Source organism: Anomaloglossus baeobatrachus, chromosome 1 (assembly GCF_048569485.1).
Source record: "Anomaloglossus baeobatrachus isolate aAnoBae1 chromosome 1, aAnoBae1.hap1, whole genome shotgun sequence".
NCBI classification, from domain to species: domain Eukaryota; kingdom Metazoa; phylum Chordata; class Amphibia; order Anura; family Aromobatidae; genus Anomaloglossus; species Anomaloglossus baeobatrachus.
This window is the reverse complement of record NC_134353.1, coordinates 900966868-901038956: the sequence shown is the minus strand read 5'-3', so window position 1 is coordinate 901038956 and position 72089 is coordinate 900966868. Positions and strand designations below refer to the sequence as shown.

Sequence of the window (72089 nt, the reverse complement as noted above, 5' to 3'; positions counted from 1 at the left end):
CAGCAGCAGGCCGCAGCAGCCGCGGCAGCCGGACCCGAGCAGCAGTGGGAGAGCGCGGCGTCCCCTCCTCCGCCCGCGACACACATACTATATGCTGTTAATATATATTTGTGTGTATATACAGTCACGGTCAAAGGTGTAGGCACCCTTGGTATTGTTCCAGAAAATGAAGTATTTCTTCTACAAAATTATTGCAATTACACATCTTTTTGCTTTGTGTGTAGTGGAACAACACAAAAAAATAAGAAAAGAGAAGGACAAATTGGACGAAATTTCACAGAAAACCTCAAAAATGGGCCTGACAGAGTTGTTGGCCAACTCAACTTAATATTTGGTTGCACACCCTTTACCCCTTGGAATAAATAACTGTTCTTCTACCTGTGATGGATGCAGCGGGACACAGAATTTATCGGTCGGCACTGGAGTCAGCTGAACTCCTGATCTCACATCCCGCAAACGCTGCGATGGATGCAGGTTAACAGCAGTCACTGGCTGCTGCTGATCACATGTGACCGTGTGTGGGCTGTGTGGTCAGGAGTTCAGCTGAGTTCAGATCAGCTGACTCCTGTGCCGACCGATTACTTGTTCTGTGTCCCCCTGCATCCATTGCAGTGTGTGCGGGCTGTGAGGTTAGCTGAGTTTGGCCGACACTGGAGTCAGCTGATCTGAACTCCTGACCTCATACCAGCAAGACAAGTAATCAGATCAGCTGACTCCAGTGTCAGCTGATTACTTGTTCTGTGTCCCGTTGCATCCATCGCAACATGTGTGGGCTGGAGTTCAGCTGAGTTCAGATCAGATGACTCCAGTGATCGCCGAACTCAGCTGACCTCACAGCCAACACACGCTGCGATGGATGCAGGGGGACACGGGAGTCAGCTGATCTGATTACTTGTTCTGCTGGCTGTGTGGTCAGGAATAGGGATGAGTGAGCATGTTAGAATGCTGTATATAAGAGCCACTGGTGGTGGCCGCAGCTTATAGTCACCAAATCTAGTGACAGGTGCCCTTTAAGGGCTCTTCAAATGTGACATTGCAATTGCAATCTATTTCAGCCAAAATGGCGCTCTTTTCCTTCTGAGCCATGCCGGGCACCTAAACAGTATTTTCAACCACGTGTCAAATATTGATGTTCACTGGAGAAATTGCAGAACAAATTATTTGTGTACTAGAAGGTGGCCCGATTCTAACGCATCGGGTATTCTAGAATTTATTGTGTAGTTAATGTATGTTTTTTGTTATATATATCGATGTTGTTGTGTGTAGTTGCCAAGTGTGTGTGTAGGGCACTGTAAATGTTCTGGGTGTTGTCTGGGTGGGGGTGTGTGAGAGCGGTGTTGTTTGTGTGTTGCGTTGTGTGTGTTGCGTTGTTTGTGGAGCGCTGTGTGTCTGCAGCATTCTGTGTGTGTTGTGCTGTGTGTGTTGCGCGGTTTGTGTGGGTGTGGAGTGCGTGTGTGTTTTGGGGGAGGTATGTTTTGTGCAGTGTGTATGTTGTGCGGTATGTGCGTATATTTGTGTATGCCGCGGTGTTTGTGTGTTGGGTGTTGTGTGTGTGCGGCGTTGTCTGTGTGTGGGTGTCTGTGTAGGGCGGTGTTTGTGGTTCCCAGTGTGTGTGTGGTGTGTTGTGCGGTGCGCGTGTGGCGCTGTGTGTGTGTTTTGGGGGGAGGTGTACACCCCCATTGTGCTCCATCCCCCATGCTACGAACCCCCCATCGTGCTCCATCCGCCATGCTGTGCACCCCCCATGGTGCTCCATCCGCCATGCTGCGCACCCCCCATCATGCTCCATCCCCCATGCTGCGCACCCCCCATCGTGCTCCATCCCCCATGCTGCGCACTCCCCATCGTGCTCCACAGTCACACACCAGACAGTATACACGCACACATCTGATCGCATACACTCACACCCCACTTCTCCCTGTGCCTTCTGGTGGGCGGTCCCAGCAGCTGTGCTGCACACCGTGCTCCTCTGCCTTCTGCCGACACTCACAGATCCGATCTCATACACTCACACATCAGAACACACGCACACATCCGATCGCATACACGCGCACACATACTGACGATATCGCACATACGCACTCACAACATCCAGATATACCACATGCTTCCGGCCATGTGATCCTCCGGCAGGTCCTGGAAGGTCACTGCACGCACAGTATCGCCGCCGAGAAGTAAGCGATATCACTGGATGTTGTGAGTGTGTGGATGCGATCTGATGTGTGTGTGAGGTGTGTGTGAGAGTGAGTGAGTGTGATCTGATACCCACACACCCCACACTCCCAGCAGGCACACCAAAGTCAGACACAAAACCCTTGTTGCCTTCCTCCAGGGGCTGATGATCACACCAGGGGGTGGGCCAGGCGGTTGGCCCCGCCCGAAGAGTTCACAGCCCTGGAGGCGGGAAAAACAGACAGATTAGTTGGAGAGGTGAAAGTGGAAGGAGACGAAGTAGCAGTCGAGCAATCTGAAGTTGGTCCGGGTGTGTGGCCCGGACGGATCAGCAAGGTTGGCAGACGGTGGTGACCGTCTGCAGGAGTGGCCGATCGGAGTCTTCCGTAAGGACCGTGGACGGGCGGTGGCCCGGCGGTATCGGACCGGTACGCGAAGAGAAGCCAGCACCATCTGGCAGGGGCTTACGGACCCCGGCAAGGCTAGGAGTCGCCGCGAATTTGCCGAATTCGTTAGTGAAGGGAACCTCCTGGGTTTCCCAACAGCCAAGTCCCGACAGAAGGCAACAGTCCAACCAAAAGAGGGAGACACCGCCACCACCAAGGCAACCGTTTCCCAGGGCCAGAGCCTGCGGGCAAAAGGGGCTCCTCCAGCCCATATCCAAACTGGGGAGCGGGTTACCGGTGGGAACCCATTGGAACCATCTACTGTACATAGGTGCAGAGAAAGGCAGTTGTCGCGGGCGGAGGAGGGGATGCCGCGCTCTCCCTACTGCTCGGGTCCGGCTGCCGCTGCGGCTGCTGTGGCCTGCTGCTGCCGCTGCTCGGTGGCTCGAGCGATGGGCCGGATCCCGGGGACTCGAGCGGCGCTCCTCGCCCGTGAGTGAAAGGGGATTGGGATTTGGGGATAGTTTATTGTCCGTGACGCCACCCACGGTTGTGGTGATTGAATGTACACCACCGCTGCTCTGGCTGGGGATCCCGGGAGTGCTGGTGTGGAGCAGCCAGTTGTTGTGTTGCCCCTCCGTGGGTAGGGGTTGGTGATCCCGGGGCCCAGTGATGGGGTTGGAATGGTGGACAGGCGGGTATGGGGCCTGTGGAGGTGCAGGGGCGCAGGGCAGCGCTGTGCCGCACGGCACGGTGGTACTCACTCAGCCCAATGAAGCACACAGAGTCTCTGCTGAAACAAACGGCTGGATGGACGGGTCCCACAGGCGGCTGCGGTGTTTTTCCCCTGACCCCAGGTTGTTAGTGTAAGTCCTTTCCTTCGCCTCCGTGCACATTCTTCCTGCTCTCCGGTTTCCAGCTGGCTCCCCGATTCAGTACCGGGGGGCCACCGCCCAGCCCCGGCTACCTGCGGTTCCACCAACTGGCTCCCCGGCTCCCTGCAATCGGCCACTACCGTCTGCCTGACTTTCTGCACAGGGGCCCTAGGCTCCAACCTAGGCCCCAATCTGCGTCTGCCTCTCTGCAGACGTCCTTTCTCCTTCACTCCTGAACTTCTCTCCCCGCTTGTTTCCTGCCTCAGGCCAGCTCACTCCAGGGTGGGCGTCTCCATCCCCTGACTCCGCCCACCTGGTGTGTCAGTCTGAGCCCGAGGCAGAAAGCAGGTCACTTTGGGGATGTCTGCTGTGAACTGCTGGGGGTGGGGGTGTGTGTTGTTACCTGTGTCCCCTGGCTGGTCCAGGGCGACACACAGTCACCATCAACCTGCCGGGAGAAACAACACCGCAGCCGTCTGTGGGACCCGTCCATCCAGCCGTATGTTTTACCGAGAACTGTGTCCTCATCATTGGCTGAGTAAGTACCACCGTGCCGTGCGGCACAGCGCTGCCCCCGCGACCCTGCACCTCACCAGGCCCCGCAACCCGCCTGCCATCCATCCCTACCCCATCACCGGGCCCCGGGACAACCAACCCCCTACCCACGGAGGGGAGAACTAACAACAAAGCTGCTCCCTGTCACCGCTCCCGGGATCCCCGTCCAGAGCAGCGGTGGTGTCACCAATATCACCACAACCGTGGGTGGCGTCACGGACAATAACCAAATCCCCCACCCATCAAATCCCCTTTTCACTCACGGGTGAGGAGCGCCGCTCGAGTCCCCGGGATCCGGCCCACCGCTCGAGCCACCACCGAGCAGCAGCCGCAGCAGCAGCAGCGGCCGGACCCGAGCAGTGGGAGAGCGCAGCGTCCCCTCCTCCGCCCGCGACACTCACCTGCTCCTGGTCGGCGTCTGGTGAGTATGACTGCGGGGTCTTCTTTCTTCTGTCTTCTCTCTTCTGGGGGTGCCCGCTGCCTATAATGAAGTGTCTTGCAGTGTCTTTAACTCACCGCTGCATGACACTTCATTATTGACCGCAGCGTATGTACCTGCACATGTGTACCGGGAGCCGGTGTACGCTGGTAACCATGATACACATCAGGTAACTAAGGGAAGCGCTTCCTATAGTTACGCAATGTGTATCATGGTTACCAGCGTACACCGGCTCCGTCACGATCCCAGCATCGCAAGGTTATGTCCGCCGGGGGCGGGGCCGGGTGTGCCAACGTCTGGCGGGGGCGAGCGGGCGAGGCGTCAGCGTATGCCGGCTCCCTGCACATGTGTACCAGGAGCTGGTGTATGCTGGAGCGGACGATGCGTGCGGAGGGCCGGGGGGAGAGCGGCTAATCCATGCTGGTTGCGGGGCCAGGCCGAGGCGAGCGGCCAATCCGTGGGGGGGCGTGGCCAGGCCGAGCCCAGCGGCCAATCCGACAGTTTTCACGCTAACGACACTGTCACGGTGACACAATTTTGGAGCAAGACAGACAGACAGACAGAATAAGGCAATTATATATAGATGTTCTTTTAGCCCCCCTGAGATCCTCAGGGACTACAGGAAACTGCATCCTCTTGGGGATGCAGGACCTACCCCCTGGGACCTGGAGTACCAGTGCCGATTTCACCAAAGCACAACCAAAATCCTAGTTCTCCACTCCACACTGGGCATAGAGGGTTAACCATGTAAGGGGATGGTCTCTGGGAACGAGTCCCTGGATTTAGCCAGCTTGGTGGGAGGGGTCAGCAGTCAGTCAGTAGTCAGTCTAGAGAGTGTGGCACACAGAAGAGGTGTGCGGATATGCCTGAGCTGGGTCCGTGTAACGGTGACCCCGGGGGCACAGGAGAGAGGTCGCCAGGACGGGTACCGGAGATAACGCTGGGACCGGAGCACGAACGGGGCACAGGGTCCTAGGTCAAGCGTCAGTTTCAAACGGTTTGCTAAATACCTGCCCGGTGAGGACACCTTTATGGACTTCACCGAACCAAATAATCCGGGGGCATCAGCAGCAAACTAGGATTGTGGTTCGGACACTTACCTCCCCGCAGGGTCCGCACTGCCCACAGTACGGAGGAGACTGTACCCCAAAAGGGACAGTCGGGTCCCCCAAATACTCCACGCTACGGGGACCCAATCAACTGAGAGTGCCGGGGACAGAGCAACCTGGGTCACTACATTGCCACTGGTCCTCCGGGGACCTGAACCAGCAACCCCTGGGTCCACAGTGAGTAGAGACTGTTAAAGACAATCTGTTGTGGTCTCCGTTATTACCCCCGTTATATCTCCCAGGCAAAGCCCTACCTGCGGGGGGCCTAACATCATTGCTGCAATCACCACCAGCTCTGGGAGAACCCACATTCAGCAGTGGCGGTTCTCCATCCTTAACAGCAACCCGCAGGTGGGGTCACATGACAAAAACTCTTATCTCGTCTGTAAATACTACCATTACAAAAGGGGCCCAGGGCACGGGATCAGGCAACGGCCACCAGAGTGGCATTCCCAGCTACAAGTACTGCCCGGGAGCGAGTACCCCCTTCCCTGGGCGACACATTCTCCTGTTACCCTTGTAAAAATAAAAAAAATTATAGGGCTAAAGCTAAATTCAGTAAAATCGGATTTCTTTATTTTCATGGCTCAACGTTATAAAATTCTGTGAAGAGAGATTCAAGGAGATTCAAGGTGCTCAACACACATCTAGACTAGTTCCTTGAGGGAATTTGATCATTTGAGGGGGGTTTCCACAATTTAGGCACCTCAGAGACTCTGCAAACGCAACATGGCATCCGCTATCGATTCCAGACGAATCCAAAAGTCAAGTGGCGTTCCTTCCCTGCCGAGCCCTGCTGTGGACCCAAACAATAGTTTTCCCCCACATATAGGGTATTGGAGAACTCAGGAGAAATGGCACAACAAATTGTATGGTGCATTGTCTCCTGCTACCCTTTTGAAAATAAAAAATTGGGACATAAATACAACTTTTGTGGGAAAAAGTAAAATGTTATTTTTTTTCCTTCCACATTGCTTTAGGTCTTGTGAAGCATGTAAAGGGTTAATAAACTTCTTGAATTTGATTTGAGCACTTTGAGGGTTGCAGTTTTTATACTGGTGTCACTTTTGGGTATTTCCTGTCCCCTAGGTTTCTCTAAAGGCCGCTTTACACGCAACGACAACGCTAACGAGATGTCGTTGGGGGTCACGGAATTCGTAACGCACATCCGTTCTTGCGTGTGACAGCTACGAGCGACCGCTAACGATCAAAAATACTCACCTTATCGTTGATCGTTGACACGTCGTTCTATTTCCCAAATATCGTTGCTGTTGCAGGACGCAGGTTGTTCGTCGTTCCTGCGGCAGCACACATCGCTATGTGACACCGCAGGAACGAGGAACCTCACTGTACCTGCGGCCGCCCGCAATGAGGAAGGAAGGAGGTGGGCGGGATGTTATGTCCCGCTCATCTCCGCCCCCTCTGCTTCTATTGGGCGGCCGCTTAGTGATGTCGCTGTGATGCTGAACAAACCGCCTCCTAGAAAGGAGGCGGTTCGCCGGTCACAGCGACGTCGCTAGGCAGGTAAGTATGTGTGACCGTTCCTAGCGATGTTGTGCGCCACAGGCAGCGATTTGACCGTGACGCACAACCGACAAAGGCGGGTACGCTCGCTAGCGAGATCGCAGCGTGTAAAGCGGCCTTAAGTCACTTCAAATGTAATGTGGTCCATAAAAAACTGGTTTTGCAAATGTTCTTGGTAAATTGCTGATAAACTTTGAACCCTTCTAACTTCCTAACGCCCAAAAAAAAATTATGGTTCAAAAATTGTGCTGATGTAAAGTAGACAAGTGGGAAATGTTATTTATTAACTATTTTGTGTGACATAAATCTCTGGTTTAAGGGCATAAAATCTAAGAGCTTGAAAATTGAAAACTTTTCTCCAAATTTCCAATATTTTCTCATGTAAACACAAAAAATATCCTAAGTTTACCACTAACATAAAGTACAATATGTCATGGAAAAAAAAACATTTTCAGAATCACTGGGATGCATTGAAGCGTTCCAGAGTTATAACCTAAAATGTCCTGCTCAGGAAGGTGAAAACAGGCAGGGGGGTGAAGGGGTTAAAATGTATTTTAAAGAGGACTTGTCTCTTGCCATTAATATGTTCGTATTTTATTACCTGGTGTAAATGCCACTGTTCTTCTGAATCCGGCGTTGCTTTTCTTTTCTCCCTGCACCTCTCCATTCCGTAGATATGGCCCTCTCTTCCCTGTATATAAATCTAGTATTTATAAACAAGTGGGCGTGGCACTCAGCTCTTCTTTGTGGGTGTCTTCTTAAGGGCTACGCCCACTTGGCTATGAAGACTATATTTTTATACATGGAAGAGGAGTCCATATCTCAGGAACGGAGAGGCGCAGGAAGAAAAGAAAAGCAACGCCGGATTCAGGAGATCAGCGGCATTTACACCAGGCACAAACTACATATTTATGGAACGTGAGAGGTCGTCTTTAAAAGGCAAGGACCCAAGGATAACATATTGACTGGTATTTACAACAGGGACTGTTGAGATATATACAAGTAGATGCATGTGGTTCCCATTGACCTGTTCACATTGCAGAGATTCTTAGCCTTCTGCTTTGTATTAGGCGGTTTTACAAGAAGCAATTACCCAGGCGGCTTTCCACATGCACGGATCATTGTGTGTATATCCACCGGGCCATGTGCATTACTATAGTGTGTTATGGTAACTACACAAATAGATTCCCCAGTCACATGCCATGACTTTCCATTCACCTTTAGCTCTGTTTACAGCGTTGGCCGCTGGTGACATCACGTGATCTTCTGAATTATTCTTCATGGAAATTGACGTTGGATGCATGCTTAAGTCTGCCCTTCACATTGGAGTCTACACCGGGGCATCATAGTCACACATTGTATCACGTTATCACATCATAACACAACATCGCTTCCATGCTTTGTTTGTTTTCCCACCTTTACAATGTCATTGTGGAGATCTGAGGGGAGATTTATCATAAGGGGAAATTTTCTAAAGTCAGTTGCCGTCATCTGCACCATTTTCCAATGTCAGTTGCCATTATGTACACCAAATTTACCAAAATGTAGTTTAATAAGTTTGAAATTTTTAACTTTTTTTGCAACTTTTTAAATCTGGCTTAAGGTGTGTACACGTCAACTTTTTCAGGTGGATTCTGCATGGCATGCAATATTTGCAATATCCTGCAAAAGCGCCCCATAAAATGAGTATGGCGCCCCACAAAACGATATTGCTGGGCACATGTTCCATGTTATGTAAGTTATACTATCTACTTCGAGGTTCAGAAGCCACAAATAGTTAAAAGAAGTAGAATACTCATACATCGGAAGGTTTCACACAGAAGGCGCTCGCTCTCTATACTAAACAGTATATGGTAGATCCAAAAGAGCGCAGTCCTGCACCACCCGTATAGGCTTACCACACCTGGGATCACTGGAGGGCAAGGAGTATAGCACCAGGCGTCCTTGTTGGAAACCGGATCAGCGTGCAGGTCCAAATAGCAAGAGTCAGTTCCATTCATCCATACAGAAGAAGAAATAGACCGCACCAAAGCTGATATCTTTTTCCGGATCTTTATTCCATAAGTAAAGTTAAAAGGTGTATATAGATCAGCGGGTGGAGGAGACCTGGATGCGGCCCCTCACTATGGACGACGGCCGTTTCGCCTGTAATTAGGCTTCCACGGGTCCACTCAAGGTGGACCCGTGGAAGCCTAATTACAGGCGAAACGGCCGTCGTCCATAGTGAGGGGCCGCATCCAGGTCTCCTCCACCCGCTGATCTATATACACCTTTTAACTTTACTTATGGAATAAAGATCCGGAAAAAGATATCAGCTTTGGTGTAAACAGTATATGGTGGATAGGAGGAATCAGAAAGAGCAAACTAGGGTCTTATCTGTGAAATACGGTGAACCTGTGATTTAGGTTTTGTTACCTGGGAGGGGTTGGGTCAGACACAACTACTTTTAAAAATCTTGGCCGCTGCAGCCCCAGTATCAAGGATGCTTTGTGATAACCAGTAGGAGTGGAAAGGGTTGATAGCCACGCTGCTGTGCAATAAAAATGAATGCTGGATCTTCAAAATGTGACTTTATTCTATGTGTTTCGCAGTAACATCCTTCATCAGGATCATCCCATTCTATTATATATGTGATGATCCTGATGAAGGAGGTTACTCTGAAACACATAGAATAAAGTCTATCAATTCTTACCACTCCTACTGGCTATTTGTAACACCCAGGTAAGTGTCCTCACATGCTCCTGCTCCCCTTCCCCAGCGAGGACATTGGCGTTTTCACCTGTCTGGGCATCCTGCTGCGGGGGTCCCAGTCCCGTCTCATGCTGCGGCCTCCCGGAGCGTCTATACACCATGCAGAGCTCCAGTCTTTGCCAGTAGGGCACACCCACTGTCACGCTCCTTTTCTTAAAGGTCCAGCGTCCTCCTAAACCCAGAAGGGCTTCAAATGTCACCTGGGAAGCTGTAGGTACTTAAGGAACCCTAGTCCTAGTCATTGGTAGTTGTCAGGTCCCCTAACACTGTGCTGCTGTTGTTGTTCCATAGTGTTAGACATATTGCTTACAGCTTACACCTGTCTGTATTGCAGAGTTCCACTACTGCTTCCACTACCTGCTGCCTCCACATCAACCGCCTACCACGATACCTGTTGCCACGAAGTATCATCACCACTGCTGCCATCCTTCCACCCGTCCATCCATCCATACCGGACAGAACCTCTAAACCAGCTGCTGTCATCCATCTATCTACCCGTTCATCCACCCATCCCGGACATAACCTCTACACCAGCTGCTGCCATCCATCCATCCATCCATCCATCCATCTATACCGGATGGAACCTCTACACCAGCTACTGTCATCCATCTATCTACCCGTTCATCCACCCATCCCGGACATAACCTCTACACCAGCTGCTGCCATCCATCCATCCATCTATACCGGATGGAACCTCTACACCAGCTGCTGTCATCCATCTATCCATCCGTCCATCCATCCCGGACGGAACCTCTACACCAGCTGCTGCTGCTATTCTTCTGTCGTTCCCATATCCCTGGGGCCAGCCAACTCAACACCAGTCTTCCCAAGTAGCACCTGGATCCTACCTGCAGCGTAACACCTCCACCATCAGGAGCTCTGGTAAAAACCTGGTTTGAGTCTGTAGCCAAGCCCCTCTGGGTTTTCTGTGTGTTGTGGTCCAGTGAGTCCACTAAATCCCTTCTCGCCTGCCGAGCCTAACACTATCAAACAGTGTAGAGTAAAAGCCACCGGCAGTGGAGCCGCTACAAGAACGATTGCAGAGCCACTTCCGGAGAATGGCCTCCGGTCTTGATGAGGGGATGTGGCAGATGTTCTTGAATCTTGAAGCTGTGTGAGCCTCTGTGCCAGATGTCATCATGCATAAGACAAGCCATGGCGTCATGCCCCAGGTCTGTCAATTTTGACGTAGCTGACGGAAACTGATGCAATATGTTTGCAGAACTCTGAATTGTTCCAAAATTGTACAACTTTTTGAAGCAATTTACACCAGAATTTAGGCAAAATTACTTTGTTGAATCGGAGGCTTTTTTTTGTTCGTTATTGATGCATATTATTAATAGAGACGGTGGAAAGAATGGAGACAGTGCAGCCAAGCAGAATTATTGTTGGGCATAAACTGCTGTGATATGAATGTTTGTTGCAAACGATTACCAGAGTGCTGAGGTGGCTCCATAAGTGGAAACTGACTCTATTCACTAAAGTTATGGAAATAATATTTTTTAATAATAATGTTTTATCAACACTGCGCCCAGGACCGGCAGAAAAATGGTGTCTGAGATACACACTCAGGTTCGGGCAAAATAATTCTCTCAAATTAAGGCCTCATTCACATGTCAGTATTCTTACATCTGTGTTTAAATTCCTGTTTGTGGCTTATTAGTATATGGGAGGGGGGAAGCTATTAAAGATGGGTGGTGACCATGGCGGCCATTTTGAAGCTGACTGGTTGAAGTCTAGAAGCCATGGATGTCACCATCGCTGGGTTTCCTCCTTTATGAGGCTTTGCCAGGTCATTACAGGAGGTGACCTCAGTTGTTGCTTGCTTGTGGATCGTTCTTCCTTCATCCATTCACGACCTTGGATGTACCTGAAGGAGGGGAGGGCGCTGGGCCGCTCGCGCGCCGTACTCCTTTGTCAAGGATACTCTTTGCAGATGTGACTTCAGGTGGCGTGCATAACACTTACTGGTTTCTTCAGGCTGGTGTCCATCAGCCCCCTAGCCGTCATCGTCCTAGACAGTCAGTAACACACAAAACCAGAGTTTACTTAGCCAACCAGAATCGTCCACTTTTATTCTTCACACCGTTATGACAGACATGGCCTTCCTTTCCTTCCTCTCAGTGTGAATTCACTGAGGGTGTAGTTTGTAAAATGGGGTCACTTGCGGGGGGCTTCTGCTGTTCTGGCAACTCAGGGGCTTTGCCAATGTAACATGGCACAAACCATTCCAACTAAATCTGAACTCAAATATGGCACTTGTTCCCGTCTGTACTTCACTGTTCCTCAAAAGTACTTTTTGATCACATTGGGGCATTGGCGTTCTCAGGAGAAATTTCACCACAAATTTTCTGGCCCGTTTTCTCCTGTTAAACTTGTGAAAAGGAGCAATTTGGTGTTATAGCAAAATTTTTGTGGTTAAAAATGTATTTTTCAATTTTCATGGCTCAAAATTATAAAATTTTGTGAAGCACCTGGAAGTTCAAGGTGCTCACTAAACATCTGCATAAATTCCTTGAGGGGTCTAGTTTCCAAAATGGGGTTACATGTGGGGAAGCTCTACTGTTTAGGCCTATCAAGGGCTCTTTAAATGATTCCAGACAATTTTCAGTTCAAAAAGTCAAATGGCACTCATTCCCTTCCTAGCCCTGCCATGCGCCCAAACAGTTGATTTCCACCACATATGAGGTATCAGCATACTTAGGAGAAATTGCACAACAAATTTGACAGTGCATCCTTTTACCCTTGTAAAAAATGAAAGGTTTTGGGTGAAAGCAACATTTTTGTGGTAAAATGTATTGTTTTATTTTCACAGTATGATGTTATAAAATTCTATGAAGCACCTGAGGGTTCAAGGTACTCACTAAACATCTAAAGTCCTTGAGGGGTCTAGTTTCCAAAATGGGGTCACTTGTGGGGGAGCTTCACTGTTTAGGCAAATCAGGGGCTCTCCAAACACGACATGTTGTCATACCTATTTTTTATGTACATTACCAAGTTTGGACACGCCTATTTATATAATGGTTTTACTTGTTCTTATTGCAATGTGCACTTTGAAGATTCAGACCGAAGGCAGCAAAACCACAAAAAAACATATAAAGAAACAAGGAGTAAGAAAAACATGTGTGAAACAAACCAGAATATATGTTAACCAGTTCAGGACCGCAGATTGTAAATATACATTGGCTTCTGCTGGGCTTTGTGCAGAGTCGGCGTATAATTACGGTCGGCGGTCAGGAGGGGATCGCTCTACAATCGCCATTTTTCTGGTGCAGAATGGTAGTTCTGCCCAGAGACATCATCAGGACCTTATTGGATCAGGTCTTGGTGATGTTAACCCTTTGCAATAAATTCATGGAGGGGTCTAGTTTCCAAAATGGGGTCACTTGTGGGGGAGCGCCACTGTTTAGGCATCTAAGGGGTTCTCCAAATGCAACATGGCATCCACCAATGATTCCAGCTAATTTTGCTTTCAAAAATTCATATGGTGCTCCTTCCCTTCCGAGCCCTGCAGTGCGCTGAAACAGTAGATTTCCACACATATGGGATATTGGCGTACTGAGGAGAAATTGCACAACAAATTGTATGGTGCATTTTCTTTTGTTACCCTTGTGAAAATGCAAAATTTGAGGCTAAAGTATCAATTTTGTGGGAAAAAGTAAAATTTTTATTTTTTCCTTCCCCATTGCTTTAGCTCCTTTGAAGCCTCTGAAGGGTTAATAACTTTCTTGGATGTGGTTTTGAGCAGTTTGAGGGGTGCAGTTTTTAGAATGGTGTCACTTTTTGGTATTTTCTTTCACCTAGGCCTCTCGAAGTCACTTCAAATGTGATGTGGACCCTAAAAAAATGGTCTTGTAAATTTTGTTGAAAAAATGAGAAATTGCTGATGAACTTTGAACCCTTCTAACTTCCTAAGAAAAAAGTTATGTTTCAGAAATTGCGCATGGGGAAATGTTATTTATTAATTATTTTATGTGACATAACTCTATGGTTTAAGGGCAGAAAAATTAAAAGTTTGAAAATTGCAAAATTTTTAACATTTTTGCCAAATTTCCAGTACTTTGACAATTAAAGGCGAACTTTATCGTCTTAATTTTACCACTTTCCTAAAGTACAACATGTCATGAAAAAACAATGTCAGAATCACCGGGATCCGTTGAAGTGTTCCAGAGTTATGACCTGTCAAAGTGACACTGGTCAGAAATGAAAAGGGTTATGTCATGATCCCCCTGTGCAGAGCATCTTGCACACTATGAGATGCTCTGCTGTGTTTTCCTGGGCTGGCAGGTTAATTGACAGCGCAGGCTTCCATGCTGGTTCTGGGAGGTGCTGATTGCTCTTCTGGGTAATTGCTTAAGGGGGCTTTACACGCTACGATATCGTTAATGTTTTATCGTCGGGGTCACATCGTTAGTGACGCACATCTGGCGTCATTAACGATATCGCAGCGTGTGACACTTATGTGCGACCTAAAACGATCGCAAAAGCGGCCAAAATCGTTTGCCGCGGAGAGGTCGTTCTAAAACAAAAAAATCGTTTACCTCTCATTAGCGATGTTGCTCCTCATCCCTGCGACAGCACACATCTGTGTGTGACACCGCAGGAGCGAGGAACATCTCCTTACCTGCCTCCACCACCAATGCGGAAGGAAGGAGGTGGGCGGGATGTTACGTCCCCCCTGCTTCTATTGGACGCCTGCCGTGTGACGTCGCTATGACGCTGAATGACCAGCCCCCTTAGAAAGGAGGCGGATTGCCGGCCAGAGTGACGTCGCAGGGCAGGTATGCTCGTGTCGCACAAACGATGAGGGAGGGTAAGCAGGCTAGCGATATCGGTACCGATATCGCTAGCGTGTAAAGCCCCTTTTAGGCTTATTTAGGGAGTATGCTGTCCCAGAACCTTGCCAGTTGTACATTCTGGTTCTGTTGTTGTGCTGTTTGCCTTTATTACTGCATGTGTTCAGATCTTGGTTTCCTGACCCCGGACTGTTGTTTGACTCCTCTCTGCCTGCTCCCTGTTCTTGTCGTCACCTCCTGGCTTTTGACCTCGGACCGTTAACCTGACCATGTCTCAGTTTACTCCCTGAATCCATTACTTGCCTTTCTGGAATTCTGACCCTCGCATCGTGACCTGACTACGCCTCTGTGTGCTCTCCTGTTACCAGACCCTGGCTTTCCTGACTACTCTACCATTAGTACTACCAGTAAGTAGTGATTAGCCTCATAGGTTAAACCTTAGATTCCTGAATGTGCCCCCCTCTTTCTTTGATGACAGCATCCCTCGTGGTGAGGAACCGGTTAGTCAGCATCTGACCAAACGTATATAAAGATTACGGACACCAGAGCTGAGTTCAGATATTTCTATAACTGAGTCAGCATGTGTGTGCAAGAGCTGTGGTTGTAAAAAAATGTATTAACCTTTCTACAAAAGACTGGTATGACGCACTATAATCTAAGAATGGTAAAGGAGTCTAGTGGCAATGGTGCAGCACTAGAGAAGTCATAGAGCTAAAAATGAGGGAGTCTAATAGCTAAGTATCATTGTCCGAAAGGGGGAACATAGACAGAGACTTGCTCCAGGGCAGGGATTTTTCATCAGTTAGTATCCGACTACTGTCATCATCTTGCAGCTTTGAATGGTTGATAACAGAGAGCAAAAGGCTTTATGCAAAAGTAGACGGCAATGGAATAGACCACGGATCCTCCTTAGTCCTAATCCCTGCTTGTGAAGTGTGTGCAGCGTTGGGGCAGAGGCGATGAATCTGCTGCGCTCGTCAAGTTGCTGCAGAATGTGAGCTCTTCATTCCAGATGACGTCTTGTTCCGTTCACTCCCATCTGTTACTAAGTTTAGTTCATTATCTCAGGAGGATGCGGTGCTCTATTTACGGGCTGTAAATTGCAGCACCTTATATGCGAAATATTTCCATATAATCTCCAGAAAATACATAATATTTCTCTTGTGACTGTGCAAAGTTACACATCTATGGCAAAAATGTCAGTAATAATCTTACAAGAAAAATCCCCTGCAAAATGAAACATCTCCTCCTCCTTAAAAGATCACTATCATTTCAGAAACCCTTCCATAAATTCGTAGTAAAAACAAAAAGAAAAAACCTTGCAATGTATCTTATCAGAGAAATTTGATTCTTTCTCCACTTATGAGCCACTTCTCTCTGTCTCTCTGTTTCCTTGATTCATCTTTCACTTTGCAAGACAGCTCTAATCCTTTTTGCTCAGGACAAACTGCTAGCAACTCGAGGGATCAGATTATAGCTGCCTATTAAAGTTTATAGAGAGGGAAGAAAAAGATGAAGGGAGGAGAATAATGGAAAACAAGCAGAAAAACACAGACATAATGTGCTGCTGCTTTCCAGTAAGTGTTTTAGCTCACCCCAGTGCTGGATTAACAGTTACACTGCTCAGTAATGCTGTATAATGTTCTCCATTTGCCTGCAGCCTTAATAAAGAGAGGAGAGAGCAGAAATCCCTCATGTCTGTGTGTGCTGTGTATGGGAGACATCATAGCAGCCAGTCTCCATCCACCAGCTCAGAGATTGAAGAGCAGGAATCCCTCATGTCTGTATGTGCTGTGTATGGGAGACATCATAGCAGCCAGTCTCCATCCACCAGCTCAGAGATTGAAGAGCAGGAATCCCTCATGTCTGTGTGTGCTGTGTATGGGAGACATCATAGCAGCTAGTGTCCACCCACCAGCTCAGAGACAGAAGAGCAGGAATCCCTCATGTCTGTGTGTGCTGTATATAGGAGACATCATAGCAGCCAGTCTCCATCCACCAGCTCAGAGATTGAAGAGCAGGAATCCTTCATGTCTGTGTGTGCTGTATATAGGAGACATCATAGCAGGCAGTGTCCACCCACCAGCTCAGAGACAGAAGAGCAGGAATCCTTCATGTCTGTGTGTGCTGTATATGGGAGACATCATAGCAGCCAGTCTCCACCCACCAGCTCAGAGACAGGAGAGCAGGAATCCTTCATGTCTGTGTGTGTTGTGTAGTGGAGATGCACATGCCACTATTATTCTACAATCATTTACAGGACCATTTACAGTGTTTTGTGCTACAGAGTGGTAATGTTTACCTAAACATCAGATGGTATATAGTGTCACGGAGTTATAGGTGATAACAGGTGACTGGGACTCCAACACTGGCCCTCAGGCTAGGGTGCCCTAGCTGTCCTTGATCCTAGAGATACCTCTACTGATCAGGATGTCTAGGCAGCCTTCTCTGCCCTGCTCCTAGCCAGCCCTCATCTAACAACCCCTCTCCCCCACCCCAGGGGAGAGCCAGGACAGGAGTGGCTGAACCCAAAACACTGTCACACTGCTAGCAAACACAGAGGTATAAGACAATATATAAGATAAGGAGGAAATAAAGAGCAGGGATTAAATAACCAGACAACAGGAGGATTTCCACAGCACACCAAGCAACATGGAGTAAATCATCATATACTGGAATGGAACAGCACACAGACTGATTTAGCAAAGCTATAGTTGGCATGAGAATACAGATTCCACCATCTTAAAAAGGCGGGTAGTAAATGTGATTAGTTTCCCAGAACATGTGATCCTAGAGGTAACCAGCAGGCTAGCAGATATTAACTCCTGCTAGCCCGATCACTAATGAACACACAGCTGGTCGACGCCTGAGCCTGTCTGTGTATCTCAGAAGCACCAGAGATACCATAGCGTGGAGTGTCAGAGTCAATAGTGTGAACAGCGTCTAACGCCGCCATGACACTTGGCGAGATTTGAGCCAAACACCGAGTAACATACTATGTGATCTATGTGATGTCCATTTTTTTTTTCTTGCTCCCATTGAATTGTATTGGAGAGTCTCGTCCAATTTATGTGGCCATACGCAACAAAAAATCACAATCTGCTCTTCCTCTTTGACTAACATTGGTCCGAGTGCAATGCGAGGTTTTCTCTTCTGATCCGTACGCTCGTGTGAGAGAAGCCGAATAGCCACAACATTTTTGATCTAAAAGAGAACATTTTGCCCAAATTCTAGTTTAGCTATGGATCATATGAGTTTTGTTCATCTCCAAGAGCAAAATATGCTAAACAAAAATTAATCTAATATATAAAGCTGAGTGTATGTGTGTTTGTGTGTATGTATGTATGTATGTATGTATGTGTGTGTGTATGTGTGTATGTCTGCTAAAAGAATCCGCACCGTTGCATTTATAATCATGAAATTTTGCACAGACGCCTCATGTGACCCAAGGAACGTCATAGACTATGTTTTGACAAGAAAATTTCACCCCGCGCTTTACAGTTACTCTCCAAAATCTTGCCTCCATTAAAGTCAATGGAGCTGTGAGCTACAGGCTATTAATAGGAACTGTGATTGGTTTCTATAGGAACAAAGGACAGTCATAGTATAAGAAGCTTATGTGTGAGGTAATATGATGTCGGTGGGGAGATAGACACAGACAGTGACAGACTGAGAGACAGACAGACAGAGACAGACACAGACTGAGAGACTGACAGACAGAGACAGACAGACAGACAGGTGTAATGAGGTGCCAGGGGGGCCTCCGGCCTTGTAGTCGTGGCCTTTGTAGATTCAAGGCTCTCCCCTGGCTCCATCACTACTTCAAGGTCGGGAACTAACTTGGTGGGGCAGAGTGTGGTGGTGTAACGATCATCCGGCGCATAAACACATTCCAGGCAGGGTTCAATGCAAATAAACGACATGTTTTATTTTCACACTTCTTCTCCAGAAAACAAACAGTGCAGTTATGGATACCGGGTACACTTGCTTGAGCTGGGGGACAACCTGCCCTGACGTACCCTCCAGTGGGGTGTGACCGGTTACTCCACTTCGCCGGGCTCCCACTAACAGCTACCCACAGGCCGGACCCACACCGGCTGCTTCACTCGCTGAGGTTCCGTCTCCTCCTGTCTTCTCCGGCGTCCCCTATCAATTCAGCTCCCATACTCTGCCCCTTGTTGTTCACTCGCTCCTCCCGGGCCCAACTGCCACTTTCTACCCCACACACACTTTTTATCTTCCCCTGGTTTCTGCCGGCTCCTCCTCGTTCCCTGTGGCGACAGCCGTCCCACCCGGCCACTAGGGGGTGCCCTAACACAATACAATATCAGTAAAACATTTTTATTAAAACAACACTAACATTTCCGGATGACTATGTTTCCTTTGTAGGGGTCTGCCCACCCCTACACAGGCACAGACAGAGAAAGAGGCAAACAGGGAAAGAGACAGAGAAAAACAGACAGATAGACAGAGACAGGAAAAAAAAGACAGACAGAAAGACACACGGGGAAAGAGACAGATAGAGGCAGACAAGGAAAGAGACAGAGAGACAGACAAAGACAGATGGGGAAAGAGACAGAAAGGGAAAGAGACAGACAGGGAAAGAGTCAGACACGGGGAAAGAGACAGACATGGAGATAGAGAGAGACAGACTGGGAAAGAGTCAGACGGGGAAAGAGTCAGATGGGGAAAGAGTCAGATGGGGGAAAGAGTCAGACACGGGGAAAGAGACAGACACGGGGAAAGAGACAGACACGGGGAAAGAGACAGACACGGAGATAGAGACAGACACGGAGATAGAGACAGAGATAGAGACAGACAGACAGACAGACATAGAGATAGAGACAGACAGACAGAAATAGAGATAGAGAGAGACAGACAGGCACAGAGACAGACAGATACAGAGACACAGAGATAGAGAGACTGATACAGAGACAGACAGAGAGATAGACACAGACAGACACACAGAGACAGACAGACAGACAGAGACTGACAGAGAGACAGTTACTATCCTGGGCAACACCCGGGTACTACAACTAGTATTAAGTAAATATAAAAGTACAAGGACATTAATTCATTGCTGTTTATATATATAAATGTGCATGATCAACAAAATATAAAGATTAAAAAGACATTTTATTGGAATTAAAAGCTTCATAGACCTCCAGCACATGAGGAATATGTGAGAAGACGTCTTTTTCTTCATCCTGTAAGATATTGAGGTTTACAGATCTGACAAAAACTTAAAGAATCTGTATCATTGTATTCATTGAAATAATCATATTAAGAACATTACAATAAAATTCTTGCATGTAGGAGCAGTATTATAGTAGTTATACTCTTGTACATAGGGAGCAGTATTATAGTAGTTATAGCTTGTACACAGGAGCAGTAATATAGTAGCTATATTTTTGTATATGGAGCAGTATTATAGCAGTTATATTCTTGTACATAGGAGTATTATTATAATAGTTGTATTCTTGTACATAGGAGGCAGTATTATCGTAGTTATATTCTTGTACATAAAAGAAGTATTATAGTAGTTATATTCTTGTACATAGGAGCAGTATTATAGTAGCTATATTCTTGTATATGGAGCAGTATGATAGCAGTTATATTCTTGTACATAGGGGGCAGTATTATAGTAGTTATATTCTTGTATATAAAGACAGTATTATAGTAATTATATTCATGTACATAGGGGCAGTATTATAGTAGCTATATTCTTGTATATGGAGCAGTATTATAGTAGTTATATTCTTACACATAGGAGCATTATTATAGTAGTTATATTCTTGTACATAGGGGGCAGTATTATAGTAGTTATATTCTTGTACATAGGAGCAGTATTATAGTAGCTATATTCTTGTATATGGAGCAGTATTATAGTAGTTATATTCTTACACATAGGAGCATTATTATAGTAGTTATATTCTTGTACATAGGGGGCAGTATTATAGTAGTTATATTCTTGTACATAGGCGGCAGTATTATAGTAGTTATATTCTTGTACATAGGGGGCAGTATTATAGTAGTTATATTCTTGCATATAGGGACAGTATTATAGTAGTTATATTCTTGTACATAGGAGCAGTATTATAGCAGTTATATTCTTGTACATAAGAGCAGTATTATAGTAGTTATATTCTTGTACATAGGGGCAGTATTACAGTAGGTATATTCTTGTACATAGGAGCATTATTATAGATTATAGTAGTTATATTCTTGTAAATAGGGGCAGTATTATAGTAGTTATATTCTTGTACAAAGGAGCAGTATTATAGTAGTTATATTCTTGTACAAAGGAACAGTATTATAGTAGTTATATTCTTGTGCATAGGAGCAGTATTATAGTAGTTATATTCTTGTATATAGTGAGCAGTATTATAGTAGCTATATTCTTGTACATAGGAGCAGTATTATAGTAGTTATATTCTTGTACATAGGGGGCAGTATTATAGTAGTTATATTCTTGTACATAGGGGCAGTATTATAGTAGTTATATTCTTGTACATAGGGGCCAGTATTATAGTAGTTATATTCTTGTACATAGGGGCCAGTATTATAATAGTTATATTCTTGTGAATAGGGCCAGTATTATAGTAATTATATTCTTGTACGTAGGGGACAGTATTATAGTAATTATATTCTTGTACACAGGAGCAGTATTATAGTAGTTATATTCTTGTATATAAAGACAGTATTATAGTAGTTATATTCTTGCACATAGGAGCATTATTATAGTAGTTATATTCTTGTACATAGGGGGCAGTATTATAGTAGTTATATTCTTGTACATAGGGGCAGTATTACAGTAGGTATATTCTTGTACATAGGAGCATTATTATAGATTATAGTAGTTATATTCTTGTAAATAGGGGCAGTATTATAGTAGTTATATTCTTGTACAAAGGAGCAGTATTATAGTAGTTATATTCTTGTACAAAGGAACAGTATTATAGTAGTTATATTCTTGTGCATAGGAGCAGTATTATAGTAGTTATATTCTTGTATATAGTGAGCAGTATTATAGTAGCTATATTCTTGTACATAGGAGCAGTATTATAGTAGTTATATTCTTGTACATAGGGGGCAGTATTATAGTAGTTATATTCTTGTACATAGGGGCAGTATTATAGTAGTTATATTCTTGTACATAGGGGCAGTATTATAGTAGTTATATTCTTGTACATAGGGGCAGTATTATAGTAGTTATATTCTTGTACATAGGGGCCAGTATTATAATAGTTATATTCTTGTGAATAGGGCCAGTATTATAGTCAGGGCCGGCTCCAGTTTTTTGTGGGCCCCGGGCGGAAGAGTCCCAGTGGGCCCCATCCACACGCAGACACACATACGTACACATACATATACATATTTAACGACAAACTCACAAAAATACATATAGAACTGACACATCTATACAGTCATATACACTGACATACATAGATACACATCATACATGCATACAGACAAACACACACAGCTCTGCTGGATACATACATACAGACACAGCGCTGCTACATACATACACACATAGCTCTGCCACATACATACACACATAGCTCTGCTATATACATGCACACAGCTCTGCCACATACATACACACATAGCTCTGCTATATACATGCACACATAGCTCTGCTACATACATAGCTCTGCTACATACATAGCTCTGCTATATACATACACACATAGCTCTGCTACATACACACATAGCTCTGCCACATACATACACACATAGCTCTGCTACATACACACATAGCTCTGCTATATACATGCACACATAGCTCTGCTATATACATACACACCTAGCTCTGCTATATACATACACACCTAGCTCTGCTATATACATACACACCTAGCTCTGCTATATACATACACACCTAGCTCTGCTATATACATACACACATAGCTCTGCTATATACATACACACCTAGCTCTGCTATATACATACACACCTAGCTCTGCTATATACATACACACCTAGCTCTGCTATATACATACACACCTAGCTCTGCTATATACATACACACCTAGCTCTGCTATATACATACACACCTAGCTCTGCTATATACATACACACATAGCTCTGCTATATACATACACACATAGCTCTGCTATATACATACACACCTAGCTCTGCTATATACATACACACATAGCTCTGCTATATACATACACACCTAGCTCTGCTATATACATACACACCTAGCTCTGCTATATACATACACACATAGCTCTGCTATATACATACACACATAGCTCTGCTATATACATACACACCTAGCTCTGCTATATACATACACACCTAGCTCTGCTATATACATACACACCTAGCTCTGCTATATACATACACACCTAGCTCTGCTATATACATACACACCTAGCTCTGCTATATACATACACACCTAGCTCTGCTATATACATACACACCTAGCTCTGCTATATACATACACACATAGTTCTGCTATATACATACACACCTAGCTCTGCTACATACAGACAGAGACAGACACGCGCGGCTCCGGGGGGGGGGCATAAATCGGGGTTGGGGAGGGCACATACTGCGCAGGTCACGGTGGAGAGGGGGCCCACACAGCGCCGGAGGGACACGCTGTGCTGGGGGTCGCTGGCTGGCACTGCAACTCTCATCTGTGGGACTGAGCAGGATGCCGGTCTGTAGCTCCGCCCACAGATGAAGTTCAAACCAGGAAGTCTGCGCGCCTTAAAGAGACGGCGCCGCAGATTCCTGCCGAGGACTGCGGTCCCCGGAACTCGGCCCGGGGACCGCAGAACTAAGGAGAGTGGGCCCCGGCCAAGGTGCACCAGAGCTGACGAGGCCGAGTGGGCCCCCCCCCGGCTCTCCAGGGCCCCGGCATTTGCCCGGGTATGCCGGGTGCTGACGCCGGCCCTGATTATAGTAATTATATTCTTGTACGTAGGGGACAGTATTATAGTAATTATATTCTTGTACACAGGAGCAGTATTATAGTAGTTATATTCTTGTATATAAAGACAGTATTATAGTAGTTATATTCTTGCACATAGGAGCATTATTATAGTAGTTATATTCTTGTACATAGGGGGCAGTATTATAGTAGTTATATTCTTGTACATAGGGAGCAGTATTATAGTAGTTATATTCTTGTACATAGGAGCAGTATTATAGTAGTTATATTCTTGTACATAGGAGCATTATTATAGTAGTTATATTCTTGTACATAGGGGGCAGTATTATAGTAGTTATATTCTTGTACATAGGGGCAGTATTATAGTAGTTATATTCTTGTACATAGGCGGCAGTATTATAGTAGTTATATTCTTGTACATAGGGGCAGTATTATAGTAGTTATATTCTTGTACATAGGGGCAATATTATAGTTGTCCTATTAGATAATCTTGGAGCAAGGAGACTGCAGAACTATGAGCTGGCCAAGAATTAACTTGAGAATACCCCTTTTAGATAATGCGGAATATAATCCATATGAAATATAATATGGCTGTTGTTCTAATTTTTCCTATATTTACAGTTTTCACATCCTTTGGACTTTGCCTATTACCAGTGTTCTGGATTATCTAATCAGATTTGGATGGTGTGCTGCTCCCTGGAGAATTCTTTCTTTGGTAATATTTTAATTTAGCAATGTGTAAGTATTTCTTGTTCAGTCTTGAGAAATCTATATACACTGAGCAGTGTGATGATATTACTAAATTGCCAGCTGTCACTTCCTTTTGCCATAGACAATATTTCCAATTCCAACTAAATGTTATGTAATGCCTTCATGTACATAGGGGTTAGATTTGAATCGTTATATTATTATACACAGGAGCAGTATTAAACTATTTGTACTCTTACATAGCGGTTGTATTATAATATTCCTGTACATAAGATCAGTATTATAGGAGTTCTGCAGTATTCTTGTATATAGGGCAGTATTATAGTAGTTATATTCTTGTAGATAGAGATCAGTATTATAGTAGTTATATCCTTGTACATAGAGAGCAGTATTATAGTAGTTATATTCTTGTACATAGGGAGCAGTATTATAGTAGTTATATTCTTGTACATAGAGAGCAGTATTATAGTAGTTATATTCTTGTACATAGAGAGCAGTATTATAGTAGTTATATTCTTGTACATAGAGAGCAGTATTATAGTAGTCATATTCTTGTACTTGGGGCAGTATTATCGTAGCTATATTCTTGTAATTAGGTGCAGTATTATAGTAGTTATATTTTTGTGCATAGGGGCAGTATTATAGTAGTTATATTCTTGTACATAGGGGCAGTATTATAGTAGTTATATTCTTGTACATAAGAGCAGTATTATAGTAGTTATATTCTTGTACATAGGGGGCAGTATTGTAATTATATTCTTTTACATAGGGGCAGTATTGTAGTTATATTCTTGTACATAGGGGCAGTATTATAGTAGTTATATTCTTGTATATAGTGAGCAGTATTATAGTAGTTATATTCTTGTATATAGGGGCCAGTATTATAGTAGTTATATTCTTGTGAATAGGGGCAGTATTATAGTAGTTATATTCTTGTACGTAGGGGACAGTATTATAGTAATTATATTCTTGTACATAGGGGGCAGTATTATAGTAGTTATATTCTTGCACATAGGGGCAGTATTATAGTAGTTATATTCTTGTACATAGGGGCAGTATTATAGTAGTTATATTCTTGTACATAGGAGCAGTATTATAGTAGTTATATTGCTATATAATATTGCCTCTATTCCTTTTTAAGCACTGAATAGTAGATGAAGACATCCAGCGTATTCACAGCTTCCTATAACTGCACTCAGTAGGTTCAGAAAATGTTCAGTGCCTGCACAAGAATAGACAAAGCAGTACAAAGGGAAAGAGGTCGCTTGGGTATGTGACCACCACCATCTTACATCTTATGGATATGCTTTCAACCAAAGAAGGAATACTCAGTAGACCCACCTGTGCAGTACACACTCACGTCCTCCTCATGGGTACAATCATGGTAGGACCACATTCGATGGGTGCATTTTTCCAGTGATGGTTCATTTCCGTTGCACTGGACATCATCTAACAAAATTTTGCCCCTCGATTTACCAAACCTCTTCCTCCCTGGTTTGTGCGGCTGGCAGGATCCACATCCCATCTGACTGCATGTAACGTTGGCGTCCCGGTCATCCCAAAGGTCATCACACACACTTCCCCACAGCCCATCGTGATAGACCTCCAACCTTCCAATGCATCTGCTGGGCCCGTCCACTAATCTGACCTCGAAAGGCTCTGATAAAATGAGAAAGATTTATAAATATGGACGTAGTAGGAAATTCAGAAATAAAATCATAACAAATAATTGAAAATATAGAACATTGAGGAGTATTCTATCTATATCTATATACCTATCTATCTATCTATCTATCTATCTATCTATCTATCTATATCTATATACAGTTAGGTCCAGAAATATTTGGACACTGACACAAGTTTTGTTATTTTAGCTGTTTACAAAACATGTTCAGAAATACAATTATATATATAATATGGGCTGAAAGTGCACACTCCCAGCTGCAATATGAGAGTTTTCACATCCAAATCGGAGAAAGGGTCTAGGAATCATAGCTCTGTAATGCATAGCCTCCTCTTTTTCAAGGGACCAAAAGTAATTGGACAAGGGACTCTAAGGGCTGCAATTAACTCTGAAGGCGTCTCCCTCGTTAACCTGTAATCAATGAAGTAGTTAAAAGGTCTGGGGTTGATGACAGATGTGTGGTTTTGCATTTGGAAGCTGTTGCTGTGACCAGACAACATGCGGTCTAAGGAACTCTCAATTAAGGTGAAGCAGAACATCCTGAGGCTGAAAAAAAAGAAAAAATCCATCAGAGAGATAGCAGACATGCTTGGAGTAGCAAAATCAACAGTCGGGTACATTCTGAGAAAAAAGGAATTGACTGGTGAGCTTGGGAACTCAAAAAGACCTGGGCGTCCACGGATGACAACAGTGGTGGATGATCGCCGCATACTTTCTTTGGTGAAGAAGAACCCGTTCACAACATCAACTGAAGTCCAGAACACTCTCAGTGAAGTAGGTGTATCTGTCTCTAAGTCAACAGTAAAGAGAAGACTCCATGAAAGTAAATACAAAGGGTTCACATCTAGATGCAAACCATTCATCAATTCCAAAAATAGACAGGCCAGAGTTAAATTTGCTGAAAAACACCTCATGAAGCCAGCTCAGTTCTGGAAAAGTATTCTATGGACAGATGAGACAAAGATCAACCTGTACCAGAATGATGGGAAGAAAAAAGTTTGGAGAAGAAAGGGAACGGCACATGATCCATGGCACACCACATCCTCTGTAAAACATGGTGGAGGCAACGTGATGGCATGGGCATGCATGGCTTTCAATGGCACTGGGTCACTTGTGTTTATTGATGACATAACAGCAGACAAGAGTAGCCGGATGTATTCTGAAGTGTACCGGGATATACTTTCAGCCCAGATTCAGCCAAATGCCGCAAAGTTGATCGGATGGCGCTTCATAGTACAGATGGACAATGACCCCAAGCATACAGCCAAAGCTACCCAGGAGTTCATGAGTGCAAAAAAGTGGAACATTCTGCAATGGCCAAGTCAATCACCAGATCTTAACCCAATTGAGCATGCATTTCACTTGCTCAAATCCAGACTTAAGACGGAAAGACCCACAAACAAGCAAGACCTGAAGGCTGCAGCTGTAAAGGCCTGGCAAAGCATTAAGAAGGAGGAAACCCAGCGTTTGGTGATGTCCATGGGTTCCAGACTTAAGGCAGTGATTGCCTCCAAAGGATTCGCAACAAAATATTGAAAATAAAAATATTTTGTTTGGGTTTGGTTTATTTGTCCAATTACTTTTGACCTCCTAAAATGTGGAGTGTTTGTAAAGAAATGTGTACAATTCCTACAATTTCTATCAGATATTTTTGTTCAAACCTTCAAATTAAACGTTACAATCTGCACTTGAATTCTGTTGTAGAGGTTTCATTTCAAATCCAATGTGGTGGCATGCAGAGCCCAACTCGCGAAAATTGTGTCACTGTCCAAATATTTCTGGACCTAACTGTACCTATCTATCAAATTGAAAATTGTAAAATAAAGGTAACACTCCAACTTCTTGTGACTGGGAGATCGCTGGTATCATGACAAATTAGTACTGGCCAGTAAAATCATGCTAGATGCATTGTGTTTGGTATCTATGTAAATGTAAAATCGAGATATAAAAGGGGCAAAGATATGTGAAAAGCTAGAATTAAAGAACTTTGTGACACTCTTGACACAGCCCACAAGAGACTGTAAAATGAGGTTGTCGCGGGCGGAGGAGGGGACGCTGCGCTCTCCCACTGCTCGGGTCCGGCTGCTGCCGCTGCTCGGTGGTGGCTCGAGCGGTGGGCCGGATCTCGGGGACTCGAGCGGCGTTCCTCGCCCGTGAGTGAAAAGGGGAGTTTTGATTGTGGGGATTTGATTATTGTCCGTGACGCCACCCACGGTTGTGGTGAAGTTGTGACACCACCTCTGCTCTGGACGGGGATCCCGGGAGCGGTGACAGGGAGCAGCTTTGATGTTAGTTCTCCCCTCCATGGGTAGGGGGTTGATGGTCCCGGGGCCCGGTGATGAGGTAGGGATGGATGGCAGGCGGGTTACGGGGCCTGGTGAGGTGCAGGGTCGTGGGGGCAGCGCTGTGCCGCACGGCACGGTGGTACTCACTCAGCCAATGATGAGGACACAGTTCTCGGTAAAACAAACGGCTGGATGGACGGGTCCCACTGACGGCTGTGGTGTTGTCTTTCCCGGCAGGTTGATGGTGACTGCCTTTCCCTGTACCTATGTACGATAGATGGTTCCGATGGGTTCCCACTGGTAACCCGCTCCCCAGCTTGGATATGGGCTGGAGGAGCCCCTTTTGCCCGCAGGCTCTGGCCCTGAGAAACGGTTGCCTTGGCGGTGGCGGTGTCTCCCTCTATTGGTTGGACTGTTGCCTTCTGTCGGGCTTTGGCTGTTGGGAAACCTAGGAGGTTCCCTTCACTAACGAATTCGGCAAATTCACGGCGACTCCTAGCCTTGCCGGGGTCCGTAAGCCCCTGCCAGATTGTGCTGACTTCTCTTTGTGTACCGGTCCGGTACCGCTGGGCCACCGCCCGTCCACGGTCCTTACGGTAAACTCGGATAGGCTTCTCCTGCAGACGGTCACCACCGTCTGCCAACCTTGCTGTACCGCCCGGGCCACACACCCGGACGCTGTTAGTTAGTTGCTCCACTACCACTTTCCTTCCTCTCACTTTCACCTCCAAAACTCATCTGTCTGCTTTTCCCGCCTCCAGGACTGTGAACTTCTCGGTGGGCGGGACCAACCGCCTGGCCCTCCCCCTGGTGTGATCATCAGCCCCTGGAGGAAGGCAACAAGGATTTTGTGTCTGACTTTGGTGTGCCTGACCGGGAGTGTGGGGTGTGTTGGTGTTGTTCTCTGTGGCCCCTGGCTTGTCCAGGGCGCCACAAGGTTACAGAGAGGGGGGTTACCTGAGGGCATAAGAGCGATTAGCTCTTGATGGGGGGAGTCAGTATTGGAGGGCATCAGTAAGTGGTGATGCTGGCCGTCTTTCTACCATCTTCTTCTCTTGGAGCCCCTCCCTCCCTAAATTCGGACGTCACATCTGTGGCACGAGTTTAGTAAGTTTCACGTTTATACCTTTTATTTTTATGTAACTGTCTATACTGTATCTGTATTGTTCCCTTTTGTAAATTCTTGTATATTTTTTTTAAACACTGCCTATTTTCGGATTAAATATATAAAATTCAATAGTTTGTTTCCTTCTGTTCTATATACGAACCCAAACCCGTCCGAAAAGCCTTCTGCTATCTGAAACGGGTCCCCAGCTACCTGTAGAAAGTCTGGGTGGTGGCAGCATAATTATTATTGCATAGAAGTATTGGAGTTCATTGGTGTGAAATCTCCAATATTTGACATTATTAGCTCAGCAGCCTCATTTTATACATTGGCCTGCAGTACCAAAACTGGCCTGCTGACAAGGGGGGGCACTAGAGAGTAGTCGTGTTTGTGACAAATTAGTGAACAGCTGCGGGATATCTGAGTGACTCCCCCGGCTGTTGGTGACATAGGTATGCCTACAGTGAAGAATTGTGGTGGCTCGGTGATGCCTAAAGTGAAGCATGGCGGAGGCTTGGTGATGCCTTCAGTGAAGCATTGCGGAGACTTGGAGATGTCTTCAGTGAAGCATGGTGGGGGCTCAGTAATGCCTACAGTGAAGCAAGGCAGAGGCTCAGTCATGCCTACAATAAAGCATGACTGAAGCTCAGTCATGCTTACAGTAAAGCATGACTGAGGCACAGTGATGCCTACAGTGAAACCTTGTGGAGGCTCAGTGATGCCTATAGTGAAACATTGTGGAAGCTCAGTAATGCCAACAGTAAGGCATGGCGGAGACTCGGTGATGCCTACAATGAAGCATGGGGGAGGATCAGTGATGCCTACAATGAAGAATTGTGGAGGCTCGGTGATGCCTACATTGAAGCATTGTGGAGGCTCGGTGATGCCTACAATGAAGAATTGTGGAGGCTCGGTGATGCCTACAGTGAAGCATTGTGGAAGTTCAGTAATGCCTACAGTGAAGCATGGTGGAGGCTCAGTAATGCCTACAGTAATGCATGGTGGAGGCTCAGTGTTGCCTACAATGAAGCAAGGCAGAGGCTCAGTAACTCCTACAGTAATGCATGGAGGAGGCTCAGTGATGACTTAGTTTTCAAAGAACAATCAAAAAGACTGCTGGAAGACCATTGTAAATGTGAACAGGGTGCTAGCCAAAAAAATACACAATCTATATGAAGTGAAAGCTGCACACCAAATTTAGAGAAATATGAACAAGCATAACTGCTTTATAATACATAAGGAATGAAAAATACAACTAGCTATATGAAAAATTTAAAACATTGAAATGTGACATTGCATAACTGCTGATGATTATTTGAAAAAAAGAGATATTTAGCTAATGTATTGATCAATTCATTACTGCCCCATAACCAACTACACGGTAATCTCTTATTCATGGATTGTGTATTTTTTGGCTAGCTTCTGCTCACATTTACAATGGTGTTCCAGCAGTCTTCTTGATTGTTATGGAGTTTTTTTTCTGTCTGAGAACCCAGTCCCGCCCTTTAGCCATGTTTATTCAATTTCCTATATAGCCAGGTCCCTTGCTTCCCATACACAAGCAGGTTTAAACTGCACATAGAGGTAACATTTGGTTAGGTACCCATGCACACGAGCAGGTTTTAACCGCATGTAGAGGTAACATTTGGTTAGGGACCCCATAAAGAAGAGATTACCGTGAAGTGGTTATGGGGCAGTAATGAATTGATCAATACATTAGCTAAATATCTTTTTTTTTTTTCACATAATCCTCAGCAGTTATGCTTGTTCATATTTCTCTGAATTTGGTGTGCAGCTTTCACTTCATTTAGATTGGTTTTCGAAGAAGTCCTGAAAGATTCTGGAATGACTTTCACAGTCACATGAATTGAATCCCATAGAAAATCTTTGGTTGGATGTGAATGAGGCGGTTGCAGCAGCACCACAAGAATATTAGTGACCCGGAGGCAATTGTGCTTGAGAAATGGGATACAACTCATTATGAAAACAGTCAGATGCTAGTGTTTGGCTTCACATCCCTATTGAAACAGCAGAAAATTTGTAAGATTTGGTAACAAACCAAATTTGCAATAGGAGGTAAATAATTTTGATTGCAAATGTATTTATCTCATATCTATTTATATCTGACACTTTGTCTTTATTAAAACTAATCAAACTGGACATGGTAACATAAGGCAATGGAAAATGACATCCTACCTCTGCATATCACCCAGACGTCTCGCTTGTGGAAACACTTGTGCTTTGTCAGAAGGGTCACCGGACATTCAGACAGCGACGTCTCATCCCCGCTGCATTTCACCTCATTCATCCAGATGTCGCCGCTTCCTTTTTTTAGCCAACCACAAGGCATGGTGGACTTAGCAGACCCACAGTTTAGCTGCTTACAGACCACCTTGGAGTTCAGTTTGTTCCAGTTATAGTCACACACAGTCGCCCATGTTCCATCTTGTTCCACTTCCAGTCTCCCAGCACAGCGATTGTTCCCACTGACCAGCTTGACTTTCAGGAAGTTTTCTAAAATCCAAAAGAAGATAAATTGTAGCAGAGACATTATTAGACACATCTGTATACAATGGTACAACTTATTGGGATACAAGTGTTGGAATCTAAGGAGTATCTGGTCTGAATTTACAGGGTCTGCTATGAGGTCTGTAATAGTTTAGGGGTCTAATTTGAGTTCTCTATTTGTTCTCTATTTGTTTAGGGGGCTAGTATTTTTTGGTGCATTTTTATGGGATGTGCTGAATATGTACGAGTGTGAGCTTTTATTTCACCTGTAATGAAAAATATCCAGCCCCATTGCCCTTGGTGTAGAACATCCAGCCCCTTCATTCCCGGTGTAGAATATCCGGCCCCTTCACTCCCAGTGTAGAACATCCAGTCCCTTCACTCCTGGTGTAGAACATCCAGCCCCTTCACTCCCGGTGTAGAACATCCAGCCCCTTCACTCCCAGTGTAGAACATCCAGTCTCTTCATGCCTGGTGTAGAACATCCAGCCCCTTCACTCCCGGTGTAGAACATCCAGCTCCTTCACTCCCGGTGTAGAACATCCAGCCCCTTCACTCCCAGTGTAGAACATCCAGTGTCTTCACTCCCGGTGTAGAACATCCAGCCCCTTCACTCCCAGTGTAGAACATCCAGCCCCTTCACTCCCGGTGTAGAACATCCAGGCCCTTCACTCCCAGTGTAGAACTTCCAGTCTCTCCACTCCCGGTATAGAACATCCAGTCCCTTCACTCCTGGTGTAGAACATCCAGCCCCTTAACTCCCAGTGTTGAACATCCAGTCTCTTCACTCCCGGTGTAGAACATCTGGCCCCTTCACTCCCAGTGTAGAACATCCAGTCTCTTCACTCCCGGTGTAGAACATCCAGCCCCTTCACTCCAGGTGTAGAACATCCAGCCCCTTCACTCCCGGTGTAGAACATCCAGCCCCTTCACTCCCGGTGTAGAACATCCAGCCCCTTCACTCCCGGTGTAGAACATCCGGCCCCTTCACGCCCAGTGTAGAACATTCAGTCCCTTCACTCCCGGTGTATAATATCCAGCCCTTTCACTCCCAGTGTTGAACATCCAGTCTCTTCACTCCCAGTGTAGAACATCCAGCCCCTTCACTCCCAGTGTAGAACATCTGGCCCCTTCACTCCCAGTGTTGAACATCCAGTCTCTTCACTCCCGGTGTAGAACATCCAGCCCCTTCACTCCCAGTGTAGAACATCCGGCCCCTTTACTCCCGGTGTAGAACATCCGGCCCCTTCACTCCCAGTGTAGAACATCCGGCCCTTTCACTCCCAGTGTAGAACATCCAGCCTACCTACTCCAGTAAGCCTTGGACACATCTCTCCATGGACTTCATCACTGACCTTCCACCCTCAGAAGGGAAGACTTGTATTTGGGTAGTAGTGGATAGATTCAGCAAACAGTGTCATTTCGTTCCTCTGTCCGGATTACCCAATTCTGAAACTCTTAGTAAGTTGTTTATTAGGCATATTGTGCGGTTACACAGGGTTCCGGAAAATATTGTTTCTGACCGAGGAACACAGTTCGTCTCGAAATTCTGGAGGGCGTTTTGTAAAAAGATCAATATAGATGTGACGACATGGACTCTCATGGGTTAAAGTTTCTTAAAAATCAGCCAGACAGCATGATAGATTGTCTATAGACGGGGAGAAGTCCCTCATTGTTTTTACAAGACTCTTGTTGACTCAATGTAAATGTGTTGGCCACTGAAAGCCAAACGTATTGTTCTCCAGACTTTTCCAGTAACCATTGTATTGTAGTTGTGTATTGCTAATGTAATTACCTTAGTAGCCATTGTCTAGTCGGTGACTTGCCGACTCCATGTAGATATACTGAGTCTTTCTATGCACATCATTTAAATGAACATTATCCATGCAGCTTGAAATTCATCCAATGGGAGAAGCAATCTTGTCCAACCAATCGATGAGGACGCAGTGTATCCTAAGGGAAGGTTATGGCTATAAAAGGGACTTCTTTAAGCCACCAGTGGGGATGAAGGTTGATGGATGCTGATGGATCCAGTCTAAGCTCTTTGGAGCTGACTAGAGGATCAGGATATCTTATGGCTTCAATCTAGGGACTCCGGTGCCGGTTGGAGACCATATCCACAGCCTAGGGATTTCGACTCCGGCTGCCAGGATTGTAACATCATACCAGGACTACCTAAGGAGGACACTCAGGTTGGGACAGTCAGTTCAGTCACCTGATACAGACTTTGCAGACCTCACACAGCTTCCTAAATCTGGCATTATTCTTTTCTCGGTGGGTGCCCGCCAAAAGCGGGGTGCTGCTGGATTTGAGTAAAAAGGCCTGGAACCTCTGAGGCACGGACATTCTAATCCCTGGTGAGCCAGCGGAAGGGTGAGACTATGTTGCCTGTTACATTTTTGTGTTTTGCTGGTTATGGGTTATGTGCCGTTAATTGTTTGGGGATCCAATAAAGTCTAATTATTGTGGTTCCCTCACCCTGTGTTGTCTGAGTAGTGTTACGCCCACGGTTAAGGAGGCCGGCGTTCAGTTGGGATGAGCCCTGAGCCACGCTGTCTTTCTAAAGGTGGCGGGTTTTAGTGGACGAGAGCACCCACTGAGCCCCGTGTCTCCACAATTGGTGGCAGCAGTGGGATACTACTCAGCCTGGTTTACCCAGGAAAGCTGCAGTGGACTGGTGTTTTCGGACACCGTACAGGGTTCAACAACCAGGGAGGCACATAAGCATACCCAGCAGGCCATAGGGGAGGCATTCAGGTTTCGGACGCTGCCATGTCCAACCCCACCAGCTCAGCCATGGGACAAGGACAAGAGAGGAGTTACGACCGCTGCAGTAAATGGATGCTACAGGATCTGTGCCAGAGGCGAAAGATTATCTACTGGAACGCTGAGACTCGGTCAGACTTGATCCAGAAATTAGTCAGTTGGGATGCCCAGAATGATGCAGAGGACGATGAGGATCCCGTCGATATTGACCCAGAGGATTTAAACTATGTGCCACAACATGGATCTAGTGACAATCGGAAATCAACTTTGTCCAAAATGGCCCAAGCCACAGCATTGTTGGATGCATTGGGGCCTAGATCCTCAAGAGAAGAGAGGGCTTGGGTTCTGGAATATGTTTATGGGATTCCAGCTGCCGTACTGCTAGCACCAGCAGTTCGAGAAGGATGGTCCCGCTACCCAGCAGAAGCTGCGCCAAAACAAAGGACTACAAACAGGGCCTGTGACTCGCCCAATCTATGGCGCTGTTATACATGTGGCCGCCATGGACATATAGATAGAGATTGTCTTCAAAACCGAGGGCGCATGCTTGGAGCCCATCTATCAGCTCAGCCGGTCAAGAGCCAGGGACTACGAGACACTGTTTCCTCCATTACCCTGGTAAGTCCAGTTATTGTTTCCCCAGAAGACCCTGTACCAGATTCCCAATTATCCATCTCCCTGGCTGAGGGCCAGCGCTCAGACATTCCTCTGGCATGTGTGCAGTTGGACCTAAGGACCGACCAGGGAGAGGTCGAGGTGGAGCTTGTGGACAGCCTCCCCACACCTGGTATTTTGGGGACCAACCAGGAAGTGATCGATGTGGGGATTGTGAACAGCCTCCCCATACCTGACATTGTGGAGACTGACCAGAGCAAGGCTGATGTGGAGCTTATGGACACCGTCCCCACACCAGTTATTTCAGGAAAGGACCAGGGAGAGGTTGATGTGAGACTTGTGAACAGCCTCCCCACACCTGTCATTGTGGAGACTGACCAGAGCAAGGCTGATGTGGAGCTTATGGACACCGTCCCCACACCAGTTACTTTGGGGTCTGACCAGGAAGAGGTCCATATGGAGTTTATGTACAGCCTCCCCACACCTGTTGTTTCGGGGACTAGCCAGGAGGAAGTTGAAGTGGGGTTCATAGATGGCCCCACCAAGCCTGTTGTTTCGGATACCACTCAAAGGGAAGTGAAAGTGGGGCTTGTGAATTACCTGCTCACACCAGTCATTTTGGAGAATGACCTAGGACAAGGACTATCCAGTCAGTTTGAAGCATCCATCACCCACCTCCAAGCCAAGCAGGACCCTGATGGGGATCTTTCCAACATCTTTTCCAGGGATGGTTTGCATTCCCAGTCTCCAGCATCAACTTCTGAGCCAAGAACTGTGACTAAGCCTAACCACACTGTGGCTATTGACTGGGGGAAGATTGATAGTAAGAAATGTATGCAAGCCCAACTCATGGACCCCACCTTAGTGCTTGTCTGCAATATGGCTGCTCAACTTGGGGGAGGTAATCAGGGGGAGGTGTATAGATGCAAGCCTCTGTTGCTGACCTCACCATTAAAAAGGACAATTCCGTCAAGAGGAGAAGGATGATCGGAAGCCTATCATGTCTGGCTAATATTAAGAAGGGGGAGGAATGTGACGACATGGACTCTCATGGGTTAAAGTTTCTTAAAAATCAGCCAGACAGCATGATAGATTGTCTATAGACGGGGGAGAAGTCCCTCATTGTTTTTACAAGACTCTTGTTGACTCAATGTAAATGTGTTGGCCACTGAAAGCCAAACGTATTGTTCTCCAGACTTTTCCAGTTACCATTGTATTGTAGTTGTGTATTGCTAATGTAATTACCTTAGTAGCCATTGTCTAGTCGGTGACTTGCCGACTCCATGTAGATATACTGAGTCTTTCTATGCACATCATTTAAATGAACATTTTCCATGCAGCTTGAATTTCATCCAATGGGAGAAGCAATCTTGTCCAACCAATCGATGAGGACGCAGTGTATCCTAAGGGAAGGTTATGGCTATAAAAGGGACTTCTTTAAGCCACCAGTGGGATGAAGGTTGATGGATGCTGATGGATCCAGTCTAAGCTCTTTGGAGCTGACTAGAGGATCAGTATATCTTATGGCTTCAATCTAGGGACTCCGGTGCCGGTTGGAGACCATATCCACAGCCTAGGGATTTCGACTCCGGCTGCCAGGATTGTAACATCATACCAGGACTACCTAAGGAGGACACTCAGGTTGGGACAGTTCAGTCACCTGATACAGACTTTGCAGACCTCACGCAGCTTCCTAAATCTGGCATTATTCTTTTCTCGGTGGGTGCCCGCCAAAAGCGGGGTGCTGCTGGATTTGAGTAAATAGCCCTGGAACCTCTGAGGCACGGACATTCTAATCCCTGGTGAGCCAGCGGAAGGGTGAGACTCTGTTGCCTGTTACATTTTTGTGTTATGCTGGTTATGGGTTATGTGCCGTTAATTGTTTGGGGATCCAATAAAGTCTAATTATTGTGGTTCCCTCACCCTGTGTTGTCTGAGTAGTGTTACGCCCACGGTTAAGGAGGCCGGCGTTCAGTTGGGATGAGCCCTGAGCCATGCTGTCTTTCTAAAGACGGCGGGTTTTAGTGGACGAGAGCACCCACTGAGCCCCGTGTCTCCACAATAGAGCTATCTTTTTCATCTGCCTACCACCCAGAGACCAATGGTCAGACTGAACGTTCCAATCAAACCCTTGAACAATATCTCCGGTGTTATGTGTCTGACCGTCAGTCTGACTGGGTGGAATATCTGCCGCTAGCTGAGTTTGCCATCAATAATCAGTATCAGGAATCCATCAAGACTACCCCCTTTTTCTGCAATTTAGGGTTGCATCCACGTTTTGGTTCTTTTTCTTCCGCTGTGGTGGATACTCCTGAGGCTGAAACAACTGTGGACAAACTGAAGGCTTTCTGGTCTGAAGTGAAAGAGAACTTGAAGAAGGCAAAGGTTGGTCAAGCCTCCTCTGCTAATAAGAGACGTTCCAAGGGCCCTAGCCTTGGAGTTGGGGATAAGGTATGGTTATCAACACAGAATATTAAACTCAAGGTCCCTTCTGCTAAGCTGGGTCCGAGATTTATTGGACCCTATGAGATAATCGAGGTAATTAATCCCACAGCTTTCCGCCTGCAACTCCCCCATCCTTTAAGATATCGAATGTGTTCCATAAGTCCCTCCTCAAGTTATATCGTGTCCCCATTCACCCAGTCAGTGCCCCCCCTCCTCCTGTTTTGGTTGAAGGAAACTTGGAGTATGAGGTACAGAGAATACTTGATTTCCGTATTGTCAGAGGGGCGGTACAGTATTTGGTGCATTGGAGGGGTTATGGCCCTGAGGAGAGGTCATGTGTCCCTGCGAGTGATATTCATGCTAAGAGTCTGGTCCATCAATCTAATCATCAGATAGGACTACGTGTGAGGGCAAATCACATGAACATGTGAACAAGAAAGGAGAAAAGGCGATCATAGAAGCCCAGACACACAATAAGATATAATTCAATTTTTTATTTATTAGTATAAACAATCTTTAGTGCAGGCAGTGGTAAGGACCAACATAATATGCATGATATTCATATATGCTCTAGACAAGGTAATGTCACAAATAATGTTCTGGGTGTTATCTGGGTGTGGCGGGGGGTGTGAGCGGTGTTGTATGTGTGTTGCGTTGTGTGTGTTGCGTTGTTTGTGGAGCGCTGTGTGTCTGCAGTGTTGTCTGTGTGGGTGTGGGGTGCGTGTGTGTGTTTTGTGGGGAGATATGTTTTGTGCAATGTGTGTTTTGTGCGGTATGTGTGTATATTTGTGTGTGCCGCTGTGTTTGTGTGTTGGGTGTTGTGTGTGTGCGGCGTTGTCTGTGTGTGTGGGTGTCTGTGTAGGGCGGTGTTTGTGGTTCCCAGTGTGTGTGTGTGTGGTGTGTTGTGCGGTGCGTGTGTGGCGGTGTGTGTGTGTGTTTTGGGGGGAGGTGTGCACCCCCCATCGTGCTCCATCTCCCATGCTGCGCACCCCCCATCCTGCTCCATCCCTCATGCTGCACACCCCCCATCGTGCTCCATCCCCCACGCTGCGCACCCCCCATCGTGCTCCATCCCCCACGCTGCGCACCCCCCATCGTGCTCCATCCCCCATGCTGCGCACCCCCCATCGTGCTCCATCCCCCATGCTGCGCACTCCCCATCGTGCTCCATCCCCCATGCTGCGCACTCCCCATCGTGCTCCATCCCCCATGCTGCGCACCTCCCATCGTGCTCCATCCTTCATGCTGCGCACCCCCCATCGTGCTCCATCCTTCATGCTGCGCACCCCCATTGTGCTCCATCCCCCATGCTGCGCACCCCCCATCGTGCTCCATCCCCCATGCTGCGCACTCTCCATCGTGCTCCATCCCCCATGCTGCGCACTCTCCATCGTGCACCATCCCCCATGCTGCGCACTCTCCATCGTGCTCCATCCCCCATGCAGCGCACTCTCCATCGTGCTCCATCCCCCATGCAGCGCACTCCCCATCGTGCTCCATCTCCCATGCTGCGCACTCCCCATCATGCTCCATTCCCCATGCTGCGCACCCCCCATCGTGCTCCATCCCCCATGCTGCGCACCCCCCATCGTGCTCCATCCCCCATGCTGCGCACCCCCCATCGTGCTCCATCCCCCATGCTGCGCACCCCCCATCGTGCTCCATCCCCCATGCTGTGCACTCCCCATCGTGCTCCATTCCCCATGCTGCGCACTCCCCATCGTGCGCCATCCCCCATGCTGCGCACTCCCCATCGTGCTCCATCCCCCATGCTGCGCACCCCCCATCGTGCTCCATCCCCCATGCTGCGCACCCCCCATCGTGCTCCATCCCCCATGCTGCACACCCCCCATCGTGCTCCATCCCCCATGCTGCGCACCCCCCATCGTGCTCCATCCCCCATGCTGCGCACTCCCCATCGTGCTCCACAGTCACACATCAGACAGTATACACACACACATCCCATCGCTTACACTCGCACATCCGATCGCATACACTCACACATCTGATCGCATACACGCGCACATCCGATCGCATATACGCGCACACCCGATCGCATACACGCGCACACCCGATCGCATACACGCGCACACCCGATCGCATACACGCGCACACCCGATCGCATACACGTGCACATCCGATCGCATACACGCGCACACCCGATCGCATACACGCGCACACCCGATCGCATACACGCGCACACCCGATCGCATACACGCGCACACCCGATCGCATACACGCGCACACCCGATCGCATACACGCGCACACTTGATCGCATACACGCGCACACCCGATCGCATACACGCATACACGCGCACACCCGATCGCATACACGCGCACACCCGATCGCATACACGCACACACCCGATCGCATACACGCACACACCCGATCGCATACACGCACACACACTGACGATATCACACATAAGCGCTCACACACTCCCAACATCCAGAGATACCACATGCTTCCAGCCATGTGATCCTCCGGCAGGTCCTGGAAGGTCACTGCACAGGGCACAGTATCGCCGCCGAGAAGTAAGCGATATCGCCGGATGTTGTGAGTGTGTGGATGCGATCTGATGTGCGTGTGAGGTGTGTGTGAGAGTGAGTGAGTGTGATCTGACGTGTGTGTCTGTTCTTATGTGTGTGTGTGTGTGTGTGTGTGTGTGTGTGTTCCGCCGCTGCAGGACCTTGATGTGCTCACCTGCTCCTGGTCGGCGTCTGGTGAGTATGACTGCGGGGTCTTCTTTCTTCTGTCTTCTCTCTTCTGGGGGTGCCCGCTGCCTATAATGAAGTGTCTTGCAGTGTCTTTAACTCTTTCACCGCTGCATGACACTTCATTATTGACCGCACCGGTGTACGCTGGTAACCATGATATAGTTACCCGATGTTTATCATGGTTACCAGCGTACAACGGCTCCGTCACGTCCCAGCATCGCAAGGTTATGTCTGGGCTGGGGGAGTCGGGGCTTCGTTTGAATTTGGGGGAAGGGGCGTGTCCAAGCCGTCGATGCGTGCGGAGTGTCGCGGCGAGCGGCCAATCCGTGGGGGTGGGCGGAGCCAGGCCGAGCCCAGCGGCCAATCCGCTGTTTGTCACCGTAAGGACACAATTTTGGAGCAAGACAGACAGATAGACAGACAGACAGAATATATATTATATATATAGATTGTAGAATGTCGTATATAAGGGTTTACTGGTTGTGGCCGCAGCTCATAAGGGAAAAACCTGGTGATGGGTTCCCTTTAAGTATATGTAGGATGTAAACACTAAACAGATAATAAAAGGTACCAGATTTGTAAGAAAATTTTGTAAGGCAAAACGGGAACACACAGTTAAGGCTAAGTTCACATTTCCGTTGTTTTGTATCAGTCACATGCGTCGCTTGACGCATGTGACTGATGCGCTGTACAACGCTGTACAACGGATGACAAAGAACAGAATTCTTTGTCGGACTCCGTTGTGTGCGGGGGGTGGAGCGCGAGGGGGCGGAGTTCAGGGGGAGTGGAGCCGAGCGGGGCCGTGGCACTGAGGACGTCAGTGCCGCAGGGACTGCAGGACAGGTGAGTGTGTGTGAGTGTGTGTGTGTGTGTGTGTGTGAGTGTGTGTGTGTATACATGCTGAATGCGGGAGGGGGCGGAGCCGAGCGGGGGGCGGAGCCGAGCGACGAGGGTGGCAGTGGCAGTGCTGGTCTGCATGGCTGGGGACAGGTGTGTGTGTGTGTGTGTGTGTGTGTGTACACATATGTGCGGAGTGCGGGAGGGGGCGGGGCCGAGCGGGGAAGTGTCGGTCTCCCTGCACACGTAACCAGACTAAATATCGGGTAACAGCAAAGCACCCGATGTTTACCTTGGTTACCCGATATTTACCTTGGTTACGGGGGTACACCGCTTAGCGCTGGCTCCTTGCACCGTAACCAGGGTAAATATCGGGTAACCAACCAAAGCTGGTTACGTGTGCAGGGAGCCAGAGAGCATGCGCAGCGAAATCCGACGGATCGCGCTGCTCAAAAAATGTTACAGGCTACGTTCCTCCCGCCCGGCGGTCAGTCGTTCCACGACTGATCAGTCGGGCGGAGGGTGCAACGCAGCATCATCAGTCACAATCCGCTGCTCATACAAGTCTATGGGAACAACGGAATCCGCTAAACGGATTCCGTTGTTTACCAGAGCAGCGGATTGTGACTGATACATTTTAGCGGAAATGTGAACTTAGCCTAAGTCAGGACTATAGTTCTGGCAAGATCTCTCTGGAAAACTTGGACTTTACTGGGCCTTGAGGCTTGGAGCGGGAGCTCAGTCAGGGTACCTAACTGCTGAGGGGGGCACCCTAGAAATAGGATACTCTCTCTCTCCTTCTCCTTTCACAATGCCAGTGGTGACCCCCGACTGGATCTGGGATTGACCTGAGCCCACCATGGCAGTGACCAGTACTACTGAGCTGGCAGCTGAAGTTGTGAGTAAACTACACCCTGAACCCGCAGAGACTGTGTTGGCTCATCCTTATCGGCGCCGCCGCCCAGCGCTTAGGTGCCGACGGCCATTACAACCCTCATCATCCACCCTGGGCCTACTGCGCCTTTGGGGAGCGACACCATCCTGGCTGCATTAACACCTGCCCCGGCGAGGAATCCTGCAGCGGCAGCTACTCCAGGCCGCATACCACACGTGGTATCACAACAAACTCTCCCCATTACCCCTCTTTCCCCACCATTAACTGTACGCCTTGGGGTAACGTTACCGGGCAAGGCCACTCCGTGACAACGCCTGACCCGATCCAAAACAACCTGGCGACGAGTAGGTTAACTGCCTGCCCGTGGGGCGCTACAACAGCAGACAGAAAATCACTGGTATTTTGCAGTGATACAGGGGTGATGCCAGAAGATATTGTGTGTAATTGGGTGTCATCAGCAGAGATAGAACAGTGTCTGGAGGCTGTGGTGGCTGCTGCACGCAATGTGTAAACAGATCAAGCAACTGACAGAAGCTATGGATGGTCGGCTGCTGAGTGTCATCAGAAAGAAAGGTGGCTATATTGGTCACTAATTTTGGGGGGTTTTGTTTTTGCATGTCAGAAATGTTTATTTCTAAATTTTGTGCAGTTATATTGGTTTACCTGGTGAAAATAAACAAGTGAGATGGGAATATACGAGGGGCAATCCAAAAGTAATGATAATCAATAATAAACACAATGAATATATTAAAAAAAAAAAAAAAATTCTACATAGTCTCCTAACAAGTCTATACATTTAGTCCATCTCTTTTCTAAACTTAGAATTCCCTTTGAAAAAAATTCTTGATCTTGACCCTCAAAAAAATCCCCAACAGCGGTTATCACGTCGCTATTGTCGTCAAATTTCTTGCCCCGGAGGTGTTCCTTGAGGCGAGGAAAGAGAAGTCACTGGGGGCTAGATCTGGCGAATAGGGGGGTGTTCCACCAGTTCAAAGCCCGCTTCTTGTATGGTTACCATGGCAACTGCAGCTTTGTGAGCCGACGCGTTATCTTGGTGAAACAGCACTCCAGCCCGCAGTTTGCCGCGCCTTTTCTCCTTGATAGCCTCCCACAATCTTCTTATTTGTTCTGCGTAGTAGGAGCCCGTAATAGTGGCACCCTTCTCCAAATAGTCCACCATAATAATTCCTTCAGCGTCCCAAATAACGGACGCCATAACCTTCCCTGCTGAGCTTGACACTTTGAATTTCCTTGGCGTCGGTTCGACGGCTCGTTTCCATGTCATCGATTGTTGTTTAGTTTCGGGATCAAAGTGGTGGATCCAGGTCTCGTCCATGGTCAAAAAACGTGACAAAAAATTCTTCTTGTCTGCTTGGAACTTTTCGAGATTTGCTATTGAAATGTCAACTCGTTTCTTCTTTTGCTCGTCGGTTAACATTATTTGTTTTTTATTAAGTTGCGTAATAATTCTGCACAGTAATAGTTACCTGCACAAATAGATATCCTCCAAATCTAAAAAAAACCACTCCAACTTCCAAAAATATTAAGCTTTGATATTTATGAGTCTTTTGGGTTGATTGTAAACATAGTTGTTGATCAATAATAAAAAAAAAATCTCTAAAATACAACTTGCCTAATAATTCTGCACACAGTGTAGAAGCTTTATTTTCTTTCTCTGAGAGTTTCTTTCGCTGTGTGTTTGGGATCATTGTCTTACTGAAATGTCCACCCTCATTTTATCTTCATCCTCCTGGTAGATGGCAGCAGATTTTCATTAAGAATGTCTCTCTACATTTGTCTATTCATCCTTCCTCTAATGATATGAAGTTTGCCAGAGCTATATACTGAAAAACAGCCCCACACCATGATGTTCCCACTTCCAAGCTTCACTGTTAAGGCTACTTTACACACTGCGATATCGGTCCCGATATCGCTAGTGTGGGTACCCGCCCCCATCTGTTGCGCGACACGGGCATATCGCTGCCCGTGTCGCACAACATCGCCCACAGCCGTCACACATACTTACCTGTCCGGCGACGTCGCTGTGACCGGCGAACCGCCTCCTTTCTAAGGGGGCGGTCCGTGCGGCGTCACAGCGACGTCACTGAAACGTCACTGAACCGCCGCCCAATAGCAGCGGAGGGGCGGAGATGAGCGGGACGTAACATCCCGCCCACCTCCTTCCTTCCGCATAGCGGCCGGGAGGCAGGTAAGGGGAGCTTCCTCGTTCCTGCGGCGTCAAACGCAGCGATGTGTGCTGCCGCAGGAACGAGGAACAACCTCGTTACTGCTGCAGTAACGAGATTTGAGAATGGACCCCCGTGTCGCCGATTAGCGATTTTGCACGTTTTTGCAACGATGCAAAATCGCTTATCGATGTCACACGCAACGGCATTGCTAATGCGGCCGGATGTGCGTCACGAATTCCGTGAGCCCAACGACTCCGCATTAGCGATGTCGTAGCGTGTAAAGCCCGCTTTATTGTTGTTTTGGGGTGATTTGCCTTTTGGCCTCCAAACATGGTGTGTATTATGGCCTCCAAAGAGTTTCATTTTGGTCTCATCTGAGTATTTTGCAGGCTTCTCTTAATGTTGTTGAGTAAACATTATATGCTCTTGAACATGCTTTTTGTTCAGCGATCAAGTCTTGTGTTTTGAGTGTACATACAGACAGACCATCGAGGGGAGTGCATTACTTGATTGATTCCAGGCATTTCGGTAGCTCTTCACAGGTGTCCTTGGCTCTTAGACAACTCTTCTGGTAATTCTTTTCACTCCTCTGTCTGCCGTTTCAATTTTCACTTAAAGGCCCCGTCACACACAGAGATAAATCTTTGGCAGATCTGTGGTTGCAGTGAAATCATGGACATATTGTTCTATTTGTACACAGCCAAAACCTGCCACTGATTGTCCACAATTTCACTGCAACCAGATTTATCTCTGTGTAAAGTGGCCTTAAGGCCGCAGAAATGCTTGAATCGACACTGGGGTAACATACATATAGCATACATAAAACATATGTAGATAAAAGTATACAAATGGATAGACTGTTATACATGAAGAGAGGACTGTCCTCACAGGCTTACAATCTTGTGAGTTATTTTTTTCAAATTAAATAGAAAAATGTCTAACTTTCACCTTCTGTTCTGTGTTCTATGTTCCGATGTGAATAATATATGGCTATAAAAGATTTCCAAATCATTGCATTCTTGTTTTCTTTACACTTTACATGACATCTTAACTTTTTTGGAATTGAGGTTGCAAATAATATGAATTACCAAATCTTGTATAAATAAAATTAGATGTACAATACTGACCTGAAAAAGCGAATCCGAAAAATGAAGCTGTGAACAAGGACAAAAAAAATACTTAGAATTAGAAAAACAGTGTTCACAATATAGCACAGAAGATGGACGTAATATAATAGCTTATACACATCCCATCCAACCACTGTATATACTATACATATGTTCTACCATCACAATGAAAGAGGTCTACGCTTAATATTTAGTGATCTGTACAATGTTGTCTACATGCATCACAATGTGAACAAGCCACTTAACCCCTTAACGACTGCGGGCAGTAATATTACGTCCTAGCGGTCATAGTTTTAATCCCCGCTGGCTGCTGCAAGCAGTCTGCAGCAATCAGCGCACATCTCAGCTGATTTATACAGCTGAAATGTGTGTCTGCTAGGCACGAGCGGAATCGCTATCCACCAGTATCTTTTAATCCCTTAAATAGCGCTGTCAAGATATGACAACACCATGTTAACGGCGATAGTGGTAGGTCCATACTCACAGGCCGATACCGGAAGTCACGTGACGTGATCACGTGGATCCGGTGGTTATCATGGTAACACAGGGTCATATGATGACTCCTGTGCTCACATGACTCAGGTCCTGTAAGAAACAGCCGAGGGCTGCTTGTTATAAGAGATGATCATTTCTCCCGATCTGAGCAGTGCTGCTCTGATTGGGAGAAATTAATGAGCAATCAGATTGCTGATCATTATAGTCCCCTAGGGGACCTAGTAAAATTAAAAAAAAAGTTTAAAAAAGTTTTAAAAAATTTAAAAAAAATAAAACCTAAAGTTCAAATCACCCCCTTTCGCCCCATTAAAAAGTAAATGGTTAAAAAAATAAAAATATACACACATTTGGTATCGCCGCATTCAGAAATGCCCCGTCTATGAAAATATAAAATCAGTTAACCTGATCGATAAATAGCTTAGTGGCAAAAAAATGACAAACGCCAAAAATAGGTTTTTTGGTCGCCACAAATTTTGTGCTACATGCAATAATAGGCGATAAAGCATAGCATCTGCGCAAAAATGGTATCCTTAAAAATGTCAGCCCGAGACGCAAAAAATAAGCCATCATTCAGCCATAGATCCCAAAAAATGAGATCGCTACGGGTTGCGGAAAATGGCGCAAAACGTATGCCACTTTTTTCGGACAAACTTCTGATTATTTTTTAACCTTTTAGATAAAAGTAGACCTATGCATGTTTGGTGTGTACAAACTTGCACCGACCTCAGGCATCACATTGAAACATCAGTTTTACCACATAGGGAACACAGTGAATAAAATATCTCAAAAACAATTGTGCAATCATACTTTTTTTGAAATTTTTCCTGCATTTGGAATCTTTTTGCCATTTGCTAGTACACTATATGGTAAAACTCATGGTTTAATTTAAAATTTCAGCTGGTTCTGCAAAAAACGAGCCCTCACATGACCATATTGACAAAAAAAAAAAATTACGTCTCTCGAAAGAAGAATGACAAAAAAAAAACGGAAAGTGCAAAATCGTCCGGTCGTGAAGGGGTTAAAGGAGTTTTCACAGGCTGGAATATTGATAGCTCATTCTGATCAATACCAATCAGTTCAATTTTAATTTATGGCACCCATATGAATAAACCGGGGTCAAACGACCTTTGCGAGGGAATCGGATGCAATATGCTAATTATTATTATTATTATTATTATTTATTTATAGAGCACCATTGATTCCATGGTGCTGTACATGAGAAGGGGGTTACATACAAAATACATGTACAAGTTACAGTAGACAGACTAGTACAGAGGGAAGAGGGCCCTGCCCTTGCGGGCTTACATTCTATAGGATTATGGGGAGGAGACAGTAGGTGGGGTGTAGGTGGGGCGGCAGCTCCGCACGGTGGTGGGGCGGCAGCTCCGCACGGTGGTGGGGCGGCAGCTCCGCACGGTGGTGGGGCAGTGAGTGCAGTGAGCTAATAACACTTGACTCAAACTCTGCTGATAGCGTGAGCCGAGCATCATGTACTATGATCTGCATTCCCTCACATGCAAGAATAAAAGCACAGGTGTGGAGACCATGGAGAGAATAATGTCTCCATCTTCCCCATTGCCTATATTAGCATATTTCGAACTGCACTCATATGTCATCCGAGTGCAGTCTGATTTTTCACATAGAATTATTTGCCAGCACTCCCTAAACTGAAAGTCTGAACTGGTGCAAACTGAACATAGCACACATTATCCGAAATAACAGTTGCACTCAAGTAAAGGGGAGGGAAACATAACTGAAGCATGTACCGTACTTTTCAAGTTATAAGACGCAGTTTTCCTCCCAAAAATTTGAGAGGAAAATGAGGGGTGCGTCTTAAAATCCGAATATAGCTTACCGGGAGGTGGAGAATTGGCGGAGTGCTGTCTGTGCGGCTATCGGTGCGGGCAGCCAGGTGTCTGTCGGTGTGTACAGCCAGCTGCCTCCCTGTGCCGGCGACCAGCTGCCTTTCTATGCTGGCGGCCGGTTGCCTCTCTGTGCCGGCAGCCAGCTGCCTCTCTGTACGGGAGGGCGGCCTGCTGGCTGCCACTCTGTGCGGGCGACCAGCTGGCTGTGCAGGCTGCAGTGGCTGTACGGTGGATTTCCCAGATGGTCTGTCCGCGGTCCGGGCTTCAGATGATGGGGCCTGGAGTCAGTGCTTGTGTGACGCCCTGGCAAAACCAGGTAGTCACAGATGACTGTACCCCCCACCAAGGGTACAGGAATCGCCTCCTCCTTGGGAATTTACACCACACATACCACACACAGAAACATCAGCCACAAAGCCTACTCGCCCTCCCCCCATGACAGCCAGGACACACCAGTGGGCAGGACCAGGTGGATGGGAACGCCCACCTAGGGGTCTTGAGGTGACAAGGAGTGGGAACCAGTCAGTTTCAGCTGAGAGTTTAGTTACAGTGGAGTTGAGTGTTGGAGTTGAAGTGGAGTCGGTGAGAGGAGCTGAAGTGCAGTGTGGTCAGGGTTGGAGCCCTGGGACCACGGGAGAACCGACTAGGTGGCAGACGGCAGTGTAGGGCCACAGGCGTCGGAGATCCGGTCGCGGGAGACCTGAAGTGGACCGGGCCAGGGTTGTAGCCCGCTGGTACTGACGACGGGAATCCGGTCCAGAGGCCATGCACGGGCGGGGTACCTGGACCCTAGGACGAGGCAAGCTTCAAGCCCCTTGTTAATTGACCAGCGGGACAAAGTACCAGGCCTTGTTCCCGAGGAGAGAAGCCCAGATAGAGCAGACCGGTAGCCCAACGCGAGTGACAGGGTGTCCGCCAAGAACCCATTGAAGTCCCACGGGTCAGTGTCTGCGGGCAACGGCTCACTCTGCGTCCAAAGCTGCAGGGGAGCAGATTTCTCCCGTTCCAAGCGGGGTTAATCCATACACCAAAAGAGACAAGTGCAGGAGGAAGGGCCCCTACATTGTTAACCCGTGTGCGGGACCAGCACACCCCTCCAGAGGCAACCGGCATCTGGCCTTGGTTTACAGTATGGACTCTGTGTGGATTATTCATAATCGTGAGTACACTGGTGTCACCCAGTCCAACCTGCCGACAACACCCCAGCCCTGATACCTACCCACACCTGGGCCCCGGGACTACACCAAACCCCTACCCGTGGAGGGGGAATCACCTTGCTGCCCCTCACATCACCGGTCCCAGACGTCGGCCCAGAAAGGCAGCGGCGGTGCCACCATCCCATCACCGCAACCCACGGGTGGCATCACAGACAATCTCCCCTGTAAATACCTCCCTTTTTCACTGTGTACGAGGACGGGCAGTTGCACGAGTCCCCGGGTCCGGTCAACACTCGAGCCCAAAACACGATCCCGGATCCGAGCGCCCCTCGAGCAGCCCCGGCCGCCGCAGCGGAGGCGGCACCCGTCCGTGACACTTGCGCAGATGGAACTCTTGGATGAGAGCTCCATCTGCGTCCGCGCCACTTTGGGTGCCATTTCTTTGAATCCCAGATCGCCGACAGAGCATCTGGGACATTCAACGCACTGGCCTGCTCCACCACACCACCACTGCACTTCCGCTGCCAGCACTAAGCACCTGCCGCCACCGCCAGCTCTGACCCGCCGCCACCAGCACTGGCCCACCTCCACTGCAAGCACTTACCCGCCGCCACTGCAAGCACAGTTTCTGCCGCCTGTGACCCCGCTCTACCACCGCTGCCGTCTCCTCTGGTAAGACAACACCGGAGTATAAGACGGACCCTATTTTTTTTACCTTTTTATATCTCTAAATCTGGGGTGCGTCTTATAATCCGGTGCGTCTTATAAAACGAAAAATACGGTAAATAGTGAATATTGAAATGAGAATATGCATTGCTGCCCAGAAAACATGTAAAAATATTGAGGGGAAAAAATGAGTTATTTTGCAAATAAAATTGGCCAGATTTTTCACATGCACCCATAGACTTGTATGGATGTCCTTGATCCAATTTATGGAGACACTGCAGTGTGCCGAATCTGGATGAGAAAAAAAATTTGCAGATCTGCTCTGCCTCATTGAGAAAGATTTTCTTGCATTGCATTCGTTGAATTCATGCTCTCATGTGAGCGAGGCTTAAAGAGCAGCAAATTACAGAGTACTACGTCCACTTCATTATTTATCCAGATATAGCGCCATGCATTTGGTGGTGGCCATGTCTGGTATTGCAGCTCAGCGCCATTCCCTTGATTGCACAGCTAAATCTATTTCCCTCTGGATTGGATGTCACCCCTCCTATTGTTTAAGGTGTGGGGGCAGCTTATGTCATTATTTCTTAAAAATATTTTGGCTGACAACTAAACCTGCTATTTTAGCAAAGCATGTGGAAATTAGGGGATTTAGCATAATATAGTTTGTCAGTTCCCAAATTAACCATTAAGACATAGATTAAAGAATCACATAAATAACATTTACTTTAAATAATGAGTCTTCTTAAAGGGAACCTGTCAGCAGAAATGTCCCCTAAAACCTAACAGATTCCCCCTCTGCAGCTCCTGGGCTGCATTCTAGAAAGGTCCCTGTTATGATTGTGCCCACTTTCTGACCGAAAAAAAGTGTTTATAAAGTTGTACCTTTTTGGCTTCTGATTCTGTAAATCCGTCACGGGGGCGGGTTGCCTGATGGCCGTTATTCTGCCCCCTGGTCCTGTATGCCGCCCCCATCGCTGATTTCAATACTTCTGGACGCCGCCCACTGCTCCAGCCATCCCCGCGCATGCCCAGTGCCCATCTCTCGGGGATGAGCACTGTGCCCAGCGTCACCGCTGGTGACGTGCACGCAGGGTTAAGATTATGGGCGGTGCTGTGATGTTTATTCCTAAGCAACCGCCCATAATCGCGGGACCGCGCTTTCCCCCTCGGCCTGCTTCTTTCTGCGCAAGCGCGCTGCTGCTGACCTCACTTCGCCTCCTTCCCATCTTGCCCCGAGGCAGGAAATAGATGGGAAGAGCGCGGAGCAGTGACTACACCGAAAGCGCGGTCCCGCGATTATGGGCGGTTGCTTAGGAATAAACATCACAGCACCGCCCATAATCTTAACCCTGCGTGCACGTCACCAGCGGTGACGCTGGGCACAGTGCTCATCCCCGAGAGATGGGCACTGGGCATGCGCGGGGATGGCTGGAGCAGTGGGCGGCGTCCAGAAGTATTGAAATCAGCGATGGGGGCGGCATACAGGACCAGGGGGCAGAATAACGGCCATCAGGCAGCCCGCCCCCGTGACGGATTTACAGAATCAGAAGCCAAAAAGGTACAACTTTATAAACACTTTTTTTCGGTCAGAAAGTGGGCACAATCATAACAGGGACCTTTATAGAATGCAGCCCAGGAGCTGCAGAGGGGGAATCTGTTAGGTTTTAGGGGACATTTCTGCTGACAGGTTCCCTTTAAGCAACAAATTTTGCATTCTGCTTTGCCGAATTATATGTCCATCAGCAATTTAAGCAAATACCTAATAAAACTGTAAAGGTTTTCTGATGATGATCATACACTACACAACAATATATATATATATATATATATATATATATATATATATAAAAAGCTTATAGAAAATAAATAAATGGTAATGTCCTCCAAAATGCTCATGTTAAAATTAGGATTATTGTGTACTCACCCAAGAGTAACAACTCCGTACCCTTCATGGTTCCAGATAAGGATTATAAATCTGTGACGTGGAGTAAAACTTTATAAGTTGAGGAGGACTTATGCTGGCTCAGCGTATTTATTGTGCTGATGTCGGATAATAGAAACCTAATGATTTGGAGAATTTGCTGGCAAAACAATTCATAAAAAACCTTCCAGTAATCTCAGACCCAACATGTGATATCAATACCTTTTCAAAGCCATATTAGTGGCTCCCACTAAGAATGTGTTCATATCTAGGTACGGATAACTAGGCAGAGCCTGTGAAATGCTGCGTGTGTGATGTAAGGGATTGGTGTTGGGTCCATCAATACATTTTGGAAAAGATATTCAGCAAATCTAACAAGCCCAGAGTGTATAAGAGTAGTGAAATCTGAAGTTATTATGCAGAGCATAAAGAGTTAACACACTGAGCTGCTGAGTGACATTCTGAATCATGGACAGGGTGAAGTTATCGACAGCATGCGTATCTATGATCCCTGGATGTGTACACAGTGTGATCTGCTGTTTGTGACCTTTTCAAAGCCATATCAGTGTCATCTTGTGTCTCCCATCAAGAATGTGCTCATATGTAGAATATGTAGACACCAACAACTAGGCAGATCCTGTGAAATGCTGCATGTGTGATGTAAGATATAGGTGTTGGGTCCATTAATCCATTTTGGAAAAGACATGGAGCAGGACTAACAAGCCCAGACAGGGTGTGTAAAAGTAGTGAAGTCTGAAGTTATTAAAGCAGAGCATAAAAACTTACCACACTGAGCTGCTGTTTGACATTCTGAATTATGGAAAGTGTGAAGCTAGCGACAGCATACATGGCCATGATCTCTGGATATGTATAGAGTGTGGTCTACTATTTGTGCTGAGAAAAATGTTGCAGAAAAGCTGCAGGCAGAAGAGGTTTGTTTGCAAGCCCAGATTAAAAAAAGCTAGCAAGTAAGAGATGAGTAAGATTGGTCTATTCATATTTCCATCCCAGGGAACTAGTTATGGCCAAAGAGGACAATCTGAGAAGCACAATCCTGTGATGTAATTGATGTAGTCTTCTCCAGAATCAAGAGATTAGCCCTCATTAATTAGGTAGCTGTCATTACAGAAAGAGGGCGAGGATTTCCACCATGGAGGGGAACATTGAGGCTTATTTCTGTGAGTGAAAAATTCATCTGCCAATGGATTGTCTATTGCTCTGTATTTTGAATCAGACAAAAAGATTGTTTCTGTGTGAGGGAAGTGCTGCTGAGGTGTTTGCCAGCAAATGGGAAATTAGTGTCAAATTCAAAATTTGCCTGATCTGCTCATCTCTAGGGCACACTGATTGTTTTAGAGTTTTATAGAATTGGATCTTTTCCAAAGAACATCTGAAATATCACTTCAAAAATGGTTAAAATACTCATCTTATTAATTTTCATTGCAAAATACTTGCCAGTCATAAATTCAAATATTTATTAACGTTTTTTCTGCTTCAGATTTTAAAAAAACCTCTTGGTTGGAAAGAAAGAGAGTGCTTGTCCCTTCTTTGAAGTAGCTCCTGACAGAATCACGTCAAACAAGACATGCTCAACCAAAAGCCTGCAAAAAATGTTTCAGGTAAAACCTATGGAAAAACTCATTAAAACAGCTTCATGAAATGAAAAATGCCTGTAAAAATTCCCCAAAGAAGAAGCATTTCCCAAACTGGCTTCCCCTAGAAAACTCAACATTTGACCTGCTCAAAAAAACCTCTGTATGGCAGCAGAAAAATCATAGTCTGCGACTGTTCCACATATTTTGAGGTGTAAATAAAAAGAATTTTCTGATAGTCATGTCACGGTCAGAATGACGATGATGATGAGACTCAAAGGATCTCTCGATATCCGGCTGCTGCTTCTAATTAAAAATGTCATGTGTGCACACGAGAATAAATAACTGCACAGCAAGTCAGTTATATCTATCTCCATGACTGGCTCTTAACCAAGTGTGTTTTTTATTGTTTGAAAGAAACTCTAGACCGAGCAGTAAGGGGGTGTAAACAAAAGTTTTAGTCCAATCAAGTATCGCAGGGCAGGGCTTCATGACGTAGAGAGATCTACACATCCTTCTTGGATTGGTCAGTCCAGACTCCAGGAATTTCCTTTGTCCATCTGTCTTGGGTGTAGGACAGGAAATAGCAGCCATCTTCAAGCTATACATATATATATATCCTAGTATATACTGTGCCTAAGGAAAATACACTGAATATGCAATATACATATATACATGTTAGTAAGAAACAAAAGCATTCACAAATATGTGTGTTAGTTCACATCTACTGAACTATATAACTGAGTCTATGAAATGGCTGAATTAAGTATTTTTGGATACTCAATTCTTTATCCTCAACAGTCCCCCCTAAAGACTTACTTCTGCCATTTCTAAATTCTAAGGGTACTGTGTTCCCTTAGGAAGAGAGGTAGAAAGATCTGTTGAAAAACCTGCCTAACTGAACGTTGAAACATGGGCGGAAAGGGGAAAGGGGTTTTCTTCACCGGTTTGAGACCAAGGACTCCTAGGCGAGTCCTCACCCTTTGTAGTTGGACTTTCCCATGTCTCAAGGTTCTCTAAGTCCTCTCTTCTAACTGTTCTGGCAATGCTGGTCTAAGACTATACAGGGTTTTCTGAAAAGGATAAGTATGAGCAGAATGCTCAGTGCAGCTCTGGTTGATCAACCCTTCTACAATGCGAGGTGTGGATCCATAGATGTTTCTGTGGTTGGATCGGCTCATCTAGTGTTGACTCATGCTCTTTCTCGCTTGTCCTTTAGGATCAATCAGTCTCCTGACTGGAGACCATATGCTAATAGCTCTGATTTAAGATCTGGAATTGGAAAATACACCTGTTTAGCACACTATTCAGTCAATTATATAAAAATATACATGTCTGTGCTAAACCAAAAACATCTTACATAAAGACCTGTTTATTACGAAAAGAAAACAAAACATATACATTTTATACACGATTTACTAGTTTCCACTTTTCTATAAAATATACACTTTTTGTAAACACATTTTTCTTTACATACCACCTTCATGTGCTTCTCAACAATAATATCGTTTTCTGCACTGGAATGCCTCTGACCAAACCTGGAGAAAAATTTACACAACACGCACAGACTTGCATACAACATGCTCATGATATACATCTATAATCAGTTTGCAGTCTCTAAGAATGGGTAGAGTAGGTGCAGGGTGTTTCTACGGACTCTTTACAGTTTTTTCTCACTTCGTTCTAGGCACTTGTCTCACAAGACTGGGTGAATCTGCCCACCTGGGTACTGAACCCTGGCATCACCAAAGCACACACTGACAATTGTCTTTCACAGATGTTACCTGGGCCATCATTAAGAAGAGCTCTCATGACAGAGAAAGCTTACCACCCTTTGTCCACAGACCTTCCTCAGTCAGCTGGCTCCCTGCATGTCACACTCCATTCCTTGTTGTATCGCTTGTTCCTGTAGGGATTTAAGAACACAAGGAGTGACAGAAGTCACTGACGTGACCAATGTCACCAAGGCATAGTCGGTATTGGTGAAAGACTCTCAACTCTAGGCCCGATCACTGCTTCTTGGTCAGCTGCACCTGTGCGAGGATCTCCATCTGAATCCATCAGCTCAGATCTAGACTTTCTTTTCGGCATACCTAATTCATTTGACAACAGGAAAAAATCCACAACCTACATACACCTCTAAAGACTCTTACCCACTCCTGTTCTACCCATCAAGAGAGGCATTAATGCATCACTGTCTCCTGTATCAATAGGATTGGAGGGAGTGGTCGAATTTAGACTACCTCATGTGGTGTAAACAGCAGCATGTCTAAGGAAAATACACTGAATATGCAATATACATATATACATGTTAGTAAGAAACAAAAGCATTCACAAATATGTGTGTTAGTTCACATCTACTGAACTATATAACTGAGTCTATGAAATGGCTGAATTAAGTATTTTTGGATACTCAATTCTTTATCCTCAACAGTCAAAGATTTTCTAAACATCTATGATCTTCCACCTTTAGCATAACAGTTTAGGGACAAAACCTTACATGTTCGGAAAGGAGATCCAGAAAAATGTACCATATTTTTTGGACTATAAGACACACTTTTCCTCCCAAAAATTTGGGAGGAAAATGAGGGGGCGTCTTATAAGCCAAATGTAGCTTAACTGGGGTGGGGGTGGGCTGGAGAGGAGACACAGGAGGCAGGAGAGATGTTACTGGCGGTGCGCTGTGCTGCGGGTTGTGAGGCAGGGGCCGCCATCCTGAAAAGTCTGCGCGTGCGCAGATGGGGCTCTCGGCTCAAGATCTCATCTGTGCACCCACCGCCTCCGGCCCATTGATCTCCCAGCAGCGGACTTAAGAAAACTGGCGCCTGGAGGTGGCGCGTGCGCAGATATGATCTCGACTTGTCATTGAGTTGAGTTGAGCTCAATCTGCGCACGCGCCTACTCTAGGCACCATTTCTTTGAAGCCCTCACAGCGCATCTGGGACAACCGCTGCACCGCCCGCAGTATCGCTCTACACCACTGCCCCTACCTCCTGTTACCCTGCTCCTCCAGTGCTGCTCCCCCCTCCATTAAGACATCACCAGATTATAAAATAGACCCTATATTTTTTTTTCATTTTTTATTTTTTTTTTCTCTCTAAATTTGGGGTGCATCTTATAATCCAGTGCGTCTTATAAAATGAAAAATACGGTATTTTGTTGTTTTTTTGCATGGAAGAACTTGACCCTGGCATCAACTCAATCTAAAGAATACACACTAAGGCTGGCGTCACACGGTACGATCTATCGTGCGATCGCACGAGTGTTCGTACCCGCCCCCGTCGTTTGTGCGTCACGGGCAATTAGTTGCCCATGGAGCACAAAGTCGTTTACACCTGTCACACGCACTTACCTCCCAGACGAAATCGCTGTGGGCAGCGAACATCCTCTTCCTGAAGGGGGAGGGACGTTCGGCGCACAGCGACGTCACACAGCGGCCGTCCAATAGAAGCAGAGGGGCGGAGATGAGCGGGACGTAACATCCCGCCCACCTCCTTCCTTCCTCATTGCCGGCGGGACGCAGGTAAGCTGTGTTCGTCGTTCCCGGGGTGTCACACGGAGCAATGTGTGCTGCCATGGGAACGACGAACAACCGGCGGGCAGAAGGAGGACCGACATTATGAAAATGAACGTGTCAACGAGCAACGATAAGGTGAGTATTTTTGCTCGTTCACAGTCGTTCGGAGATGTCACACGCTACGATATGTCTAACGATGCCGGATGTGCGTCACGGAATCCGTGACTCCGACGACATATCGACCAATATATCGTAGCGTGTGACGCCGGCCTAAGCTTATTATCAGCGCCCAACTGAGAGCCATGGTACAAAATGTACTGAAAAGCCTTTTCACAGTGGAGGCTGCTGTACAGATCGTGGGCAGAAATGCAGCAACCACTTTGTAGTGAATCTGAAGTAGTAGCAAGTTTGGAAAAATTGCAAAAAAGCTTGCAAATTATAAAGTCAAAAGATTGAATAATTTCTAATGCTTATTTGCTTATGGTTTTAAATTTTATTTTTTTTTAAAAATGTTTTAATATTTCCTGGGAAAGAAGAAGTGGACTTGATGTCTCTATCCTCTGTGCCCATCTTGTTTTCAGTTCCCTTTTTATGTTATATAGAAAAAATTATCAGCTGTTACCCTTTCTATTTGAACAAATCATCTCATGATAATATATCACCTAATATTGTGCATAGCAGAAATGATGTAAAAAATATGTTTTTGGCAATTGTATGAGAAGCATGAAGTAGTCGTTAGTGACACTCAACCAGAGCAACCTGTAACGTAAAGGATAATTGTGGGCAATATATTGGCAAGTACATCAAATGTTGGACTGGGTATACTGGACCCATCAGATGAAAGACCTCTGAGAGGCCCACCCATGGATTGTAACCCCCTCCATCGGTTGGGATGACGCTGTGTTCCATCAAGTTTGCATTGGTTTTAATGGACAGAATAAAAGATAAAAAGGAAACACAATGAATTCCATTAAATCAAGTTTATATTGATAAGTTATTTTCAAGATTTACCCTCCATTGTTGTTGGAAAGGTTTCCCTATATGAGGGTTTAGTGTCTTCATCAATAGCTAATTTCAGCCTTAAGTACGACATATTCCTGGCTATCGTAAATTAAGTAATGAGGTACGTAAAACATTCAAGGACTTTAAATGGAATTCACAATCCAAACAGGTATTATTATTATTATTATTTCTTATTGTAGCGCCATTTATTCCATGGCGCTTTACATGTGAAAGGGCTATACATAATAGGGACAAGTACAATAATCATAAACAATACAAGGCACAGACTGGTACAGGAGGATAGAGGTCCCTGCCCGCGAGGGCTCACAGTCTACAGGGGATGGGTGAGGATACAGTAGGTTAGGGTAGAGCTGGTCGTGCGGCGCTATATCAGACTGAGGGTTACGGCAGGTTGTAGGCTTGTCTTAAGAGGTGGCTCTTCAGGTTCCTTTTGAAGCTTGTCAAGGTAGGCGAGAGTCTGATGTGTTGTGGCCGAGCATTCCAGAGTATGGGGGAGGCACGGGAGAAATCTTGGATGCGATGGTGGGAAGAGGAGATGAGAGGGGAGTAGAGAAGGAGATCTTGTGAGGATCGAAGGTTACGTGCAGTTAAGTACCAGGAGACTAGGTCAGAGATGTAGGGAGGAGACAGGTTGTGGATGACTTTGTATGTCATGGTTAGTGTTTTGAACTGGAGTCGTTGGGAATTGGGAAGTCAGTGAAGGGACTGGCAGAGAGGAGAGGTCGGGGAGTAGCGGGGGGAGAGGTGGATTAGCCGGGCAGCATAGTTTAGAATAGATTGTAGGGGTGTGAGTCTGTTAGAAGGGAGGCCACAGAGCAGGAGGTTGCAATAATCCAGGCGGGAGATAATAAGGGAATGTACTAGGGTTTTTGCAGCTTCTTGGGAAAGGAACTCATGTATTCCCCACCATGTTGGGATTTGCGATCATTTGATGATTGATTTGGTCAGGTGAAAAAAAGCAGAAAAATTGATACACAAAAAGTAGTGCAATAAATACAATACATAGGTAATAATACATAAATTATTATAGCAGAATTATTATATCAGAAAAAACTTAATAGTTGCCCCTAAAAAAATCTACTAACCACCAAATTAAGCAAGCAATAGACAAATTTGTTGCTACTGAGAGCAATAGAGAAAAATGGGTCAATATGACTATAAGGGGGAATAAGCCTATTGCACAGTGCCCAAACAGCAGTATTTAAGGATATCCAAAGCAAATTCTTTGCAATTGCAAGTGTAGAGGGGTTAGGGCTACGCCAACCCCCTGCAGAAGTAGAAAGCACATGATAGTACTGGTCTATATGCTGTAATAAGTTTGTATTTGTATTATATATGGCCACCAGGTGGCAGTGTGGCTTAGTGACGGCACTCCTGGCACCTGGGTAGGCAGATTGAGGGTTAAGAAGAGGAGGAAAGTAATATATATATATATAGGACTGGAGATAGAAGGAGGGTAGGAGAGTCTCCAGGAGACGATACCCCAAACAAGCCCAAACTGATATTCTTAATTGACGATCCAAAGGGTCACCCCTTTGATCACGGACATGCGGGGTCCTGCTGCTAAAAGTACTGTGGAAATGCGTCCCCGGAAGCGGGGTTTAGTCTGGTTAGTCACGGAAGCGTCCATTTTCCTGCATACGAAAACCCTAACAAATCCCCTGTGAGACTGAAGGCCAGTGAGCCCATGTCTGAGAAGGGTAGGTCCTGGCCTAAGCACAAACGGAGGAGTGCTGTCATACATAGCCTGTCCATAGCACATGCTAATCCCTGTGGATGGGACAGATAAGCTTAAGGACTATTTGAATCGGTTTGTGACGTCAGATGAGGGAATGAGGGGCATAACAGTAACTAATAAAGCCCAGGTACCAGGAAGGTGGTCGACCTTTCATTTATTTGTGAAAGTGGAGTCTTGAGGGAACCCCATCAGGACCAGAAGCGGTTCCCATGTAGTGCAAGTGATGATGTAAAGAAGAATAGTAAAGTTACGTTGTTTTAAAGTCCCGTGTGCACCTTATAGTCTCAGAGAGAGAATGGATTGAAGGCTGGATGGTGGCGGAGTCATCCTTTGAGTGGAGCAGCAACTGGGAGGTAAGGGGTTATTGAGCAGCTGTGCTGCGGCCTGGCAACCCCTGTACATGCGACTATCATTGCCTGCACCATGCCCCCACACAAGTAATAGAAAAAATAGTTCAATATGACTTTAAAAATGGATAAGCATATTGTACAATGCCCAAATAGCAGCATATAGGGATACCCCAGGCAAAAAAATTGGACTATGAAAAAAGCTGCAGACAGATGCACAGATCCCTTAGTAGATCTCAAGAGAACAAATATATAATAGGCCAAAGATACACCACAAGATAGAGGGATAAGGGGTATATTGCACTGTTTAATCAAAATATAGAAACATCATGAAGCTATAAACCAGATATAAAGGTAAAATGGGGCCAATTTCAAAAATACCTGTGGAAAGCAGACAGGGAGCAGCAGGAGAGCAGCGTGCATCCCGACACATGAATCGACAGGAAAACCCCAACAAAGGCTTTCCTGCCGAAACGCGCGTCAGGATTTTTTCAGGAGCAACTATTAATTTTGTCCTGATATAATATATCTGATATATATATGTATTATTATCTATTTATTGTATTTGTTGCAGGTTAGCAGCTTTTTTTTTTTACTAGTTTTTGTGTATCAATTTTTCTGTGTTTTTTTCACCTGTGTCCTTTATCAATAAAATTTATTTGTATGGAGACCTGAGCACAATTCGTCTCATTTTGTTCTTTGTATGTATACCGTAGTTATTTCATTTTGGAAAGAAAACATTTTTTTCTTCTACTGCAAATCCTTTTTGACATATAATTAGTAGGTATGGGCAATACATTGACGATCTCTTACTCTTTTGGGATCACGATGTAGCTTCTGTACAATCATTTTGTCAATACTTTAACATCAGTGAATTTAGGTAATGCAATTCACTAATGAAAGCAATGAAAATAGTCAACTTTTTTATTTTACCCCATAGAACCTATAGCGAGCGGTAGAAAACTGAAGGAAAAAAAAGCCAAAGGACCCCAAATAAATATAAAATTCATAATTAATATTAACGGTTCCCTCTTCTTCTATTGGGCATCATATGTTCTTGAAGGGAGTAAAACTAGAAGAGTCACTTGTAGAGTAGAATAAATATCAATTTTAATATATAATACATATATTATGAGAAGAGGACAAAAATATGTGGCACTCACCACTAGAGATGAGCGGACTTGTGAAAGTTTGGGTTCTGCTGGTCCAACTGAACTTTTTTAAAGTTCGGTTTTGTACTTCACCTGAGCTTTATTTGAAGTCACGCACTGATTGGGCAATTCGGGTCTCCGCCCACATGCAGCCAGCCATAAACAGATCACTTCCGAGGGGTTGGCAGGGTTTTTCCATTTTTTGGTGCACACTACATTTGATCAGTCTGTTGTTACCTCCAGTGCGAGCCGTTCAAACACTGCAAGCGACTCGCACTGGGCCAAGCACCAAATGTACCCGAGCACAGTGATGCTCGCGGAAGTGGTTTGCATTAGTAAAGCACCCGAACTCCGAACCTGAACTTTGTTTTCATGGAAAAGTCTGAGTTTGTACCGAACACCAAACCTGAGGTTCACTCATTTCTACTTACCACTGGCGCAATAGTTTGTGTATTTTTACTGCAAGATCACATAGAGTGAAGACATACAGACTGAGCTACATATGTAATCAACGAGTCTGAAGGTGAATAGGATAGCAAGACGTAGAGGCCGGGTCAAGGGATGGTTTCTTCAGGAAAGGTGTGATTGTTGGTTGTTTAAAAGCAGAAGGGAAGTTAGTAGAAGTTATCGATAGGTTGAAGAGATGGGACAAGTATGGTGGTGAGATTGGAGAGGAGGTGGGATGGGAGGAGTGAGGCCATGTCTGTCATAATGGGGAAATAAACAGTTCAACTTTGGTTTGCCGAGAGAACCTCAGTGTCACTCGTCTACTGCATCTACGATGGGGACCGGCTGCAGGGTGATGGACACCAACCCGAAGATGATAGTAATGTGATAGTAAGTGTCACACACCCCACCCGAAGGCCTATACACACACTGAATCTCTCTGGCGTAGGAGTGTGGAGCCCTTACGACCCAGCGTCTATACTATTCTATAGTAGAGGTAGAGGTAGGTTTAGATAAGGGAACAGAGGCAGGTGGAGATGGAGGTGGCTGTGGAGGACCACTGAGTAAGACCAAAGGATAAAGCGAGGGACAGGAGTTGAGAGGCTGTCGACTGGCGGGTGTCAGTGGGGATGTTGAAGTCACCCATGATGATGGTTGGCAACGTCAGCAGAAAGTGAAGAAGCCAGGTGGACAAGTGATCGAAAAAGGCAGTTGTCGGGCAGCCAGCAATTTTCAAGCACATAAGAACATGTAAAAGCCAAACAATGCAAACATTTCAATGACAACCAACTGCCAAAATGATTTATTGCCCGAAATACACATTTACATTAAAGATAAAAAACATCCTAAAAGGGGACCGTATTCTGTGAATTGTCCTGGTGAGATAAAACTGCCCCAATATATGGAATGTAAGCCGTTTTATTTATTTTTTCTTTCACTTACATTACACGTCTTGGCCTTATAGTTACTTGGAGTGGATTTAATAATGGATTAATAATGCCTCCTTATCTTTTAGGGCAGCTGCAGCCCACGAAAGCTTTTTTTTCTATTGAAATTCATTATATTGTTATAAGGACGCTGCATCCCACTCTCTTTATATCTCGCGCCCTTGATGCCTTATTCCTTTATCTGTGACCTTCCCAATTCTGATGAGTCCTTGGCGTCAGCAATACCGTAAATTGCTTTTTTTAATGTGGGGGTTTACTTTCATTTTCCTTTTGTTTTCTTCTAATTATTATTCGTTCTGTTTTCTTCATTGTTTGCGAAGATTTACGAGAAATTCTACTGTTCCTGTCGATGTTTTCATTACTTCACAGACACAATGGCTATCTATTCTAGTAAGAGTGAAGCAATGCCGCGGCATCTCAGAAGTTTAAGGAAAAGGTAACTTCTATCATCAGCCCAGTGGTGACATGATTGTTGAGGTTGGCAATGGATCAAAACTGAAAAAAAACTAAATTATAGTCAAATAATAGATTATACAAATGCAATAAGAACAACAATAAACATATGGCTACATAAACAGCAAAATAAAAGAAATACATCTTCTTTGCGGAAACATATACCGTATTTTTCGGCTTATAAGACACACTTTTCCTTCCAAAAATTGGGAGGAAAATGAGGGGTGCATCTTAGAATCCAAATGTAGCTTACCGGGAGGTGGGGAAAGGAAGAGGGGCAATACTGCTGGAGCTATGCTGCCGCAGCTTTGCTGGGGCTACGGGCGCTGTGCTGCGGCGACTGTGCTGGGGCTGCGGTGGCTGTACTGGGGCTGTGGGCACTGTGCTGGGGCAGATGTGCTCGGGCTGCGGGCACTGTGCTGTGGTGGCTGTGCTGGAGCTGCAGGCGCTGTTCTGGGTCTGCGGGCACTGTCCTGTGGTGGCTGTGCTGCAGGCAGGGAGGGCTTCAAATAATGGCACTTGAAGTCAGCACGTGCTCAGATGGAGCTAAGGGTCTCATCTGCGCACGAGCCGTCTCAGGCCCATTGAGCTGCCAGCAGCGCCCGCACCGCCGACAGTTTCTGGGACATCCATGTACCGCCCCGCGGGCTCGGCTGCGACCACCGAGCCGCTCAGATCCGTGCTCGTACGGAGGGTGGCTCGAGCTCCTCACGGACCCGGGGGGTCACATCACTCTGCAAGGTGGTTGGCGCTACACGCAGGGACTTCGGCGGGGAGTTCCACAGCCGGGGGCCGCGGTGGTTTGGAAGGGATGTAAGTTTGTGACGCCACCCACGGGTTGTGGTGAATGGATGGACACCACCGCTGCCGTTAACTAGGCCTCCCAGGGACGGTGTTGCGCACCTTGGTGTTGACCCCTCCGTGGGTAGGGGAGTGATGGTCCCGGGGGCCCGAGGGAGGTGCTGAGGTGTGGGGACAGGTGCGTGCTGGATGCTGGATGCTGGTGCGGTGCGGCGCGGTGCGCGGCCCGAAGGCGCTGGTGTACTCACTATGACACAATACACTGGAGTCTCTGGTAAACCAAACGAGATGATGAACGGGGCCCGCAGCCGGCTGCAGCTTTTCCCTGAACAGGTTGGTGGTTTCCGCCTTTCTCCTGCACCTCTTTGTGTGAATGTTTTGACTCCCATGCCTAAGCAATGGTAGTCCGCTCCCCAGCTTGCTGGGTGTCGGAAAAGCCCTGTTTGCCCGTAGACGCTGGCCCCTTGGGTCTCTATGCCTTGGCGGTGGCTTTACCCTGTATGGTTGGGCTGTTGTCTTCTAACGGGTCTTGTGTGGGAAAGGTCCTTAAGTCCTGACCTCAATCAGTTGATTTGACTCGGCCCTGTCGGTTCGGGGCTTTGTGCTGGGTCTGAGTACCCCTCCTGGTGCTCTGGTTTCCAATCGGTTCCCTGGTTCGGTACCGGCGGGCCACCTCCCGACCCCGGTCCCTACGGTTCCACCGGCTGTAATCCCAGCTCCTGCAGGCGGCCACCACCGTCTGCCTCCTTGCCAAAGGTGACTGGGCTCCGACCCAGCCACCTGAGTAGACTATTGGCAGGCCTGGTCACAGGTCTGCCCTTGAACTTGACTTCTCTCCTCCACTGTCAAACTACTCTCTAGAACTCGTGTCCTTTTCCCGCCTCCAGGTCTGTGAACTCCTTGGTGGGTGGGGCCAACCACCTGGCTCCACCCCCCTGGTGTGGACATCAAACCTGGAGGGTGGTGACAAGGTTTTTAAGTTTGGCTGCTGTCACCTTTTTAGGGAGGGGGTGTGTGTGCATGGGACTACCTGGGATGACCTGACTAGTCCAGGGCGTCACATCCACCGAACTGTCCGCAGCATCACCCTGCTCTACCATCACCCCTGCCTCCTGTGACTCCAGGCCACCGCCACTGCTGCTCCCCGGTATGACACCACCGGTTTATAAAACAGACCTCAGGTTTTTTTCACCATTTGTTCTCTAAATTTGGGGTGTGTCTTATAATCCAAAGAATACGGTATTTTTTTTCTCCATAAAAGATGCATAAAAACTATATATATATATTTTTTATTTTGCTGCATTAGGACAAAAGGCCAAGGAAGAACTATAGCAGGGTTCCCCAACCTTTTTTACCTTGATAGTCACATTTTACTTTGAAAGTTGGTCGAGAGCCACATTGTTGAGCTGAAGGCTTAAGGGCCATTTACACGCTGCGACATCGCTAACAATATATTGTCGGGGTCACGGTGTTTGTGACGCACATCCGGCGTCGATAGCGACATTGCAGCGTGTGACACCTATATGTGAACTTAAACGATTGCAAAAGAGGTAAAAATCGTTTGTCTGTGAGAGGTCGTTCACTTACCAAAAGTCGTTGTCTGGTCAGTAGCGAGGTTGTTCCTCGTTCCTGCGGCAGCACACATCACTATGTGTGACACCGCAGGAACGAGGAACATCTCCTTACCTGCAGCCGCCGGCAATGAGGAAGGAAGGAGGTGGGCAGGATGTTACATCCCGCACATCTCCGCCCCTCCGCTTCTACTGGGCGGCCGCTTAGTGACGTCTCTGTGACGCCGAACGAACCGCCCCCTTAGAAAGGAGGCGGTTTGCCGTTCACAGCGACGTCGCTAGGCAGGTAAGTATGTGTGACTGTTCCTAGCGATGTTGTGCGCCACAGGCAGTGATGTGCCCGTGATGCACAACCGACGGGGGCGGGTACGCTCGCTAGTGATCTCGCGTGTAAAGTACCCTTTAGTCAAAGTGAATTTAGCAGTAGAAAACAACAAGTGGACATAAAGAATCTTCCCCATATTGATATCAGAGAGAAAAAGTGACCTCCGTACATAACACAATCCACTATACCAAGACCAAAAATACCACATACTAGGGAAAAATACCGCCACACTATGACCAGACAACATATTACCACCACATAGTGACCAAATACAGCCACGTACAAGAGAAAAATACTGCCACACCATGACTAGACAACATATTACCACCACATAGTGACTAAATACAGGCACATATGTCACAGGCGGAGGAGGGGACGCTGCGTTCTCCCACTGCTCGGGTCCGGCTGCTGCTGCTGCTCGGTGGGGGCTCGAGCGGTGGGCCGGATCCCGGGGACTCGAGCAGCGTTCCTCGCCCGTGAGTGATAGGGGAATGGTTTTGGGGATTTATTGTCCGTGACGCCACCCACGGTTGTGGTGAGGTTGTTACACCACCGCTGCTCTGGACGGGGATCCCGGGAGCGATGACAGGGAGCAGCTTGGATGTTGGTTCTCCCCTCCGTGGGTAGGGGGTTTGGTTGTCCCGGTGATGGGGTAGGGATGCTTAGCAGGCGGGTTACGGGGCCTGGTGAGGTGCAGGGTCGCGGGGGCAGCGCTGTGCCGCACGGCACGGTGGTACTCACTCAGCCAGTAACGAATACACAGTCTCCGGTGAAACAAATGGCTGGATGGACGGGTCCCACGGACGGCTGCGGTGTTTTTCCCCTGACCCAGGTTGGTAATGTAAGTCCTTTCCTGCACCTTCTGTACGCTCCTCCTGCGCTCCGGTTTCCAGCTGGCTCCCCGGTTCAGTACCAGTGGGCCACCGCCCAGCCCCGGCTACCTACGGTTCCACCAGACTGTCTTCCCGGCTCTCGCAGACGGCCACTACCGTCTGCCTGACTGCTGCACGAGGGCCCTAGGCTCCAAGCTAGGCCCCAGTCTGCGTCTGCCTCTCTGCAGACCTCCTCTCTCTTCCTCTGCCTGGACTTGTCTGGATCTGCTTCCTGCCTCAGGCCAGCTAGACTCTTCGGTGGGCGTGCCTATCTGCTTGACTCCGCCCACCTAGTGTGTCTGTCTGAACCCGAGGGAAGGAATCAGGTCTCACTGGGGATGTCTGCTGTGAACTGCTGGGGGTGGGGGTGTGTGTGTGTTGTTAACTGTGGCCCCTGGCTTGTCCACTACTACTCGGGAAGACGCTCGAGCGGGGACTTTTCATGCCCAAAATGGCGGCTTCTCAAAATTTTTGGCCGGACAAAAGGCGCACCTCTACCAGACGGCAGAGCGGTAAGATCCTGTTCGTGACGCCAAGTTTGTCGCTGGCAGAGGAGGGGACGCTGCGTTCTCCCACTGCTCGGGTCCGGCTGCTGCTGCTGCTGCTCGGTGGTGGCTCGAGCGGTGGGCCGGATCCCGGGGACTCGAGCGGCGTTCCTCACCCGTGAGTGAAAGGGGAATGGTTTTGGGGATTTATTGTCCGTGACGCCACCCACGGTTGTGGTGAGGTTGTTACACCACCGCTGCTCTGGACGGGGATCCCGGGAGCGATGACAGGGAGCAGCTTGGATGTTGGTTCTCCCCTCCGTGGGTAGGGGGTTTGGTTGTCCCGGGGCCCGGTGATGGGGTAGGCATGGTTAGCAGGCGGGTTACGGAGCCTGGTGAGGTGCAGGGTCGCGGGGGCAGCGCTGTGCCGCACGGCACGGTGGTACTCACTCAGCCAGTAACGAATACACAGTCTCCGGTGAAACAAACGGCTGGATGGACGGGTCCCACAGACGGCTGCTGTGTTTTTCGCCTGACCCAGGTTGGTAATGTAAGTCCTTTCCTGCTCCTCCTGCGCTCCAGTTTCCAGCTGGCTCCCCGGTTCAGTACCGGTGGGCCACCTCCCAGCCCCGGCTACCTACGGTTCCACCAGACTGTCTTCCCGGCTCTCGCAGACGGCCACTACCGTCTGCCTGACTGCTGCACGAGGGCCCTAGGCTCCAACCTAGGCCCCAGTCTGCGTCTGCCTCTCTGCAGACCTCCTCTCTCTTCCTCTGCCTGGACTTGTCTGGACCTGCTTCCTGCCTCAGGCCAGCTAGACTCTTCGGTGGGCGTGCCTATCTGCTTGACTCCGCCCACCTAGTGTGTCTGTCTGAACCCGAGGGAAGGAATCAGGTCTCACTGGGGATGTCTGCTGTGAACTGCTGGGGGTGGGGGGGGTGTGTGTTGTTACCTGTGGCCCCTGGCTTGTCCAGGGCGCCACACATTCAAGGGAGAAATACCACAACACTATTACCAGATAACATATTACCAACACATAGTGATCAAACACAACCACATACAAGAGAGTAATACCACCACGCTATAATTAGACCACGTAGTAACCGAATATTGCCACATACAAGGGAGAAATACTGCGACACTATGACCAGACCATATAATGACCATATAATACCACATACAAGAGACAAATACGACCACACAATGACCAGACTACATATTACTTCCACACAGGGATGTATAATACTACAATAATGAATCATGAATAAAAACCACAATACTAATAACACTAATATTATCATCAGTGCCATTATACACAGGAGCTCTGTATATAGTGTCAGTGTACAGATAATACAGTGATCACCAGTGACATCATTCACAGGGGCTCTGTATATAGTGTATAGTGTATGTACGTGTACATGTAATACACTGTCTTACCAGTGATGTCTATGTGACGCCCTGGACTAGCTAGGTAGTCACAGACATAACATCACACACACCTCCTCCCCTGGACAGTCCATACCAGTCAAACAGAAACCCTTGTTGCTTCCCTCCAGGGTCTGATGTCCACACCAGGTGGGGCGGAGCCAGGCAGTTGGCCCCACCCACCGAGGAGTTCACAGGCCTGGAGGCAGCAAAAGTGACAGTGAGTGTTTGAAGGTGAAAGTGAGAGGTCAGAGACTGTGTGTGTCTGGGTCGGAGCCCAGGCACAGTCAGCAAGGTTGGCAGACGGTGGTGGCCGTCTGCAGGAGTTAGGGGAACCATAGGACCGGGGTCAGGCGGTGGCCCGCCGGTACCGAACCGGGGAGCGAGTGAAGCTAAGCACAAAGGCAAGGCCATCGGACCCCGACTAGGCTTGGAGCCGCCGACAAAGGTCAAATCCAAGAGCGACCAGAACCCCAGGGGTTTCTTAACACCCAAGACCCGACAAAAGGCAACAGTCCACACCGTGAGGATACACAGCCCCCGCCACAGGCTTAATATCAAAGGGCCAGCGCCTGCGGGCAAAATGGGCTCCTTCGGTACCTATACGCCGGGGAGCGGACTACCGTTGGGAAACCATCGGAGTCGACACACTCTACACAGGTGCAGGGAAAGACAGCCACCATCAACCTGTCCGGGGAGAGCAAAGACACTGCAGCCGGCTGCGGGACCCGTCCATCTGGTTTACCAGAGACTCTGTGAATTTGTGCCTGAGTGAGTACCACAGTGCCATCCGGCATCGCACCGCGCTGCCCCTGCAACCCTGCACCCCAGCCATTCAGCCTCCCCGTACCACCACCGGGCCCTGGGATCACCAACCCCTACCCACGGAGGGGACAACATCCTAGCTGCTCCCTGCCATCGCTCCCGGGATCCCTGTCACCAGCAGCGGTGGTGCCCATTATCACCACAACCCGTGGGTGGCGTCACGAACTATCTCCCAAAACAAACCACCCCCTTTTCACTCGTGGACGAGGAGCGCTGCTCGAGTCCCCGGGTCCGGCCCACCGCTCAAGCCACCGAGTAGCAGCAGAAGCCCCGGACCAGAGCGTGGTGAGCGCGCCCCTCCGCCCGCGACAACTTTAGCTGAAGTTATTCATCTTCGCTTTTACTCTTCATCTGGCACTGACCGCCGTTATTTCTTCCTGCCATGACGTGACTACAGAAAATAAGACAGTCACCTATAGCTGATCACTTCCAGAGCACATTCCTCACTTTTTCACCAGTTTCTACACTACATCAGACTTTTGTTCCTTCATGGAAGATAGTTTCCTCAAAATTAACCTATATTTTATCAGTAATAATGTCCCCTAAATTGCCCCTACATTAATTATACCCCACGTGCTACCATAAACCAATAATGTATGTCCCTCATCCTGGCTCCTTTTATTTAATAATTTCCCCTATCCTGGCCCCCTTTATTTAATGTCTGAGGAAAATCAGAAGGGGTTGTTAATTGCTTGCTGTACAAAATATCCCCCCCTCACACTGCTTCTCTCCAAAATAACCCCATAAAGTGCCCCTTTCCATAATGTCCCCCCAAAACTTGCTCTTTCTATAATATCTTCCCCATACCTCTTTTCGCATAAATTCCCCCCACACTCCTCATTATACTATGCTGCCTTTCACAATTCCCTTCCTAATTGTCCCCATTACCTTATGTTTCTCATTTCCCCATAATGTCCCAATTTACTCTATAATATCCTAATTTACTCTGTAATGTCCCCCACTGCCCTATAATGTCCCAATTTTCTTCCTAATGTCCCCCATTTCCAAACAATGTCACAATTTGCTCCAAAAGGTCCCTCATTGCCCCATAATGTGCCCCATAAAAGTCCCCCATCTTCCCATAATTTTCCTTGTAAAGTAACACCGCTCCTCCCCACCACAGCCCCCTCATCTAAAATTTTTGTACACCATCTTCGGCTCCTCTGGAGCGCTTACCAGTGCCTGTGCGTCCTCCTTTTCTCTGCAGCCTCGGCCCCGGTGAAGACAGTATGTTGGTGCGGGGTTGAGCAGCGCTCCTCTGTCTCAGTCCTGCCGCCGCACTGTTCAAATGTATGCACTCCTGAAAGGCACGCACACATTTGAATAGCGGCACGGTCTCCAGCTCCTGCGCACCTCATCTGCGCAGGACTGGGTACTCCCGCAGAGCAGCATTAGTGACACACCCCAGGGCCTTGGGGTACTCGGTCCCGGGCCTGGGATCAGAGGGACACGTCACGGTTATTGCCCGATGCCCGGTTCCGTGACCCTGGGGGGGGATCGCTTAAAAGGGGGAAAAATATAATAGGAAAATGGAAGAATAATAATAAAGTTTTTCGTGACGCCACTTGCGGTATGCGGCTAGATGAGGAAAGCTGCCGCTGCAAAGTCTCTCACTGCTGGGGCTGGTGGTATTAGGCAGCTTGGATGTTATGGCTCTCTGCAAGTAGAGCTGGGCCCCAGGGGAGAATGATGGTGGTTGTAATATGGTGAAAGTTGGCAAAAGAGGTGCAGGAAGAATTCAGACAACACAGGGGCTGCGGTTTAACTTGTTCTTTACTCACTGATTCAGTCGAGCTGCAACCCAGCTGGTACTGGTCTTTACCAATCTGGGTCTGAGGTATTCCTTTTGTCCCAGTGCCGGTGTTGTGACCTGGTGAGCTTTACTTCCATGCATCCTTCTATAGTTGGTGGGTCCCCATGGCCTGGAGGGTTTTTTCTGGTCCCCTCCTGTTGCCACAGTCCTGGCCCATATAGCAGGCAGCTTCAACCTCTCTTGGGTTGGACCTCTGTCCCAGTCCCTGGGCTGCCTCTTTGCTGCTGTGCTCCGGACACTAATGTTGGTGAAAAACCCTGATGATTTCCTCACCGGGCAGATTTATCAGGTGAGCTTGAAGCGTCTTCCTGAACCAAGGCTCTGCACCCTGCCGATGCTTGGTCCTGTGAGTACTCACACGTACTCTCCCGGCGACCAAACTCGTTTAGCCCAACAGACCACTTCACACGTGCTGACTGACTGTGTACTTCCTTCTGACTCCGTGTCTTTTCACTTTCTGTCAAGATGTCCATCTACTGTCGTCTGCAGTGACTAGTCCCTCCCCTTCCCAGACTTCTGACTAGCGGATTGGATGGTCCCAACTATAGGCGACTATCCATCAAACCCAGCCCTAGCCTGTTACTCAGTCTGGGAAAAAGGGTAGATTGGTGTGTGTTTGTGGGGGGTTTACCGGCACTGGTCTTCCAGGAACCCGAGGTTAGCACTGCACCCGTTACTGTGTGCTAATACCCTGTTGCACCTGACACCTCAGGGGCGCCACATTAGGACATTTGATGAGTCACATGACTGTGATGTCACTAAAGGTCATTCTGCAACTGCGGAAACTTCAATGATTGTACAGAACTTGTATGATCACTGAAGTTTATGATTGAAATGCTGGGGTCCTGCCCAGTCTGCCTGCACATAACACCGGCCTGAGAAAAAGATGGCCCCACAGCCCTGTACAGCTGCATTTCAGGTGACCAACGGCAAGCCACATGTCAGGAGCAGGTGAGCCACATGTGGCTCGCAAGCTAAAGGTTGGGGACCCAGGAACTATAAGAAGGGTAAAAAGAGTGACTGCTCAGTGCACTCGAACACCCAACTGACTCCTGCTACGCCCAAACTTGCCCATATACTAATTTCAGCAGTGTCACTGCAGAGCAACCACATATTTGCAAATTTCCTTTTTCTTTTTTCATGTAGCGGAATCCTAAACGGGATAATTCATTTTCAAGTGGATAAATAGAATGTTTGGTTTTCTGCTTCCTGTTTTTATAGTGACAATTTACATTAACTCTAGATTGTT

General features: G+C 47.1%; 1 protein-coding gene across 1 annotated transcript; it reads right to left on the bottom strand.

The window, feature by feature from the left end:
• Positions 1–19676: 19676 nt before the first annotated feature.
• Positions 19677–51548, bottom strand: LOC142301970 (CD5 antigen-like). The gene is made up of 5 exons (XM_075343036.1): positions 51512–51548; positions 45402–45428; positions 31497–31814; positions 25568–25885; positions 19677–19814 (listed from the first exon to the last, which is right to left on the bottom strand). Exons 1-5 carry the CDS (start codon positions 51537–51539, stop codon positions 19810–19812), a joined length of 696 nt encoding a protein of 231 aa, XP_075199151.1. The 5' UTR covers positions 51540–51548; the 3' UTR covers positions 19677–19809.
• Positions 51549–72089: the final 20541 nt, after the last annotated feature.

Excerpts from the sequence above, each read along its gene's own strand:
- LOC142301970 (XM_075343036.1), bottom strand. The coding sequence starts at position 51,539 with ATGAAGGGTACGGAGTTGTTACTCTTGG. Across the intron at positions 45,429-51,511 it reads TACGGAGTTGTTACTCTTGG|CTTCATTTTTCGGATTCGCT; the intron begins GTGAGTACACAA and ends CCTTGTTCACAG. Across the intron at positions 31,815-45,401 it reads TTTCGGATTCGCTTTTTCAG|AAAACTTCCTGAAAGTCAAG; the intron begins GTCAGTATTGTA and ends TTTGGATTTTAG.